The sequence below is a fragment of the Nicotiana tabacum genome, chromosome 11 (genome assembly GCF_000715075.1).
Source record: "Nicotiana tabacum cultivar K326 chromosome 11, ASM71507v2, whole genome shotgun sequence".
Taxonomy (NCBI): Eukaryota; Viridiplantae; Streptophyta; class Magnoliopsida; order Solanales; family Solanaceae; genus Nicotiana; species Nicotiana tabacum.
This window is the reverse complement of record NC_134090.1, coordinates 167,896,372-167,967,788: the sequence shown is the minus strand read 5'-3', so window position 1 is coordinate 167,967,788 and position 71,417 is coordinate 167,896,372. Positions and strand designations below refer to the sequence as shown.

General features: G+C 37.4%; 6 protein-coding genes and 1 non-coding gene across 9 annotated transcripts; 3 read left to right on the top strand and 4 right to left on the bottom strand.

Annotated features, from left to right (window-relative positions):
• Positions 1–3,373: 3,373 nt before the first annotated feature.
• LOC107774691 (uncharacterized) lies at positions 3,374–4,532 on the bottom strand. The gene is made up of 4 exons (XM_075224546.1): positions 4,520–4,532; positions 4,217–4,348; positions 3,740–3,927; positions 3,374–3,622 (listed from the first exon to the last, which is right to left on the bottom strand). Exons 1-4 carry the CDS (start codon positions 4,530–4,532, stop codon positions 3,374–3,376), a joined length of 582 nt encoding a protein of 193 aa, XP_075080647.1.
• An 8,351-nt stretch (positions 4,533–12,883) lies between these two features.
• Positions 12,884–15,167, bottom strand: LOC107801820 (protein MIZU-KUSSEI 1-like). The gene is made up of 2 exons (XM_016625211.2): positions 14,692–15,167; positions 12,884–13,440 (listed from the first exon to the last, which is right to left on the bottom strand). Exons 1-2 carry the CDS (start codon positions 15,097–15,099, stop codon positions 13,096–13,098), a joined length of 753 nt encoding a protein of 250 aa, XP_016480697.2. The 5' UTR covers positions 15,100–15,167; the 3' UTR covers positions 12,884–13,095.
• Positions 15,168–15,708: 541 nt separating this feature from the next.
• On the top strand, positions 15,709–15,780 carry TRNAW-CCA (transfer RNA tryptophan (anticodon CCA)). Its single transcript has one exon. It is a non-coding gene; the product is annotated as a tRNA-Trp (tRNA).
• Positions 15,781–16,582: 802 nt separating this feature from the next.
• LOC107801821 (uncharacterized) lies at positions 16,583–21,121 on the bottom strand. Of its 2 annotated transcripts, none has more exons than XM_016625212.2 (5): positions 20,744–21,121; positions 17,646–17,696; positions 17,253–17,386; positions 17,064–17,155; positions 16,583–16,975 (listed from the first exon to the last, which is right to left on the bottom strand). In XM_016625212.2, the coding sequence occupies exons 1-5, from the start codon at positions 21,017–21,019 to the stop codon at positions 16,794–16,796; spliced, it is 735 nt and encodes a 244-aa protein (XP_016480698.1). In that variant the 5' UTR covers positions 21,020–21,121; the 3' UTR covers positions 16,583–16,793. The 2 variants fall into 2 exon arrangements, with proteins under 2 accessions (XP_016480698.1, XP_016480699.1); XM_016625213.2 differs by having other exon boundaries at positions 16,583–16,964; positions 20,744–21,120.
• A 22,695-nt stretch (positions 21,122–43,816) lies between these two features.
• On the top strand, positions 43,817–51,928 carry LOC107764224 (uncharacterized protein At4g19900-like). 2 transcript variants are annotated; one of them, XR_012696858.1, is made up of 6 exons: positions 43,910–45,387; positions 45,669–45,818; positions 46,383–46,541; positions 47,038–47,172; positions 47,875–48,069; positions 51,329–51,928. XR_012696858.1 is itself a non-coding variant. In XM_075225705.1 (5 exons), the coding sequence occupies exons 1-5, from the start codon at positions 44,006–44,008 to the stop codon at positions 51,513–51,515; spliced, it is 2,049 nt and encodes a 682-aa protein (XP_075081806.1). In that variant the 5' UTR covers positions 43,817–44,005; the 3' UTR covers positions 51,516–51,928. The 2 variants fall into 2 exon arrangements, 1 of the variants encoding a protein (XP_075081806.1); XM_075225705.1 differs by lacking the exon at positions 46,383–46,541 and having other exon boundaries at positions 43,817–45,387.
• Positions 51,929–60,477: 8,549 nt separating this feature from the next.
• Positions 60,478–62,306, top strand: LOC107801818 (putative expansin-B2). Its single transcript, XM_075224545.1, has 4 exons — positions 60,478–60,622; positions 60,998–61,110; positions 61,590–61,786; positions 61,976–62,306. The coding sequence occupies exons 1-4, from the start codon at positions 60,478–60,480 to the stop codon at positions 62,304–62,306; spliced, it is 786 nt and encodes a 261-aa protein (XP_075080646.1).
• A 1,572-nt stretch (positions 62,307–63,878) lies between these two features.
• Positions 63,879–70,347, bottom strand: LOC107801819 (uncharacterized). Its single transcript, XM_075225704.1, has 13 exons — positions 69,689–70,347; positions 69,057–69,112; positions 68,796–68,973; positions 68,544–68,645; positions 68,391–68,462; positions 67,345–67,410; positions 67,117–67,182; positions 66,665–66,751; positions 66,465–66,581; positions 66,262–66,336; positions 66,032–66,115; positions 65,072–65,594; positions 63,879–64,479 (listed from the first exon to the last, which is right to left on the bottom strand). Exons 1-13 carry the CDS (start codon positions 70,055–70,057, stop codon positions 64,004–64,006), a joined length of 2,271 nt encoding a protein of 756 aa, XP_075081805.1. The 5' UTR covers positions 70,058–70,347; the 3' UTR covers positions 63,879–64,003.
• Between the last annotated feature and the right edge of the window lie 1,070 nt (positions 70,348–71,417).

Below are 71,417 nucleotides of genomic sequence, written 5' to 3'. Positions count from 1 at the left end.
ATGATAACATTGATGCCAAGGTAATGTTTATCAGTTTATTCATTTGACAAAACTATTTCTGTCACCTCTAAGTTATATTGTTATTCATAAAATAGATATCCTAACTAATATAAAACTTTTAGTTTGCTGGGAGCTCTACAAAAAATGCTAACCACCCAAAAGAAAAGAACAATCAACAATTTCAGTGCACTAGTGGAGAACCAGTGCATGCCAGCAGCAACAAAACAGGTATATACAAAATACATATATTTTATCTACAAATTAACTACAAGTTATCTACTCATATATACAATGTATTTTCAAAATATCTTCAAATTATCTAGAATATATTTACAACATATCGACAATGTACATACAATTAAATACAATATATTTACACAGATCTACAGATTTATGTAGATCTCTATAATATACCTACATATCTCCTAAAACTGTCAAGCAACTACAATCCATTATAATTCAAAAAATTTAATGAAAAATAAGGCATGTGAATGACATGGAAAATCATGAGAATCTTCCAACACGTGTTGATTATATTCCCATTTTGAAGGTGCAGTTGATGAAGAAAATGCAGGTATGAAATTGTATTCAGAAATTTTTGCTTTCTATTTTAAGTTTTTACTATTCTATTAAGCTAGATATACTAAATGTAACAGTGAGGGAAGATATGCATGCACAATCTCCAATTCACGGAGTCACGGTAATAATTCAAGGAGAACAGAAGAATGAGGAAGATGTTAATGTAGGTGAAGAAGTCGAGTATGTAAATGTAGGTGATTCGGACGACTCCAGAGGTGAGAAGAAGGAGGTTACACTTGATGATTTTGAGCTGCCAGATAACTTCTCCCAATTGATTAAGTTCGACGAGCCTAACCAAGATGAAACAACACGTGTGCATCAAGGTAGAACTAGGCAGCCTGGAAAGCATGCCCAATGACCATTTCTCCCTTTATACAATTCTGGTGGCAGCACTTCGGTTGGACCTCCAATTTTTCACCTGAAGCACCCATTTACTAGTGTTATTGGTCAAGATGTTGATCCCGAGTTGTTGGAAGAATTCAACAAGTGGTTATACTTTGGTACCAACACAGCTTCAAAGAGGTTAGTTTTCATAATTTGACCCTTTGATTCCAGTATTCATTTTTTAGATATCTACTTCATTCAACAAATTTATTTTAATTTCTATTCGTTTAAATAGGAGGAAGGCTCTGTATTCTATAAAGGATAACCAAATTAAGCCATGGTTTGATCTTGGAGTGGAAAAGGTTGATAAAAAGGAGTGGTTCTATAATATGGCACACCCCGGATAAGTCCTCAACCACTCGGTAAACTCATACTAAAAAATATGTAGTTATTTTGTTGAAGTTTTTTTTATTTGTATCTATAACACTGTTATAGTGCCATCTCCAGTATATGTAGTTATTGTGTAGATATATTGGAGATATTTTGTGTAAATGCTTAATAACAAACTGAATTGTAGGTATATTGTAGATGTTTTGTAGATAATTTGTATTAATGCCTAATATCAAACGGAATTGTACTTAGTTTGTATATATATTGTAGATAATTTGTAATAATGATTAAAAACAAATAAAATTGTAGTTTATTTGTGGATATTCTGTAGATAATTTATAATACTGATTTAAAACAAAATGTAATTGTAGATTTTTTGTAGATAATTACCAAAAGGAATAAATTAAATGCAGTCTGTTTTTGTTGTAGCACATTGACGTTATAATGTACTACTTGAGGAAAAGAGGAAAGTATGGCCCCACAATAAGATAAGATTTACTACTACTGATTGTTTGTTCAAGACTAGAATTGAACAAATTTCTAATAAGTTCATCAATTCTCCTCAAGAAAAGAAGTTTGACGTTGCCAAACCCTAGGACGTCGTAGCAGAATACATATTGGGGTACAGATTACTGGCAAATATTGCATGGGATCAAGTTGATTATGTGATCATGCCCGTCAACATTGTAGAAAAATTTCACTAGGTGTTGGTTGTTTTTGACATTGCCGATAGGGTTCTTTATGTGTATGATTCTATGGTCTCTTCACATAATCACTCTATTGTTGAATCCGTAGTCACCAAGTTTTCTGTTATGATCTCCTTTTACTTGTCATGCACCGGTTTTTATGGCAAGCGTTCAGACATCAACTTCAAGAACACAAAGGCATACATTAAAAAAGTTGTTACCGACCTCATTGACATTCAGTGGATCGTAGGAGAGATACCACAGGAAAAAGAAGAATCACTATATGAAAAATCTTATTTCTTTCTATCTATTTAACATTTCTTTTGTTCATTATTTGCTAAATATTGACACTTTTTTATTTTTGCAGCGACTGTGGTGTATATGTTGCTGCCTTTGCAGAGTATGTCAGCATTGGAGACCCAGCAGTTCCTACGGATGGCCTTTCTAATATTGATCAACATCATAGACGCTATGGAGCAATACTGTGGGATTACGCTAGGAAGAAGCAAGAGAATGGTGCAATTAGTGAAAGTGAGGTGACTGGCAAATTAGCAAGGAAAAAAGGCGCACCAGTTATGAACGAGAAAACACAAGTCTTGAGGAAGAAGAATTAGTTGTCATTTTTTATATGGAACATGTAGTTAAATTATTTAGTTGCAGCTAGTTTTGTAGAAAGATAGTAGACAACTTTATGAACAAGTTTGTTGAAGTTTAATTGGAGCAGATTTGTGCTACAATTATTTTACCCTTTGTTTTTTATTTTATCCAGTATACTAGTTCGATCAATGGGGAAATATTCTGTTGTTTTTATATTCACTTGTTGAAAGTAAACATTACTTGATCTAATTATTGTTACTGGTTAACTCCTTTTCAACTTAATTATTATGTAGTTGCTCTGTCAACTCCAGATTATGTAGTTATTTTGTAGTTTTTTTGTAGATAAATTGGAGAAGGCCAAGAACAACTATCGATGGATGCTAAAGATAATAAAACAATTATGTATTACATATATAGAAATCATTCACAAACCAATCAAGCTATGAAAGTATTAAATCAATACAGAATACTAATTAAACAAAATAATTTCAAACTAACTACATTAAGAGTTGAAGGTGCCTCAACTATTACACATCAAATATAATTCTGCTGAACTCATCAACAATTTTTATGAAAAATTCAGTTTACTACATAAAATTTTATTTCTTTTTGGGAGCATTCTTGCAAGATCTTTTGTTATGCCCTTCTAATCTGCAGTTGCCACATGAAACCTTGTACTTCTTTGAATTTACTTCATAATCATATGTTTTGTATCTTTGTTTTTTAGGTCTTCCTGGGTGTCTTTTCCCACCAGAAAGTGGATTTACAACTTCTTCAGTTATATGTTGTGGCACATTCTATTTGCTTTCATCAGGTAGGAGATTTACTGGTATTTCATAAGTACGGAAGAGGCTCTCCCTTGTGTAATAAGGAGAACAATATTGTTCATAAGACTCATCCATGTGCCTTAAAGCAGCCAAAGCATGTGGACAAGGAAGTTCATCAAGCTGGAATTGCCCAAAACTACATCTCTTGTTTTCAAGACAAACAATATAGCGCCTCACACCATCTAGTATTGTATGGATGTAATCTGTTGAAGCCCTCACCTACAATTACATTACAAACAAAAAATAATTCATATACGTTTAAATACAAAATATCTACAAATTATCTACATTCTCTTTTAATATTTTATTTTGATACAATAAATGATCAGATTTTACTCTAAGCTTGTGCGACAATGTTCTGTTGTCATCCAACTCTTTGTTGAATTTAAACCCAAGGTATGTGAATGTACCCTTTACTTTCAATAACTTTTCATTAGTCCAACGTTCAAGAAGAGTCCTCATATACTCTAATAGTTCTACTATCGGCAGCTCTCTTGTATCTTTTGTTACAGCATTCAACGACTCTGTAATGTTTGATGTCATAGTCCAAGTTCTGTTCACCGTATCATGTACTCGATACCATCTATGATAGAAAATATCGTATAAGTATGATTTAACACAGGGGTCAATCTCTTCAATCTTTGACATCCTTCATTAAATTCATCAAGCGTGTATGATCGTGCCATGGCAAAGTACAATTCGCTTACTTTAGATGACCCTTCTTGAACTTTGCCATTATATTTGTCCAAATATGCCACATGCAAGAATAATGTGGCATGTTGGGATAAACAATAGATGTTGCCTTCAAGATACTCTCATTGCAATCCGAAACAACACATATATTTGGTCTTTCACCATATGCATGTTTGAATTGCTCAAAAAACCACTTCCATGATGCGTCATTTTCTGAATCAACAACAGCATATGCCAATGGTAATATGGTACCTACATTATGTGGCAAAAAACAATTAATTGGCTGCATGAAAAATGCATAGGAAGACATATACATACAAACTACAACCTTTCAACAAGATATCTACAATAAATTTATAAGTACTACAAAAAACAGACAAGCTACAATATTTCTACAATATAACTACAATAAATCTACAATACCTGTTGCATCCATTGTACTAGTTATTAGCATTATTCTCATGTATGCTGACTTTAATGAATGTCCCATCAACTACTACAACTGGCCTACAATATTCTCAACCACTGATTGACGTACAAATCGCAACAAATGATTTACAAATAACTTGAAGAAGTAAAAATTTACAAATAAACAACCAAATAAAAAAATGATTTTTGACCATTCATATGTTCCTACCTTCTAGCACTAGATCTTTTCACCCTACATTGGAATTTGTTCATAACATAATAGTGTTTCATTGCACTTGCAATTGTTTGCTTGTCTTGGTATACTTGGCCTACTTCAATAACATTTGGTGTACTTTCTGTTATTATTATACTTTCATATTCCACTAGCACCGGAGATGTTGGAATATCAATTAACTTTAGTGTTCCAGATGAACCTGCAATAAAATAAAACTAAATACTATTATGAACTATTTTTTGTAGATATTTGTAGTTAATTTGTAGAAATATTGAAATTCTGAATTTCATATTGAGCTACAAATGATATGTAGTTTTATTGTAGAAATATTGTAGATAGAATGAAATTCAATACTAATATATATATATATATATATATATATATATATATATATATATATATACATGTAGTTTTTTTGTAGAAATATTGTAGATAATTTGTAGATAAGTAATATACAACCAAAATTGGATAGTAATGTAACAGAACAAACCTGCAACTGCGTTCGAATTGGTGATACTCAATTCCAAATTGAAATCACGTACTGTTATACATAGCGGATAGGTCCTAAGCTTTTGTTTTCCTTTTTCGTCTCCATGTATACACGAATACCCCTATCGTTCCTAATTTTCATTGGAGGACAATGTTCGTTGACAATGTATTTGGTTTCTATTATTTTTTCGGATGTATCTATCATTAGATGCTCTGCTATTGTAGAATTCAATAGGCTATAACTCGCATCCTCGCCGACTACAATTCCATCGACCTAAAAGTCTCTATATCTCACATAGCTATCCCAATTCACATTCAGTTGAAGCATAATTGGGATTTTCGACATAATTGCGGTTGTTATAGAAGAATAGTAGCTAATTTTGTCGCTTTTGAATTGTAAAATCAGAAAAACCAGTGAAATAGAGTATTGTCGTAAAAACAGAGTAGTGAATTTTGGAGAGAAACGGGCGAAATTTAATAGCGAGATTTGTGTTTGACAAAATCTGGAAGAATCTTTAATATCCCAACATTCACATGCCTATTAAAGGAATTGTACATCTAAGAGGATTCTATTTTTAATGAGTTGTTTATATTTTGTAGAAAATCTGTTAGCAGGGCAGGTAATTTACAAATTATGAACATTTTTCGTAATATAGTTTCCTATAATATAGGAATGAAAATTTCCCTTTCAAATATTATATGCCTAAAAGTAAATTAGAAGTTTCAACTAATTACCTTTACTTGGCCTCTTTTGAAATTTCATTTAGTTTAATGATGTAACTAAGACTTGAGAAATTAATCTACATTACATAGCTAGGTAACCTGTAAGATAATACGTTTGAGAGGTGCTCACTATCTTTCATGGAAGCAAAACTCCAGCCTTTATTCATGTCTTATGGAAATCGAAAAGTACCATTTATTCTTTACAAAATAAATTAATAAAAAGGAAGTAAAAAATAAATTAAAATAAAGGAAGTACAACCAAATAACAAAATAAGAAGCTTATTAAAATATTGTAACCAAACATTTTCTATATATATATAACTAAAACTTGTATTTGTTATACACCATATTCAGTATTATTTTTACACATAACAAACCATGACAGTATCAATACCATAATTTTTAATACATGAATAAACATGTAAAAAGACAGAACTGTCCTTTCAAAACATTTAATACATCAAGCCACATAATCAATAAGAAATAATTCCAGCATTATTTTTATTTTTTTTAGATTCCAGCATAACTAATCTTACCATTATTAATACAACCTATTCAATATTATTCTTATACATCCTACCAAATGACTCTAAAAATACTTTACCACTAAAGCTTTTCTCATTCTTCAACCAAATTACATTTAAAAAATGCTTCAGCAAGTCAAATATTGTCAAATCTAACAAATTTGATTGTATTTTTTAGGCTAACTAGGAATTAAAATCGTCTGTCTGAAAACGGGGAGGCTTAGGTTTTCTTGGAGGTCTTGGACCTCTTGATCTTTGTTCTGGCCTTAATACTGCTCCTTTCTCTTCTTCATCTCTTCCCTGTTATATTTTTGAAAAATAATCAATATATTCTTAAATCATACAAATTAGAAAAAAAATATATATATACTGCCTTGAAAAAGTTTGGGATCCAAATTGCAAGCTAGATGTAGCTAAATAGTTCTACAAGCATGAAAGACGAATATTTATATAGCGATCTCAAGTTAAAACGTTAAAACTATAATAACTAAATTCACTATAAATTTTATAGATATTTATATAGCCAAATAAATACATAATTTTTTTTGGTTGAAAAATAAATACATAATTACTTATAAGTTGAGTAGATTAAATAAATACACAAAATTCGAAAAGAAAGTTACCTCCTCATTTTCCAACCTTGATTTTTCATGCTCATCATTTCCTGGAGGATAATTTCATGGTCAAAATTATCAAAAATCATAAAATTCTTTAAGATAAAAGGTTTAATTCTACTAAAGACAGATGTGTGAAAGTGTCCACGAGGCCGAATATAAAGATGAAGAAGAAGAAGAAGAAAAATACGTAGACAAGAAGAGGTGATACCTTTACCACAGGAAATAAGGAATTTAACCAGATCCAGAAATTTGTTCTTGATATTTTGGAAGAAAGTCGCCATGGATTCTCTTTGGTTTCTTTCAATATAATGGTTCAGACGATGAGCTTTTATACCAGGGAAATTACCAGCTATGTCTATTTATAGGTAGTCCATTACAAAAATTGGCCAATTGATAAAATATTACTAATATTAACTAAATTAGACAATTAGTTATTTGTAGCAAAAGAATATCAAATTTTTGCTTTATTTTTGAGTGGGTGTTATTAGAATAGATAGGGCACAACTTAAGAAGCTTGAATCTCAGTTTTGGGATGATTTGATGAAGCTTTGAGGTGGTTTGAATTGAAAATTCGAAGTAAAACTCGAACATGAAAAAAAATGATGTGTATCACATTGTATATAATTTGTGTATCACATATGTATCATATTTGTATCTATTGCGTATCATATGTATATCCATGTATACCTGTGTGTGAGATACATGTGCGATACATGTTTGATACATGTGTTGCAGAAGACTTTTTTGAACTCGATTTAATTACGAATTTTGATACAAAACCAATCCAAATCACCTCCAATCTTCCTCAAATTTTGTATATTGACTTATCTATATATTTTCAATGAATTTCAACTATACCCATTGAAAAAGTTCCTTTTTTGTTTAGATTTGTATATATTTTTTTGTATTTCATCATCTTATTTGCTACCTCATCCATAAACTTCCTTTCCGTCTTGTATCTAGTGTTGCTAATCACGCTTCAAAATATGAAAGGTAATTTTTGCATGTGATTCTTTGAGAGAAAGAACCCTATTATTTGGTTTTTCAATATTTGTTGGCTAGTTTTGGTAAGTTTATAATTAATGGCTAGAGGTTGGTAAGTTGAGATCTATTTGGGACATTTGTGTAAGTTTCCCTTTATATAAACAATATTACTCGGCCCAAACAATATATATGACTGTTTTTAATATATTGCCGTTTTCAACATATATATTCATAATTTTTACCGAGGTTAACAGGGGCGATAACCCTTCTACTTTACACGTAGGTCCGCCTCAAACTCGGCCTTCCTTCTTTTCTCAAGTTTAACTGTTATACAATAATAGTGTAAAATTATATTTTACACTATGAGCTAAACTTAAAAATAAAATAAATAACTTGCTCCAACATGTTAAATTATATATGCATACAAATAATATTAAAAAAATTTACGCTCTCAGTATTGTTTAAGCTAAATCACTTTCCAAATTAAACTATGATTATATTAATCAATGATGGCTCAACCAGTCCAATAAAAAGTCGGTGTAATAATTTCTGCTTTTGATTATTTGTCGTATATATATGAACCTACTCAAAAGAGAATAGAGGATGTCCCCAGAATAATAAGAAGAAGATAGGTTGGTAGTAAAACTTTTTAATATTTGGGAATAAAAAAGCTTTCAACTTGGATACTGACCGAATTCTAAGTTATTTATTTAATGCAAATTGATTATTTGCTAGCTGATTACCACTATTAGCTGTCTGTTAGATATTTCATATGATTTTGATTGTTCATAGAAAATTTAGTATAAGTTTGTAAGTGATTTTTTGCTGACAAACCTTAAAGAGAAACTATTTCTCCTAAAACAATTTTACCAATACATAGATATGTACAGTACTTCACTCCAACGTTATCTGCATTCACTTAACCTGGGAACTTTCATTTTAAATATTACTTTCTTCTTTTTAATTTAGTTGTTGTTGTGCACGAAGTTGAAAAATATATTTTTAAAACTTGTAGTTTAAAACAAACCATGGATATTTGTGGGATTATAAATAATCTCTCTAAAGATGAAAAAAGAAGTTTAAAGCTAAATAATTTATAAATAAGAATGTATGATATTCTTTCTGGGAAAGACTAAAAAAATTATGTATATTTTGCTAGCGAATATAATTATTTTTGCCCGCTCGGCCAAATATGTAACTTGCTCTTATTCCTAAAAATAGCATGGGCTAGCCAGTTTTTGGAAAAATAGCCATCACTTTCCAAAGTCAATGAAAAATAGCTACTATTTTATGCGAAGATAAAATCTGGACAAAAATACCCTAGCTTAAACACGAAAAGTTCCAGCATAATATTCTGGATTATGAAGCTCCTACGTATAAACTTCCAGCATTTTATGTTGGAACTCCAGCACAATATGTTGGAATCTCATATGTGAAATACTGAAATTTTTCAGGATTTTAAGGGTGTTAGTTCAGATTTTATCTTTACATGAAAAACTAGCTAAATTTTGATTACTTTAGAAACTCTCATTATTTTTCAATACCAATTAAATGAGGCTACTTCTAAAAAAATTCACGCCTTATTCTGTTTTGGCCCATTGTGCCACTGACTGGTTGCAGTCACTGGATTCGGTTTCTACTAGGGGTGGTAAAAACAGCCAAACTCATTTGACCCGCCTAATCCGCGCAATATTTAATGGATTGGGCATGAAATATTTTTCCTAATGGGCTGATTTGGGCATAACTCATCTCAACCCATGATAAAAGCTAACCCAAAGTCAACCCATGAGGCAGCCCAAACTCAATCCATCACTATCCAAACTTCAATCCCTAAAATTTTGGACTCAACATTAATATTTGGATTAGTTACCTCCTGTAACAAAGATTGATACCTTATTTATTTTAAATAAATATTCTTTTAAAAAATTATATTTCATATCTACCTTTTGATTTTTTATAGCCAAATATCTATTTATGGTCGCCTCCTACCTTTAAGCCATAAAATAAGCTTTGTATTATTTTTTTCTCTCCGCTCAAATTTCTCCTATCACCTCAAATTTCTCATATCTCCTATCCCGTATCTATTCTCCCTTTCTCTCTCTCTCATCTTCCACCTTCATCTTACTACCAGAACTCTCCGGCAAAGCATCAGAATTAGAGTTTTCCAGCGAAGACTCTGCTTCAACCTCACCACCGCCGAAGACTCTGCTTCAACCTCACCACCGCTGAAAATTCTGCTTCAGAATTAGAGTTTTCTGGCGATCTAGGTCCAAGGTTTGAAGAATTACTTTCACAACTCCCGGTTAGCCAAAAAGATGTGGAACAACAAAAAGATGAATTGGCAATAATGGTGGAGTTTTTCCAGTTATGTGAAACGAAATAAAATCATAGGCAATAAACATGAATATGTCTCTAGTCATATCCTTGACATGATTTGGTGTGCTGGCACGAACTTGGTGTTTTCCTCGTACTAGCCTAGCCTAGGAAAGAAATTGGAAATTTCCCAGATTCTGTGGCGTTTCATGTCAGAATCGCGGCCCTCTCGACGACACGACATTAGGGTTGTTCTTGAATAAAGACGACAGAGTTTGGGGCTGAGCAACTTGAATTTTCTGTTAATATATATCAATGTATTTCAATGTATCTCGCTGTATTTCCATGTATTTCATTGTATTCATTGTCTTTTTTTTATTGTATTTCAATGTATCTCGCTGTATTTCCATGTATTTCATTGTATTCATTGTATTTCAATGTATCTCGTTGTATTCCATGTATTTCATTATATTCACTGTCTCGATGTATTCCATGAATGTATTCATATATTTTTTTAATTAATATAATTTATGTATTCAGATGTATATATGTATTCAAATTGCTCTGTTTTTATTGTATTTATCGGCTGAGAAAAATATTCAGCATATTTTCTCTGAAGATTGTTATTTTTTGGAGTATTTTTCGGTTGAGAATCTTTTTTATAACTGAAAATACAAATTTGTGTGTTATAATTGAGTTTATTGAGTTATATTATGAGTCTATTATGTTAATTGATTCACTTTCCATTTAAAAACATATGAATAGACCATGAATTGCGCTATTTACGTTACTGTATTCACAAATACATATCGTGAATACAGTCGAATACAATAATTTGTCTAGCTGTAATCCCTTGTTTCACGCTGTGAATACAGTCGAATACAAAAATCTGTTTAGCTGCAATTCTCTGTTTCACGCCTAGAAATGCTATTGTATTCATGAATACAGTAGCTTAAATACATCGAATACACTCTAAAAAACCTAAAAACATAGTTATATGAAGTAATATAGTAAATGGTAACTACAATTAGCTAATAACCACTAAAACATAGTGGTTTCTGAAAGTTTCTCTTAATATTTTCACCTATCTATACAACATTATAAACTTATTTACCCTTCCTATAGAGGTTATCGCTTAACTATATTAGCATATACAATTTATCATTTATATATAAAATAATATATTTGACTCCGATCTTACTCATTTAGGCTTCATTCTTCTCTATTTTTCTTCTCTACATTAATATTCTACTTCCTTCTTAATTATTTTTGGAGAAAGTGTTCTGTCATATGTCGAGATTATATGTATAATTGTATAAATTTCTAGTTAACAAGTTTCTAATGACTATCAAATAAATAAATATACCACTAGACTTTTCAAACTGCGACTAAATAGAACGTTAATTTATTACTTGTTATTAGATTTTAGATTGTTAAACTAGTTTGGGATTAGATATTAGTGTTAGCTTAATTATTTTTTGTTTTCTGAAAAATACAATAAAATGATAATTGCACCTTTTGGCAAATCATTTCTTTATGCAGTGAAAATAGACAGCGAACTTGGCAACCTTAATTCAAAATACGTATTCTATTTTACCATTAAAAAGCATGTTGAAAGCTTGCAGTTAAATGATTAGTATTACACCTTTTTATAGCTTAATTTTTGTTTTCCTTTTAAATTTAAAAGATTTGCGAGTATCTAACATGTGAAGTAAATAAGGATGCAAAATTACTGTGTAATCATAAAGAATGGGAAGTAAAAGTAGGGTCAAATTGAGCGGGTTGGGCTATGATCCATTGTTTAGCCCATCGTGGTCAAACTCATTTTAACCCAAGTGAATTTTGGACAGGGTTGGATAATGACTCATTAATGAGTTGTATTAGTTACCTTCTATAGCAAAGGTTGATAGCTTATTTATTTTAAATAAAAATAAATACCCTTTTAAAAAATTATATTCTATAGCTACCTATTGATTTTTATAGTCAAATATCTATTTATGGTCACCTCCTTAATTGATTCACTTTCTGTTTAAAAACAGCTGAATAGACCATGAATTGCGCTATTTACGTTATTGTATTCACAAATACATATCGTGAATACAGTCGAATACAGTAAATACAATAATTTGTCTAGCTGTAATCCCCTGTTTCACGCCGTGAATACAGTCGAATACAAAAATCTGTCTAGATGTAATCCCCTGTTTCGCGCCTAGAAATGCTATTGTATTCATGAATACAGTAGCTTAAATACATCGAATACACTCTAAAAACCTGAAAACATAACTATAGAAAGTAATATAGTAAATGGTAGCTACAACTAACTAATAACCATTAAAACATAGTGATTTCTGAAAGTTTCTCTAATTAGTTTAGCACATTTAAACCAGCTCAAACCCAGCACAAACAGCCCATTTGCCACCCCTAGTTTCTATTTATCTTAAAACCAATGTTGAAAATGAATCATGCTTTACATATACGTAATCAATAAAATATTTAACGCACGATCTTAGAAGAATGTTGAACAAATAATGCTGACAGTTGAGCATGTATGATAAACAACTAATAAAGACCTACAATATAATTTAAATAATTGATATCTACATATAAAAGTAGTAAATTACCCTCACTAATCATTTTTAGAGGGTTCCAATTAAACTTTAAACTAAACATTAAAGACCCAAAGATCATTGTATAATAACTGTTCGATCATATCCTTACAAAGAAAATACTCAATTCAGGTCCATCATTTGCATCTGGGCTCAACATGTATAGTGTTTCAGCATCTTTTGATTTAACCACACGTTCAAAATGTGCCCTCATATACGTCATCTCGCCGTCCGGTCCTTCCACGTCAGATTTTCCCGGCAACACGCCGGCGCCCATGGAAACCGGTTTGAGAATCTCCATCACATTGAGATCTTCTTCTGTAGCTTCTCTTTTCACACCATAGCCACTTTTTTTGCCATTACAATACATGCTCCATAATGGCTCTTCAAGAAGATTTATCTTCTCCTTTTTGTCTCTTTTTTCGCATTCTAAAGCAATCCTGACCTAACCAATTAGGAAACATATATAGGCGGATTTAGGATTTCAAGAAGATTGGTGCACTATTACAAAGAAGTGAATTCAAAATTTATATTTGACGAGTTTAACTTTTAGGTTCTTACCATGAACTCATTACCCTCTTGAATTATCGGTTCAAAATAAAAAAAATTGCTTGATTTCAATGTGGATTTGTAGATGAATAAACCAAATTAAAAAAAATACTTAATTAAAACACAAGAGTGGACATGCTCACAAATGCAAGATTTGAAACCCTGAGCTCCATTCTAGAAAAAAAAATTAGGATAGCCGTGAGATTTGACTGCTAATTTCAGCACTTAATAATCATTGCACTTAATATATATATATATAACGACTGCATTAAACTATAAATTGTCGCACCTTTGGCCCAAACTAGTACAAGTCAGTACTCTCACATTTTAATTTACTGCAGGTACCGCATATATAGGGAAGGAAATTAAGTTGCCAATTGTTTAGGTAAACGAAACTTAAAGGATGATGCTTTTGAAGATGTTTTCTATTATGATTCACCGTCCTCTTTATCAAAGAATATCATGTAAATAGTTTAAGTTATATATAATATCTTGCACTGTTAGGTCACTTTTATCAATTGTAGTACGTAATATATCTTATTTTCAAGTGCAAATTTCACATTTTAAGGAGGTTTAAGAGTAAGTTTATTTAAATGACCTGATAGTGTAACAAACTCATTACACTCTCGTCGAAATATATAACTTAAAACTCTCTTTACGCAATATGATGCAGATATTATATTAAAAAAAAATTATCCCATTTTATCTGCAACTATTATTATTTGGGGGAGTCAAACAGCTTTTTATTGGACTATAATTTTTTCAAACTTTCTTAAATATATCTGATTAGTAACTATGCTACCTTGTACTTGTACTTTTCATGTAATTTTCAAATAGGAAATTTTCATTTCAAAAACTTTTATGTACGATATTAAGGAATATAAAAAGGTTCCTGAACAAATGGCAAACAATTCCTCTTTAATTATCTAAAAACGTAATCATAGTCAACAACAACAACCCAGTACAATTCCACTAGTGAGGTCTAGGGAGAGTGTACGCAGACCTTACCCCTATCTTCATGAAAATTAAGAGACTATTTCCGGTAGACCCTTGGCTCGGAATGAAGAATCATATTCAAATTCACATAATAAATTAGGGCAGAATCCCTTCACATAAAATAGAAGGAAACAACAAAACAAAAGCTTACCATGCCAAGATTCATTTCCTTCTGCAAAACATTGGTCTGCAAAGCAAGTTCGACAACAACTGTAGGAAGAGTTCTAGGGTTTTCTTGAATAGAGATACTAACACGTCCTTTTCGATATCCAAACAACGTTCCTGTGATTCTTGAACCTGGAATTATACGGCTATTACTGTCCGGTAATCGGCCGCCGGGGAGAGAAGGAAGCTTGCATACAGGTGTAATAATGGGGAACGATCGGAAAACGTTTCGAAAAACACGAAAAACCCTAGTTCGATTTTTTTTCTTGGTAGAATTAGCTGGCTCAACGAGGGATAATTGCGGAATTGGGGGTGGAGGTGGAGTGTTTTTTGAAGAAAAAGACGAAGATGATGATGAGCTAGCTCTTGGTGTTGATTGTGAATCCTGATCCATTGCTGGTTTCGTTATTAGGGTAACCAGCAATGGATGAGGTAAATTACACAGAGAAGGAAGAAACCAAGATTAAAGATGTTGAATTTTGCATGTAATGGAGATTGGGATAGGGGTGGGAGGTGGGAGGGGAGAGGGGGTTGATTGTATTTTGATTTCTTGGTGTAGTTGTTTGGAAATGATATTTCTTTGTTTTTCTTCGGCTTGAGTTTAGTTCCTTAGTATTCGGAACCTAAAATTGTGGAACTAATTAACCAATACTATAATTACCTATTTACTTTAGATAAAAAAGAGTCGAAACTCATGTTATTAATAAACTATAATCAATATTTATTGTACTAATAATTTGATGTAAACACATCATACGAATAAGTATTTACTAGTTTAATCTAACACACAAAAATAGAGTACCATACCAAAAAAAAAAATGAAAAATTAGAATTCTGACTCCTTGGATAGGACTATAACGCTAAGATATTATATTAGGGAAGTTGTACTCTATATAATTTTTATTGAAGAAATTTACTCGAAAGTTCAATAACATGGACTTATAAAATATAATCATATGATGCTTTTAATCAATTAATATTTGTACAGACGTAGTATCACCTCGGATCCGTGGCGCAATGGTAGCGCGTCTGACTCCAGATCAGAAGGTTGCGTGTTCGATTCACGTCGGGTTCAATCCCCCGATCCAAATCGGATCCATTCTTTTGTTCCTCCCATTTTTCAAATACTTTTTTCCGCTTTTTCCAACAAATTTCCTCTGAATAAATGGACAAAATCTGACTCCAAAACAGCAACTTCACCATCTAACATTAATATAAAACTGCAAATTATGAGAATTTGCTCTTCAAAGCTAATTTGCACATTAATTTTAATTCAAGTATTTAGTACTGTAACTCTCTGTTAAAGGAGTGGCATAACGGTTAAAGAGTTGGAATAACAACATTTAGAAAAAGGGGGGCGAACGCAGCAAAAGTAGCACTAGATTAATTATTTCATCTTCCAGAGCTTTGTAGGGTGGGGTTGCCTATAAAACATATGCTAGTGGAACGTAGCAATAAATTAGTCAATGTGATAGCAAGTTAACTCGAATACTACAATTTGTAAAATAAAAAAAATAAATTAGTAACTTTTTTTATTGGTGTGCTGGTTGTTGTCCTTCCTTTTATATTTTCAAAGCCCAGGGATTACCGGGAATCCACCCGTGGAAGGAACTTCGGTGGTCGAAGGCGAAGTCTCACAGAATGAGATTTGGTCTACTGGAAACAACTTTTTCGTCTTCTTAAAGCTAGTGGTAAGGTCTACATATACACTATCCTCCCTAGATTGTTGTCGTTGGATTAGTAACTTTTGAAAGCGGTAGTATTGATTCAAAGATCATACCAAAATTTTGACCTATAAGTTCTTTGACTATTCTGGAAAATAGGGGCAAAAAAAGAAAAGGATATTCTTTTGATAGATTAAAGTATGATCCGACTTAACTACGAAATCATGGATCAGCTACCAAATCCATGAACTAGGGGAAGTTAACATAGACAAAAGTCTGAAGTATACATAGACAAAAGTCTGAAGTATATGAACGTAGCAAGAAGGAAATAACATTCAATTACAACCCATTGAACGACAACAGACATTTTACAAGAAATATGTATAAGGCAGATTTGATTTCCTTGGACCTAATGAGTTTGACTCTATGCCTTTGCCCTGGACGCGAAGAAGTTGACAATCATCCTGGAATACCGGGTGAGGGTGAAAAGCATTTGTAGAGCAGCACGACCTTTAGCGATTCCCTCCCTTAGGTCCCTCGCCTTTTTAGCTAAAGCTGGTCCTGTTGTCCTGGTCTCCGTTGGGACTAGTAGACCCTGCATGTTTGCTAATGAAGTAAAGATGAAGCGAAATTCATCACCTGAAAACATATTCAATGATCATAAAAGAGCAATGACAGCTAAATGTCCAATAACCTGATTGAGCCATGCTTGAAAACTGTCGCAATCTTTCCTCTGCCAAGCGGACAGCTCGAGTTGAGCTTCTAACGCCTTGTGTTAATCCTTGGCTGGAACGATCAAGATTACAATATCAGCATCATGTTTAAGGATAATTTCACAAATTAATGACATATAACTGAATAAGTACATATGTTTTGTACTAACCCGAGGTCACTGAGCTCCATAGTTAGGTCACTGATCTCCATACCAGAGAGTCGAACTGCAGCCATAGTGTCAGGAAGCTCCTCTCTAGTAACATCCATTAGCTTCTCTAGTGACTCTGCAGCTCGTCTAAAAGCCTAGAGTCAAAATTGAACATTAAGTTGTTGAGATATAGAAACATACACCACATCTGACTATACGATTCTTCTTGCAGATAAATTACACTTTCTTCTGCTTTCAGACTCAAGTCAACAATTCATTTCCTAGAAAGGCAAAAAGTTGACAACAGCCTTAAACTACTTCCAGAGTTCTACTGCATAGGTAATTCTTGCTCGCAGACCTCATAAGTAATTACTGGAAAAGTATAATGACAAGGAAGAATTTGTTGACACATACCAGAAGGGTTGGAATTGCAGAAAAAAACAGCCAGGTTGCAGATATTGCTGCCTGTCAAAGAATACAAAGTTGGCATATCAGAAGTTGGGGTTCCAAGTCAAATATCCACAGAGAAAAAATTAAACTGAAGTATCTCTACCACATGAATGTAGGTGAACTAATTGGCAACCTATCCCCAGTTATGACTTGATGAACACTTAGACCTCCATTTATGACAGTTGATGAAATACGCCATAATAGATAAAGTAAGCAAGTGTTTGAATCAGCCAGGCAAAGGGCAGCCCGGTGCACTAAGCTCCCGCTATGCGCAGGGTCCAGGGAATGGCCGAACCACAAGGGTTTATTGTACGCAACCTTACCCTGCATTTCTGCAAGAGGCTGTTTCACGGCTCGAACCCGTGACCTCCTGAATCATCCGGGAAGGGGAAAAAACAAAAAGAAAGAAAAGTGAAACATTACTCTTCAGCTAGGAAGGGAAAAAGGAAAACAAAAGAAAAGCCAAATATCACTCTTTCTTGAGCAAGGAGTGGGGCAACAGTAGCAAACGAATGTAGTCAATACGGTCCAAAAAATTTAGCTTTCGATTCAATTGTATCCCTATAACCAACTCATTTAATTGGATCCTTATTACAGAACTCATGCCGATTGGCTCATGGGACTCACCAATGCTCTAACTACCTCCCATCCTTCCCATCCAATATTTCCAAGAAGCCTGAGAAAGTAGAGACTTGCCTCTATGAGAGTATCCCCAACAGGCCGAGGAGTCAGCCACTTGGTTGCTTTCACAGTAACAGTAACTTGACCATCACAGCCATCCCTTTTTTATGTTTCATCTAATCCAAATACTTCTAACAAGACAATTGAACATGTTCTATCTCGGACTAGACTCATTTGTTTATTTACTTCACTTGTATTTTTTACACTATTCTATTTCATTAACATAAAAAATAATACTTCATTTATTTTTATTTATGTTACTCTATTTGATACCATCCTTTTTAGCTATTCAATCCCTGGCATGCCCTCATTGAACCTCGTTGTATCCCAAACATACCCGCGATTTCTCTGCCTAACCCCTCCTGTCACAAACACCTGCAATCTTCCCCCATCCCACAAAAACTTCTTTGGGAGAAAATTTCATTAGTTCATGTAAGGTACAACGATATGAAACTAAATTATCTTTCTAGAGCTCAAATCATTAATTTACATGTTCAGAGTAAAGCCAATTAATGGTGGCATCACAAGTGACTTCAGGAACCAAATCTGCAAATTACAGGCTTACAAGAGACCCACTCCAGTACTATTACATTTATATAAAACCAGGTAGTTATAGACCTATTAATCACAAAATACATTTTCCAATCTTCCTGAACATGGTTTGATTTAGCAAGTTAAGATTGTGATGGAAATCAGATACATCCACCTTTCTTTTAGATCAGTATCACCTTTTTTAATCTCATTAGGCTTCAATGGAAGGAGAAAAAAGAAGGAACAAAAAGGTTTTCACTTATGACGAGCTATGATTATGCACATTATTGGTACGTAACAAATTTAGGATCATATGACAGATTGTAAACATTATATATGCTAATTTAACATAATTTAAATGTTGCATGTCAAATTAAACAATGCAAAAAAAAAAAAATTGGGGATTAACGTCCCAACTTAGTCATTCATAATAGCCACTTTACTCGCTGCATAACTAGTAACTTCAAAAACAAAAGTACAATCTATGCGATCAAACCGCGACAAGCGAGCCATTTCCATTTCCATTGGTATAGCAGGAACTACATAAATTAAATTTTTGAAAATTGGAGTAAGGTGTTTGCTTTGTAAAGCTGATACTGTTCGCGCTTATTTAATTGGATCAGTCCTCCATGAACGGGAGAAAAGAGAAAGAAAGGCGAGAAAGCAATAGTATTTTACTGAGAGCTAACAAACAACAACTAAGTTTCAACCCAAAATAGTTGGGAGGAACTATACAAATCTTCCATATTCATTCTGTTCTATTGGACTTGCTTCATTCCAAAATTCCATGGTGTGTCTTTTAAGGCAAATTAGGAGTTTTCCAAAAGTAGATGTCATAATTTGGCTAGTTTACAACAGTCATCTACCTAAGCAACCCTACTCCTTTATGTGGAATTGGAACTGACAATGTGAGTCTCGATAATATGAATCTTACATAGATGTGAAGGTCACATAGGCAGGGTTTATCTTAAACACAAAAACAAAACAAGAAACAAGCACAATATGGCAGAAACCTAAGAAATCCGTGAGTAATTTCCTTATAACTTATTCTAGTCAAGTTATCCACAAGCCAATAGAGAGAAAATATGCACAACAGCTCGAATGTCGTAGGAATCGCTCAAAACTACACGAATGAACAATGTATGAGAATAACACTAATATACTTATCCACGCGCGCACACACACATAAATATATAGAGAAGCCAGAGGTTTCAAATTAAATGATTGAAAAACTTGCAGTCAATATTCAACTTATTTACATCTTCTCATACCCAAAGAATCACAGTTTCCAAAGATACAGCCTGTCCAACTCCTTTTTTTTCCTTGTGTTCAGTAAATCACTCAAAAAACGCTTGTAATATGACGCAGTTGGAGGTATATTTTAAACTCAAACACTGTTTATAGGTTTATCATCTGTTGTAATAAGCTATATCCATAACCTGTCATATTATAAAGGTGTTAAAGTAAATTACTCTCTTTATTTTAGAAATGGTGGTGTCAGGATCAGCTTGCGCGCAAATCTACTGTCCCACTCGACCTACTACCACCCACCCATACATATACTCGGTAACTCTATCTACCAAGGCTAAAATTACTCTCTTTTTTCTTTTCCTCATGTTTTGCTTATCAACAAAATCATTCCTTTCCCTAGTTTTTCTAAGCAGCCAAACAGACTTTAGCAATATTCCAATCTTCCCCCAAAAATGTTCCAATTTTTAGACAATAAATCTCCTATATTCGCATTAGCAAAATCTCCCCAAGTAATTAAAATAATAAATAAAGACAATAAAGCAAAATTCAGATGTGTTTATATGTTTATATGTAAGAGAGTGAAAGGAAAGAGTACATACAGCGCAGGCAATGAAATTGAGGATATGAATATGGCGATGAGTTAGAGTCCATTGAACCGCCGAGGAAGAAGAATATCCAAAGGTGGAATTCAGATGAGAGGTAACTAACGGCTCAGATGACGAAGCATTTTCCGATTGGACGGAGAGAGACGCCAATTGTCGTTGCGGCAATCGGATACTAAACCGCCGTCCGGAATCCAAGTTCCCGGCGACTCCTTGGTCGGAATTTGTGTTAAGCACCGGCGACGGTAGCTGCAACTTGAGCGTACTCAACATTTGTTTTTCTGTATTCACGCTCAGTGTGCGTAGCGTGTGAAAGGCTCGTCGCCATTTTCGATGTATGAGCTAAAGGACATTTGTGGCATTTCAAGGGTTGATAGGTCGCTTATATGCGACTTAATACCGATTACATTTTCCACTTAAAGCGTTTATATTTTATTATAAAGAAATATTAAAGTCACAAAATACATATAATTAATAATATGTAAAATCCCAGAAATAAAAAGTCATATATAAAATTTTATCTGCCCTGGTGTTCACACAAAAAATTATTTAGTACATTAAATCACAAATATATACATTAAAATGCGTCCTTTAACAAATTATGTTCACCAAGCCTATGTATTAGAGCAAATCTTTCCCCTTCAAATTTAAATGAGATTCCTAAGATGAGGCATGAATTTTTACAGGACATATTTTGATGTATACATCTGTGATTTAATGTAATGCATTTTTTTTGTTGTGTACATACCTACAAGGTTTTAGCAGCGATTGCTTAATCACTAGGGATTTTGAAAATGGTTACACTAACTACTATATTAATTTAATTGATTGATTGATTAATTAATTAATAAGTAAGTTGACAAAGCCAAGCATTCTTGTTATTAGAGCTTCCTTTGCGAAGCTCACATGAGAGAGACGATTCTGTTTGACCAAAAAGTATTAAGCCTTTTTGGTAAACTAATTAAATAAAAAGATAGTGGGTAAATTCTAGTTAAATATAATAAATTCTAGATCTGAAATCGGTTGATACAAATAACGTATAATTGCCTTTAAACCAATTTAATGCAAAGGGTATTAAATGGTATGGTTATAAGTGTGTGGGGGAACAATGATGATCAATAAATATATTAAATGACAATAAATGTAAATAGAGAGAATGATTCACCCAAATATTGAATGAGGTGGATGATTCTTTTCTCTGACAATGATGTAAGACAAACAAAACGTGGGAATATAGGGGACTTTCTCGGATCTGATGCGAGAAAGTGTGAGATGAACAACAAATCGAATCTTTGTGGAAAGACAATATTTATAAATTACTTCAGAGTCAACTTTTCATGAGAGATCTTCTCATATAGAATATTACATGCCCCTTTCTTCTCTCTCCCTTCCCCTTTATATGAGACATATCCCTTACATAACTTAAAGTACAAGTGTAGTATGGAATATTCTCCTAAAATATCTTACTACTAAACTAGCCGCTAGGGCCGGACTGAGTATTCGACCTCGACCCTAGTTACTCAGCTCGCCAATAGGTTCCTTCCATCTTGAGCACGACCTCGACCTAATTGGCTCTTAGCAATCCTCTCTTGGGCAAGATTCCCTTGGTTAGATTTTGATCCATACAGTTAGTCCCTTCGCTCGTCGGGGTTATTTTTTGGACGAGCTTGATGGGCGGACTTCGCCAGTTGCAACTTGAAAAATCTGGGCTTGCTGACCGAGGAGTAACCTTTTTATGGCGAGGTGACGATGTGGCGCTTTGAGAGCCACATCTGACCGTTACGTCAGTTTGAAATGACGTCATTTCATCATGCGTCATTATGGCGCATGTTCCCGATACGTTACGTGGTTTCTCGTGCCTCTTCCGTTTTGAAATCAATGTGGCGGCGCTTGGCTTTCTCGATTAGGGTGCCAATATTCTTAAAAATAGGGATGAGAATTCCTCATTTAAGCTGTTGCATTTCTTAAGCATTTGAATCTTCAAGCTTTCCCTTCTTCTTTTCAGAATTCTTGCATCTTTGTCTTTCCCTTCTCTAGCGTTTTCTACTATTGTTACCCCATTCATATTCGCACATTCTCCCCATACACGTGACAGAAAAATGACTAGCATCTTCTAACTTTGAGGGAGTTTCTGATCCTGTCCCATTGACTGTGAACATGCCTTCTCATGATGAAGGAGTGGCCATTGTTGTAGAAGATGAGAGTTTCCCCACTGTGGATAAGATAGTTCCCCGTTCGGGGAGGACCAGGTTAGACTTCTCGAAGTGACCTGAAGATGATTCTGAGCCCGTCTTTTCTGAGATGGATGCGATGTACTCGTTGAATTTAGGGCTAAATGATGAATTCCTGACCATGTCGACCTTATCCCGGCTGGTGACGATGTGGTGCAGATACATCACTCAGGATACTGTGCATTCTACGCGTATCCGTTCGTCGTCGGCAATACGCCTCCTCTTCCTTCCTTGGCGGAGGACTTTTGCCGCTATTATGGCATTTGTCCGGTCCAACTTTCCCCGTATATCTATAAGCTTTTCCTTATGCTTTTCAAGTATGCGGAGCTAGCCAACTGTGGGATTTCTCTCCGTCATCTGCTTCACCTCTTCGCCCCAAGTTTTCACAGGGGTACGATAATATACCTTCGCCATCACGGGACCAAGAGATTGGTGGTGAAGATGGACATAAGATAAATCGTCGTTTTTGGATTAATATCTTCTACGTGAGGACGGAGCATGTGGTGTCGAACCTTAATGGTTTTTCTGAGGCGTGGAACTTTGCTCGTAAGTGTTTCTCCTAACTGGCTATTTGTTGTTTCTCTTTGGTGACCTAATCGTTCTCCCTCTTCTCTTCTTTTTTAGCCGAGAAGGATCCTCCTTCGCTAGTCGCCGACATTCGCGACTGGGAGAGACAAATTTTGCCTCACACGGTGGAGATCCGTGAGTGGTCGCACTTCAATGAGAGGTTTGGGCGCAAACCTTTGACCACTGAGTTATTTCACTTTGGTCTTAGTCGTTTTGACCTTCATACCGTCTTTTCTCTCCCCATTTTTTTACTTTATCTCTTTTTATTGGTAGGTAGGAGGGCTCCGAGGAGGGCAAGGGATCCTACTCCTGCTTTTCGTCAGTCAGGTGCTTCGATTGGGCCTCTACTCGTCGTGGCTGCAAGCGAGTCCATTTAGACTTCTGTTCCTTCTCGGACCCCGGCCTCACGTAGACCTAGTCGTCAGGCTGCTGCCCCAATAGCGGAGATTCCGGCATCTTCAGTGTTTCATTTAGTGGATGAGTCATCACAGGGCGAGAAGGAAGAGGCTCCGCTAAAAAGAAGGAGAATAGAGGTCGACGGCAAAGCAACCGAGAATGAGGGGCCCGCGAAGGGTTATCCCGTGTTGACCACGGCTGAACCAGGGGGTGACATGACTTTGGACGCAGAGACTGTGCCCCCTTTCAAATGTGGAGACTGCTTCCGTGGAAGGAGAGGAGCGACCTGAGGTAACTACGGTCATTTTGATGAGTGATCCGTCAACATCAGAGCGGGCTGACGTCCCCTCCTCAGCTGAGAAGAGGGCGAAAGGAGTGATCATAGATGATTACAAATCCGGCTCCGACGTCAACCCCAAGGAAGAGAGAATATTCGATGAAGGGTTTACCCGGGTTGAGGTAAGAACGGATGGGCCTTATCGTTCGATTGTCATCCCTTTGGACTACGGATTGTTGGCTGACACGGTGAGCGTGGTCCCTTCTTTAGTCCCTTTTTGCTCTGCCACTGAGAACAGGACTCTTCAAGTACTTAAGGATGTCGATTTGTCATTAGGCATATCTGGGATGGTTTTGAGGGTGAGTTTTCTTCCTTGTTATTTTTGCACTTTGCGCCCGTCTCCCCTTTCTATCTTTACTAACTCTTTTCGGCTCTTCCTTTCTTTTCTATATTTTTTTTAGACTTTCATTTTGGAGATCGAGAGCGCCCGACGAGAGGAGAAATGGAAGATTGTTTTCTAGAAAATGGTTTTGAAGTACCGCAAGTATTATAACAAGTACCGTGAGATGCGTGCTTGGTTTAGAGTAGATTGTAACCTCCAGTCCTTTAGAGATGAGTTGGACCATAAGGATGAGGAGCTTATGTGGGTCATCGGTAGATGTCGTGAGCTCGAAGGGGCGCTTAGAGACAAGGAAGATGAACTCGAGGTGAGCAAGGGGGTCGTGGCCGAGTGTGTCGACCTTCAAGCGCAAATGGTGTCCATGCGGGCCAAGCTTGAGCAAAGCTCAATTAGAGTTTTCGGCCTAAGTGGTGAGTTGATCGAGAAAGTGGCAGAGTTGGAGGGGAGCGAGGAGGCCAGGGTAGCGGCTTTGGCAAAAGTGGCGGCATTAGAGGACTTTATCCGTGTCCTCAGGTCTAAACGTGCAAATGATGCAGAAACGGCCGCACTAAGGGACGCACGGCTTGATGAGCGAATTGGTGGGCTCGAGAGAGATGTTTCGAGCCTTGGTAATCAAGTTGCCGCTCTTGAGGCCGAGAAGATACGGTTGCTGGCTCGGCCGTCGTCCTCTCATACTTTTGCTTTCCCCTACATTCCATGGCACTTATCTTTTCTTAGAAGTTGAAATATTTGAGGTGGGCGACGTTCTAGTTGTTTGGAAATAACTTCCCCTCCATTGTTTCTAGTTGGAATGACCATTTGCTTGCTGCTGTCGTAATCTGATATGGGTCGTCCTAATTAGTCCCTAGTTTTCCTTCTCGTGGGTCCTTGCTCGCCTGCGTTTTGGCTTTAAGTACGTAGTCCCCTACTTTGAGCGGTCTGACCTTGGCTTTTTTTATTTTAATATCGCTCTGCTTGTTGTTTTTGAGCGACCATCCTTATATAAGCCATATCTCTTCGCTCTTCGACCTCATCGAGGTCTTGCCTCCTGCTTTCGTCGTTAATCGGTCCACTCTCATATGAATATCTTAGACTTGGTTCTCCGACCTCAACCGATATTTCTACATCAACTCCATAGACTAGCGAATATGGTGTTTCTCCTGTGCTTGTTTTCGACATTGTGCGGTATGCACATAGCACTTCCGGCAGCAATTCCGGCCACAGTCCCTTGGCGTTCTCGAGTTTGATTTGTTGGAGGACTCCACCTGTCGTTTCCCCCGGGGTGACATGGCGTAGAGAGTATTCTTTTGATGTGCCATTTTTCAAAAAACTCGGTGATCTTTTTCTCAGTGAACTGGGGCCCGATGTCACAACTGATTTCTTTGGGGATGCCGGAGCGGCATATGATGTACCTTTATATGAATGTGATCACTTCTTGCTCATGTATTTGGGAAAATGCACTTGCTTCTACCCATTTGGAAAAATAGTCAGTTAAAATTAAAAGAAATCGCACATTACCTCGTCCCGCTGAGAGGGGTCCGACGATGTCCATTCCCTATTTTATAAAAGGCTAGGGCGAGGTGACTGAGTGGAGGTGCTCTCCCGCTTGGTGAATCAAGGGGGCATACTTTTGGCATTGCTCGCATTTTCTTACGAAGTCGGCGGCCTCATCGTGGGCCAGTGGTAGCCCACTCATATGAGGCATCTGACGAGAGCTCGATTGCCGGTATGAGCTCCGCAAAGACCTTTGTGTACTTCTTCGAGGATACGCCGCGTTTGATTTGGTCCTAAGCACTTTGCTAGGGGGACGCCAAACGTTCTTTTTTACAAGTCATTATTGATGACGTTGTACTTGGACACCTGCATTCAAAGCTTATTGGCTTCTTTTTTATCAGTGGGAGCACCTCGTCCTGCAAATATGAGATAATACGATTGCGCCAGTCCCAAGTCAAGTTTATAGTTCGTACCTCGATTTGATCGATCGTTGAATGGAGGAGAGTGACCGTGTTTCCTTTTCTGGTTATGCTTTTGGTGGCCGCTTCTAGTTTAGCGAGGCTGCCCACTTCGATGTTCTGCACTCGAGGTATTTGATCAAGCTGGCATTCATCGAATGAGGCAGTCGAAGCAATAATAAAAACCCAACGCAAGTCGGGGTCGAACCACAGGGAGTTAGATTTTGGATAAGGTATACACCTAGTGTGATTGTGTGATGTATCCCATATTACACTTCTACATTTTCAATTATTGTTTCTACTTCTACTTTTAAGCTATTGATTATAATTGTAGAGCTAAAAGATAATATTATTTGTTTTGATTATTTTTCAAGTTATAAAAGATCTAGGGTTACAACTTCCGCCTAGTTGGTTACCTATTTAGAGTTTTAGGGCATGTTTAGTTGATCGAGATACAATATAGCAATCACACTCAATTATTCACTCTATACCTCTCGGTAGTTTGAGTGATTTTGCCCGATTTGGCTTTCTCAAGTCCAAACGGGTATCTCACAAAACAAGTGATAAATGCTTTAGTCGGGTCTTACTATCTCTAGGTTCGACCCTTTACTTAGGGCTATCAATTTCTTGAATTCACCCCAATACCTAGTTAGCCAAGTTTTCCTAGAATTAATCTCTCTTTCTCAAGTAGAGACTAAGTCAAATAGGCATGAATCAATGTTTGCAACCATCAATTTTCAAATTCAAGCAAGAACTAGTCTAAATATCATAAACCCAATCATAAATAAGCATTAAATCAATTACCCATTAAGTACCATACTAGGGTTGGGTTACAACCCTAGCCAAGGGTTTTGCTACTCATGGAAAATGAAGAAATTAAAGAAGAAACTAAGATAGAATTCATAATACTTGATTAAGGAAAGAAAATCTATTATTTAAAAGCTAATTTAGTACAATGTTACCCAATACAATAAATAAAAACAGCTCAGGTGCTCCCAACTTACAAAACTTCACCTAAAAATGACAAAAAGTTCTATTTATACTAAGCTAAATCCATACGGAGGTTGTGCGGCTCATAAATATGTATGCGGTCTACACATTGAGACTTGGCTTGACAGGTTCCAGTTCTGCGGCCGCACAATTCGGGGTTGCGGCCGCACTTCTTCAACTTCTGCGGACCGCACATTTATGAGTGCAGTCGCACTTTTGCTTCTGCAGCCGCACCAATTATAGTGCAGTCCGCACTTTTTGACCTTGGGCTTTGGCATTGTGGTACTTCTGGGGATCGTACATTTTTTAGGGTGACCGGACTCTTGATTATGCGGTGGCACAAAAATTGTGCGGTCTACATTTCTGCTTGACCTTAAATTCCCATCTCTCTGAACTTTATCTTCTGTGGCCGCACCATAATTGTGCGGTCCGCACTTTGCAGAGCATTTCTTGTCATAGGCTTTCTTCATGATCTGCAGTCACACTCAATATTGTGCGATCCGCACAGTGCCCTTTTAGCCTTGTTTTTGTCCTTATCCAAAATTACTCTTTCTTGAGTTGATTTTCATCTTTTTAGCTCATATTCTAACACTCCTGCAAGCAAGCACATTTCATTAGTTTTCAAAAATACCTTTAAGCAATTTGAGCTAAAACGAACGTAAAAGAGTGCAAATAAGTAGTCAAAATCCCTACTTATCATCGAACTCGGGTAACAGTTTGCAAATTTCGGCCTGGTATTTCTGTAGCCGTTGTTCCTTGATTTGGAAAGTCCCTGTGACTTGGTTGACGACGAGTTGAGAGTCGCATCGTAGGACTACTCATCGTGCTCCGTACTTGAGTGCCAATTTTAACCCTGCAATCACGGCCTCATACTCTGCCTCGTTATTAGTCATATCAGAGCACTGTATGGACTAGCAAACTATTTCGCCTGTTGGGACCTCGAGCACGAGCCCCAGTCCAGATCCTGATGCGTTAGAAGCGCCATTGGTGTACAAATTCATTGGTCGTTCATTTTGGTGGAAGTACTGGCGGTTTCCCTTTCGACTTCGGTCATTATCTTTGTACTAAAGTCGGCGATGAAGTCGGCAAGTACTTGCAACTTTATCATCATTTGCGACTGATAGGTTATATCGTGCACGCTCAGCTCTATGGCCCATTTGGCCAATCTGCCTGACAGTTCGGGTTTGTGCAGGATACTCTTTAGAGAGAAAGTCGTGACCACCGAGATGGGGTGGCATTGGAAATAGGGTCTAAGCTTTCTTGAAGCTAACACCAAGGCCAGGGCTAGCTTTTCGAGGTGGGGGTACCTCGTTTCTGTGTCGACCAAAGTTTTGCTAATTTAGTAGATTGGAGATTGCATACCTTTATTTTCTCTTACCAGGACTGCAATTACCGCGATATCGGACACGACCAGGTAGACAAGAAGACTCTCTCTGGGTTCCGCTTTAGCGAGCAATGTGAGCGAACACAGGTAGGCCTTTAGTTCTTTTAAGGCATTGACGCACTCGAAATTCCACTAGAGTCCGTTATCTTTTTGAGTACGCCGAAAAAATTGTGGCACTTATCGGAGGACCGTGAGATAAATCTTGACAGGGCGGCTATACGGTCGGTCAGCTTCTGCACATGTTTCTTGCTGGTCAAGTTTTCTGGAATTCCTTCTATGGCCTTGATTTGGTCGGGGTTAACCTCAATGCCTCATTGCGATCCAAAAAGCCGAGGAACTTTCCCGAGGTTACGCCGAAGGCGCATTTCTGGGGTTCAATTTCACGATGTACCTTCTAAGTATGTCAAAGCTTCCCGCAAGTGGTCGATGTGGTCTTTCTTCCTTTTCGACTTGACCAACATGTCATTTATATATACTTCCATGGTCTTACCGAGTTGATCTTTGAACATTTTGGTCACCAGCCTTTGATATGTCGTCCCTGCGTTTTCAACCTGAACGGCATTACCCTGTAGCAGTATGTCCCCTGGTGGGTGATGAAAGTGATTTTTTCTTGGTCTTCCTCCTCTATGAAGATCTGGTTGTAGCCCGAGTAGGTGTCCAAGAAGCTTAGCAGCTCGTACCCGACTGTTGTGTCGATGAGTTGGTCAATATGGGCCAGCGGAAATGAGTCTTTTGGGCAGGCTTTATTCAGATCTGTGAAGTCTACGCACATCCGCCACTTCCTATTCTTCTTTTTCACCATGACCACGTTGGCGACCCACTGAGGGTACTTCGATTCTCTGATAGAACCGTTTTCTAACAATTTTTCAGCCTCTTCGCGGGCTGCGTCATTTATTGCGGAGTTGAACTTTCGTCCAGTTTTCCTTACTAGTTGTAAAATGGGTCGACGTTCAACTTGTGAGTTGCTATCTCCTTTATATACCTAGCATGTCTACATGGGAAGAAACAAATAGGTTTACATTACTTTTTAAGAATTGGCGGAATTTACCTGGCTCTTGGAGCTTATGGCCGAAGAAAGCTTTCTTGATGTGATCATTATCGTCTAGTTGGACGGGGTCAAGGTCCTCTAAGGTTGACCCTGTGGCTTCTACGATTTCGGGGTCTCTAATGACGTCTTTTCCCTCATCGCCATCTGACCCCGACTTCGTTAATTGCTATGCCTCATCGACCTTACCTTTCAGTTGTTGGGTGTATGTGCAGTCTTAGGCGATGCGGTAGAATTCTCGGGCAGTGCGTTGCTCTCCTCAGATGCTGAATACTCCTCAGGGGGTGAGAATTTTGATGACTTGATATAAGCTGGAGGGGACGACTTTCATGGTGTGTATCCAAGGTCGACCTATGATGGCATTGCACATTGTATCCTGGTCCATGATGTGGAACGTGGTCTCCAAAGTGACGCCGCCGGACAGGATGGGCAGCGTGATTTCTCCAGATGTTCGCTCAACTACATTGTTAAAACCTGTTAGTCTGATGCAACGTGGCACCATCTTGTCCTCGAGCTTCATTTGGGTGAGAACTCGAGGGTGGTTGATGCATGCGTCGCTCCCCTCATCGACCATAATACATTTTACATCGGTATCAAAAACGCTTAAAGTAATGACAAGGGCGTCATAGTGAGAAAGAACCAAACCGTGGGTATCTAACTTATCGAAGATGATACTTTCTTCGAGTTCGTCATACCGTTCGTGAGTGATGGGCCATTTGAGTTTGTGGGTGGTGGTAAATTTCACGTTGTTGATTGATGCGTCGTCGCCTCCTCCGATGATCATATGAATGGTTCGGGCTGGGGAAGGTGGTTTAGGCGGTCCCTGGTGTTGTTCACGCCCTCGGCCGAAGTTGGCTCTCCCTCGATATTGCTCATCAGTTCTTTCAAGTGCCCTTGGTGAAGCCTGTTCACGACCTCCTATCTCAGGGTGATACAGTCCTCGATTTTATAACCCCACTCCTGGTAGAATTCTGTCACGACCCGAATTTCCCAACCTCGGGAGTCGTGATGGCGCCTACTCGTGAAAGCTAGGCAAGCCAACTATTAAGGTTTTAACACATTAGCAATCATCCCAGACAGATATATATATATATACAGTAGTTAAAGCTAAGCAGATGAAAAGTGCGGAAGAGTTATAACAAAATCAGATAATCTAATACATGTATACCTACAAATCTGGTGTCACAATTTCACGAACATCTACGAATTTCTACAAATACCGGTCTAGAAAGAAAAGTACAACTATTCTCGAAACGAAGAGAGACAACAAAAACTAAAATAGGGAAGGGGACTTCAGGCTCTGCGAATGCCAGCAGATCTACCTTGGTCTCCCTGGACTGAAGGCAGCTACCTCAGCTACTCACCAGATCCGGCACCAAAATCTGCACAAAAGAGTGCAGAGTGTAGTATCAGTACAACCGACCCCGTGTACTGAGGAAGTGTCGAACCTAACCTCGGCGAAGTAGTGACGAGGCTAGGACACGACAATCATATAAACCTGTGCAGTTATATCATATACAAACAGAACAGTAATAGCATGAAATAACAAGTAAAAATGGGAAAGGGACATGCTGCGGGGAATATCAAGTTCTAACAATAAACTAATAGAGAAGCATAAAGAATACCATAGTTAAATCAACATGAATAAGGAAAATAGTAACATGTGCACGACATCACCCTTCGTGTTTTTACTCTCGTTCTCACCATATGAAACAACAAAAATGACACGGCATCACCCTTCGTGCATTACCTCTCATAATCATGGCGCGACATCACCCTTCGTGCATTAACTCTCAAATTATCGGCACGGCATCACCCTTCGTGCATTAACTCTCAAATAATGGTACAGCATCACCCTTCGTGCACTAACACTCACAATATCGGCACGGCATCACCCTTCGTGCATTAACACTCACTCACAATTTCATGCACAGCATCACCCTTCGTGCTTTACACTCTTCCTCACCCAAATAATAGAAACAATATGTCCCGGCAAGAGAATCAACAATACTAACAATAACATCCGACAAGGGATTCAGCTATAACCAATCTCGTTTTCAATAATTACTTTACAAAATGAAACTCAACTTGAGCCAATACTCAACAATAGTCAATTACCAAGGAACTTTCATAAGCTTTGTTCAGCATTGATAATCATCAATTTGAGCATGAACGATACAAATAGAGTCACAACAATCATGGTATTAGACTTACAGGCATGCTTGACACCAACGTATAGATACTCGTCACCACACCTATATGTCGTACTCAATACTAACACATAGCAAATAAGACCACAACTCCTATTCCCTCAAGCTAAGGTTAGGCCAAACACTTACCTCAATTCCCCGAACAAGATTAAGCCTCAATTACTGCTTTACCTCTCGGTTCCACTTCCAATCTGCTTGTATCTAGTCATAATTTACTTAATAACATTAATAAATGCTAAATAAACCAACTATAATGCATGAAAATAGATTTCCCATCATTTTTCCCAAAAAGTAAAAAATCGACCCCGAGCCCCCTTGGTCAAAACCCGAAGTTCGAACCAAAACTCGATTACCCATTCACTCACGAACTCAAATATGCAATTAGTTTTGAAATCCAACCTCAAATTGAGGTCCAAATCCCTAAAATTCGAAAATCCTAATTTCTACCCAAAACACTCAATCTTATGAAAAAACCTAGATTTTGAAGTGAAATTATGTAAAAAGATGGATTAGATTGAAGAATATGAGTTAGAAATCACTTACTTATGATTTGGAGAAGTTTGAGCCTTTGAAAAATCATTTAAGGATGTTTGGGGTTTGAGAAAGTTGTAAAATAATGACAAATCCCGTCTAAAATCCCACTTAACAGGTGCAGTTATCACAATTGCGAATTGCAAACCCTGGGAATTTCTGCTAAGTAAGTGATTTATACCAAATCATTTAAGGATGTTTGCATTGAAATTTTCATTTTCTCAACTAAAGATCCGATTTATACCAAATCAACTCCGATTCTTACCAAATTTCACAGATTCGACTTAATTATTATTTTAAACTTGTACTGGGCTTCGGAACCAAAATACGGGCCCGATACCATCAAGAAAACGCATCATTTCATTTCAAAAAGTCTTTATATTTTCCAACAAATAATTTTCTTTAAAAAATCTTTTCTCGGGCTGAGGACCTCGAAATTCAATTTCGGGCATATGCCCGAGTCCCATATTTTACTACGGACCCTACGGGACCATCAGATCACGGGTCCGGGTCCGTTTATCAAAAATATTGACCAAAATCAACTTTAATCAATTTTAAAGGCTAAATTTATTATTTTTCTTAAATTTCACATAGAAGCTTTCCAGAAATGTGCCGGACTGCGCATGCAAATCGAGGTGAAACAAAAGGAGGTTTTTAAGACCTCGAGACACAGTTTTTGACTTCTAAAACAAGAGATGACCTTTTGGGTCATCACATTCTCCACCTCTAAAACAACCGTTCGTCCTCGAACGGACATTGAAAAGTACCTGAGTCGGTGAAAAGACGAGGATCGGCTCTGCATATCGGACTCAAACTCCCAGGTCACTGCCTCAACAGGCTAACCTCTCCGTTGCACATGAATTGAAGGGAAATTCTTCTATCTCAACTGACGAACCTGTCGGTCTAGAATGGCTACCAGCTCCTCCTCATAGGTCAAGTCCTTGTCCAACTGGATAGTGCTGAAGTCTAACACGTGAGAAGGATCGCCGAGGTACTTTCGAAGCATGGACACATGAAACACTGGATGCACAGCTGATAAACTCGGCGGTAACACCAGTCTGTAAGCTACCTCTCCCACTCGATCAAGAAGCAAAAAAGGCCCGATGAACCTAGGGCTTAGCTTGCCCTTCTTCCCAAATCTCATCACGCCCTTCATGGGCGACATCCGAAGCAATACCCATTCCCCGACCATGAATGCCACATCGTGAACCTTACGGTCAACATAACTCTTTTACCTGGACTGTGCTATACGAAGCCTATCCTGAATGATCTTAACCTTATTCAAGGCATCATGTACTAGATCTGTACCCAAAAACCGAGCCTCTCCCAGCTTAAACCATCCAACCGGCGACCGACATCGCCTACCATATAATGCCTCATAGGGAGCCATTTGGATGCTCGACTGGTAACTATTGTTGTAGGAAAACTCTGCTAATGGCAAGAACTGATCCCACGAACCTCCAAAGTCAATAACACATGCTCGGAGCATATCCTCCAAAATCTGAATAGTATGCTCGGACTATCCGTCCGTCTGAGGATGAAATGTTGTGCTCAACTCGACCCGTGTGCCCAACTCACACTGAACTGCTCTCCAGAAATGTGAGGTAAACTGCGTACCTCGGTCAGAAATGATAGACACGGGCACACCATGAAGACGAACAATCTCAGGGATATAGATATTTGCCAACCGCTCCAAAGAATAGGAAACTGCCACAGGAATGAAATGCGCTGACTTGGTCAGCCTATCAACAATAACCCATACCACATCGAACTTCCTCCGAATCCGTGGAAGTCCAACAACAAAGTCCATAATGATACACTCCAACTTCCACTCAGGAATCTCAATCTTATGAAACAAACCACCAGGTCTCTGATGCTCGTACTTTACCTGCCGACAATTCAAACACCGAGCTACATACGCAATAATATCCTTCTTCATCCTCCTCCACCAATAATACTGCCGCAAGTCCTCATACATCTTAGCGACGCCTGGATGAATGGAATTCCAGGAACTATGGGCCTCCTCTAGAATCAACTCATGAAGTCCATCCACATTAGGCATGCAAACACGACCTTGCATCCTCAAAACTCCATCATATCCCACTGTAACCTGCTTGGCACCACTGCGCCGCACTGTGTCCCTAAGGACAAGCAAATGAGAATCATCATACTGTCGATCTCTTATATGCTCAAATAATGAAGACCGAGCGACTGCACACGCTAAAACATGGCTGGCTCAGAAACATACAACCTCACGAACTGATTGGCTAAAGCCTGAACATCCAAAGCAAGTGGTCTCTCATCGACCGGAATATACGCAAGGCTGCCCATACTGGCTGACTTCCTACTCAAAGCATTGGCCACTACATTGGCATTCCCCGGATGATACAAGATGGTAATATCATAGTCTTTCAATAGCTCCAACCACCTCCTCTGCCTCAAATTGAGCTCCTTTTGCTTGAACAAATACTGCAAACTCTTGTGATCTGTGAACACCTCACATGACACGCCATATAAATAATGCCTCCAAATCTTCAGCGCGTGAACAATGGCTACTAGCTCTAAATTATGAACTGGATAATTCTTCTCATGAATCTTCAACTGCCGCGAAGCATATGCAATAACCTTGCCATTCTGCATCAACACCGCACCAAGTCCAATACGAGATGCATCATAATATACCATATATGGCCCTGAACCTGTGGGCAAAACCAACACCGACACCACGGTCAAAACTGTCTTAAGCTTCTGAAAGCTCGCCTCACACTCGTCTGAAGACCTGAACCGGGCACCCTTCTGGGTTAACCTGGTCATCGGGGCTGTAATGGATGAAAACCCCTCTACAAACCGATGGTAATAACTCGCCAAACACAAGAAACTCTGAATCTCTATAGCTGATGTGGGTCTAGTACAATCCTTGACTGCCGCAATCTTCCTAGGATCCACCTGAATACCCTCTGCCGATACGACGTGGCCCAAGAAGGAAACTGAACTCAACCAAAACTCACACTTTGAAAACTTAGCATACAACTAACTGTCTCTCAAAGTCTGAAGAACAACTCGAAGATGCTGCTCATGCTCCTCTCGGCTGTGGGAGTAGATCAAAATGTCATCAATGAAGACAATCACAAAGGAATCCAAATAAGGATTGAACACACGGTTCATCAAATCCATAAAAGTTGTTGGGGCATTTGTCAACCCAAATGACATCACCAGGAACTCGTAATACCTGCACCGAGTGCAAAAAGCTGTCTTAGGGACATAAGATGCCCTAATCCTCAAATGATGGTATCCAGATCTCAAATCAATCTTCAGAAATACTTTGGCACCTTAAAGCTGATCAAACAAATCATCAATCCTCGGCAATGGATACTCATTCTTAATGGTGACCTTGTTCAACTACCAATAATCTATACACATCCTCATCGACCCATCTTTCTTCTTGATAAACAACACCGGTGCACCCCAGGGCGAGACACTAGGTCTGATAAAGCCCTTATCAAGCAAGTCTTGCAGTTGCTCCTTCAATTCTTTCAACTCTGGTGGGGCCATACGATATGGTGGAATAGAAATAGGCTGAGTGCTCGGAGACAAATCAATGCAAAAGTCGATATCCCTGTCGGGTGGCATCCCCGGTAGGTCTGTAGGAAAAACCTCTGGAAATTCCCGAGCAACTGGCATAGAATCCATAGAAGGAACCTCAGCACTAGAATCATGAACATACACCAAATAGGCCAAACATCCCTTATCAACCATACGCCGAGCCTTCATATATGAGATAACCCTGCTGCTAGAATGACCGGAGTCCCTCTCCACTCTAAACGAGGCAACCCCGGCAATGCTAAGGTTACAGTCTTGGTGTGATAGTCCTATATAGCATGATAAGGGGATAATCAATCCATCCCCAATATGATATCAAAATCAATCATATCCAGAAGTAAGAGATTTACGCGGGTCTCAAGGCCCCCAGTAATAACAACACACGAATGATAGACTCGATCTACAATAATAGAATCACCCACCGGTGTAGACGCATATACAGAAGCACTCAAAGAATTACGAGGCACAACCAAATAAGGGGCAAAATAAGATGACACATAGGAATATGTGGATCTTGGATCAAATAGAACTGAAGCATCTCTACTGCAAACTGAAACCATACCTGTGATAACTGCATCGGAGGCCTCAGCCTCAGGTTTGGCTGGAATAGCATAACATTGGGGCTGGGCCCCACCACTCTGAACTACATCCCGAGGACGACCTCCTGCTGGCTGGCCTCCACCTCTAGCTGCCTGACATCTACCTCTGACGACTTGACCTCCACCTCTAACGGCCTGACCTCCACCTCTAATACCTCGACCTCTACCTATAGCTGGCTGAGCGAGCGGTGGAACACCCACTGCCTGAACCATGGCACGAGAACCCTGATGTTGAGAACTACTTGGTGTTTGAGGGCAAAATCTAGCAATATGCCTCGTATCGCCACAAGCATAACAAGTCATCGGCTGTTGGGACTGCTGACCTTAACGGCTTGAGTAACCACCCTGAAAACTTTGGAGCGGAGGTGAACTGACAGGAGTTAGTGATGCACTGTAAGGTAGCTGATCTGAATACTGCATATGAGAACCACGACCACTTGGAGCACCGTGAGAAGCCTGTAATGCTGAATGAAACGACCTGGGAGCATGGCCTCTACCAAAAGAATCTCTGCCTCTAGACGAGGCACCGCTGAACCTTCCAGAATGATAGGGCCTCTTGTTAGAACCCTGATTACTCCCCTGTAATGGAACCATCTCAACTTTCTTGACCACATTGGCCGCATCCTGAAAAAAAATCTCGCTCCATGTCTCCTTAGCCATCTGCAATCGAATCGGCTGAGCGAGTACCTCAATGAACCTCCTCACCCCCTCTCTCTCGGTGGGAAGTGTAATAAGAGCATGACGGGCCAAGGCTATAAATCTTGTCTCGTACTGAGCAACAGTCATAGAACCCTGCTAGAGATGCTCAAACTGCCTCCGATAGTCCTCCCTCTGAGTGATAGGAAGAAACTTCTCTAGAAATAGCTGAAAGAACTGATCCCAAGTCAAAGTTGATGACCCAGCTGGTCTAGCCAAACAATAATCCCTCCACCAAGTCTTGGCGGAACCTGATAGACGAAAAGCAGCAAAGTCGACCCCATTGGTCTCCACTATCCCCATGTTCTGTAGAACCTTATGACAGTTGTCCAAATAGTCCTGAGGATCCTCTGAAGATGTACTGCCATAAGTAGTAGTGAAGAGCTTGGTGAACCTGTCCAACCTCCACAAAGCATCAGCAGACATAACTGTTTCATCACCGGTTTGAGCTACCACACCCGGCTGAACTATTCCAACTGGCTGAGCTGCTGGAGTTTGAAATTGGGGAGCCATCTGCTCTGGAGTGCTAGTAGCAAGAGTCTGGGCTCCTCCTCCAGTCTGAGAGACAACTGGCACTACAAGGAATATGCCTACCTGAGTGACGCTCTCAATAAGGCCCACTAGACAGACCAAAGCATCCTGGAGTACCGGGGTGGCGATGAACCCCTCTGGGAACTGAGCTGGTCCTGCTGGAACAGTCTAGAATGGAACCTCCTCATCAAACTCTACCTGAGGCTCCGCCGCTAGTGCTGCTGCTCTAGGCTGAGCCCTGCCCCTGCCTCGGCCTCTAGCACGACCTCGGCCTCGTCCTCTGCCCTGCATAGGAGCTGCCACTGGGGCTCGAGCTGCTGATCGGCGGATGAAGCGGTACGTGCTGTCACCTTCTACGAAAGAATAAAGTGGAAGTTCAATTAGCATTTGACAATCAAGTCGCACGACAGGAAAGAATAGATGTGAAGTTTTCCTAAACTCTGTAGCCTTTGGAGAATAAGCACAGACGTCTCCGTACTGATCCCTCGGACTCTACCTAGCTTGTTCGTGAATTGTGAGACCTAGGCAACCTAGAGCTTTGATACCAACTTGTCACGACCCGGATTTTCCACCCTCGGGAGTCGTGATGGCGCTTACTCGTAAAAGCTAGGCAAGCCAACTATTAAAGTTTTAACACATTAGCAATTATCCTAAACATATATATATATATACAGTAGTTAAATCTAAGCAAATGAAAAGTGCGGAAGAGCTATAACAAATTCAGATAATCCAATACATGTCTATCCACGAATCTGGTGTCACAATTTCATGAACATCTACGAATTTAATACTGGTCTAGAAAAAAAAGTACAACTATTCTCGAAACGAAAAAAGACAGCAAAAAACTAAAACAGGGAAGGGGACTTCAGGCTCTGCGGACGCCAGCAGATCTACCTTGGTCTCCTTGGACTGAAGGTAGCTACCTCAGCTACTCACCGGGTCCGACACCGAAATCTGCACAAAAGAGTGCAGAGTGCAGTATCAGTACAAACGACCCATATACTGAGTAAGTATCGAGTCTAACCTCGGCGAAGTAGTGACGGGGCTAGGATACGACAACCATATAAACCTGTGCAGTTATATCATATACGAATAGAACAGTAATAGCAGGAAATAACAGGTAAAAATGGAAAGGGGACATGCTGCGAGAAATATCAAGTTATAACAATAAGCTAATAGAGAAGCATAAAGAACACCATAGTTAAATCAACAGGAAAAAGGAAAACAATAACACGTGCACGACGTCACCCTTCGTGCTATTATTCTCGTTCTTACCATATGTAACAGCAGAAGTGGCACGACATCACCTTCGCGCATTACCTCTCAAAATATCGGCACGACATCACCCTTCGTGCATTAACTCTCAAATCATGACACGACATCACCCTTCGTGTATTAACACTCACAATATCGACACACTATCACCTTTCATGCATTAACACTCACTCACAATATCATGTACGGTATTATCCTTCGTTCTTTACACTCTTCCTCACCCAAACAATAGAAACAATACGTCCCGGCAAGGGAATCAACAATATCAACAATAACACCCCGACAAGGGATTCAGCTATAACCAATCTCATTTTCAACAATTACTTTACAAAATGAAACTCAAGTTGAGCCAATACTCAACAATAGTCAATTACCAAGAAACTTTCATAAGCTTTGTTCAATATTGATAATCATCAATTTGAGCATGAACGATATATAATAGAGTCACAACAATCATGATATAAGACTCACAGACATGCTTGACACCAACGTATAGATACTCGTCACCACACCTATACGTCGTACTCAATACTAACACATAGAAAATAAGACCACAACTTCTATCCCTCAAGCTAAGATTAGGACAAACACTTACCTCAATTCTCCGGACAAGATTAAGCCTCAATTACCCCTTTACCTCTCGATTCCACTTCCAATCCGCTTGTATCTAGTCATAACTTACTTAATAACATTAATAAATTCTAAATAAACCAATTCTAATGTATGAAAATAAATTTCACATCGTTTTTCCCAAAAGTCAAAAATCGAACCCGGACCCGCTTGGTCAAAAACCGAAGTTCGAACCAAAACCCGATTACACATTCACTCACGAACTCAAATATGCAATTAGTTTTGAAATCCGACCTCAAATTGAGGTCCAAATTCCCAAAATTCAAAAATCCTAATTTCTACCCAAAAACACCCAATTTCCTATGAAAAACTTTAGATTTCGAAGTGAAATTATGTAAAAAGATGGATTAGATAGAAGAAGATGAGTTAGAAATCACTTACTTATTATTTGGAGAAGTTTGAGCTTTTGAAAAATCGTCTAAGGATGTGTAGGGTTTGAGAAAGTTGTAAAATGATGAAAAATCCTGTATGAAATCCCATTTAACAGGTGCAGTTATCACAATTGTGAATTGCGAACCCTGGGAATTTCTGCTATCTTCGCATTTGCGAAGAAAACGTCGTATTTGCGACCTTTAGCCTATCTGGACAACTTCGCATTTGCGAGAAAAGCTGACCCTGACCTTCTTCGCATTTACAAAGCAAAAGCTCGCATTTGCGGTCACTGATTACATCGCAATTGCGATGCCTGATTGCGAGATCAGGGCATGCTACACAGCTGCAACATACCAACAATCTCCCTAAGTCTAAAATCACTTCGTGGCCTATCCAAAACTCACTCGAGCCCTCGGGACTCCAAACCAAACATGCACGCAAGTTTAAAAACATCATAAGGACTTGATTGTGCGATCAAATCATCAAAATAATATCAACAACTATGAATTTAACCTTAAATTCATGAAATTCCTTAAGACACATTGAAAATTTCATTTTCTCAACTAAAGGTCCGATTTATACCAATTTAACTCCGATTCTTACCAAATTTCACAGATTAGACTTAATTATTCTTTTAAACCTGTACTGGGCTCCGGAACCAAAATACGGGCTCGATACCATAAAGAAAATGCATCATTTCATTTCAAAAATTCTTTATATTTTTCAGCAAATAATTTTCCTTAAAAATTCTTTTCTCAAGCTGGAGACCTCAAAATTCTATTTCGGGCATACGCCCGAGTCCCATATTTTACTACGGACCCTAGGGGACCATCAGATCATGAGTCTGGGTCCGTTTACCAAAAATATTGACCAAAGTCAACTTTAAACAATTTTAAAGTCCAAATTCATTATTTTTCTTAAATTTCACATAAAAGCTTTCTGGAAACGCGTCCGGGCTGTGCACGTAAATCGAGATGAAACAAAAGTAGGTTTTTATGACCTCGGGATATAGTTTTTGACTTCTATAATAAGAGATGACCTTTTGGGTCGTCACAAAGTCATATAGGGCATTTGACTTTCTGATGCTCGGGTCGGATCTCATCTTCTGTGGCCACTTCACTTTTGGGCCGAGCTTCTCCAGTGTGTAGACTATTTCTGAGGGAAAAACACAAAAATTATGAGTAGATAATAAAAGGGGCATACCTCTCTCATTTCGGTGGATTCCCGTTCGCGGGTGGATGGACATTCATCGTGGCGTGGAGGTGGCATGAGGACGCCTCTAACGTAAGGCTGATGTCTCTCCAGATTAGGTCGGGATCCCACTAGATCTCTCATGCTGTCGTTTCTCCAGTCCTTCCTGGACTCCATTTGAATTGAGGTCAACCGTTGGGTAGGTCCATTGAGATCGTCCTCGTCGGCTCTTACCTCGGTACAGTAGGCGTTGTGTATCTCGTCCCAAGTGGTTGGAGGGTATTTCATGAGTCGGCTTAAAACTTTTTGGTCGCCCTCGACCCACTTCTGCTTAGCCCATTTTGAAAACCGACTACCGCCATCCCCTCAGATATATTTGGAAGGGTCATTTTTACATGGTGGAACCGGGCAAGGAAGTCCCTGAGTCTTTCGCCAGGCGATTGCTTAATGGTGAATATGTCGTTCACCCTCGCCTCTGCTTTCTTAGCCCTGGAATGGGAGGTAACGAAATTATCTGCCATTTCCTCGAACGTTTCTATGGAACGTGCAGGTAACTGTGAGTACCAAGTCAGCGCTCCCCACAGTTAGGATTTCTCCAAACTTCTTCAATAATATGGATGATACTTGTTCTTTGGCGAGGTCATTGCCTTTCACTGCAGTGACATAGTGGGTCACATGATCCTTCGGGTCCGTCGTGACATCGTATATTTTTAAGTACGACAACATTTTGAAGGTATTTAGTATGGCGTGCGGTGTAGCCTCGTTGCTATATGGCTGCTCAACAAATCGATCGGCGTGCGGTGTAGCCTCGTCGCTATATGGCTGCCCATCAAATCGATCGGCGTCCCTTTTTGACAGAAGTTTGGGGCACCCGGTATTTTGTCTACCCTCTCTTGATGCTCTTTCATTTGGTTGCAGAGCATATTGTTCTCGTTCTCCATCTCCTCCATTTTCCTCAAAATGGTTGTGAGGGTGTCATTACCTGCATCAATAGCATTGTGAGTAATACCTGTTGCAGGGAGCGTGCTGCCCGTCAGCTGCCGATGCAATATCGATCCTCGCCTCTTCTCTACTCGACCTCCGAGCGGGCTTGTCGAGGAAGCCAGTTAGCGTGTTTGTCAACCATGCCTCAAGTAGCTTTTTCACTGCTGGTGGTGCCTCTTCTGTTGTTAATGTAGAGGCTCCCTTACCGTGCAAGGACACGATGCTACCATGAGGTGGAGGTGAGCTGTTTCGCCTGGGAGAGGTGTTTGGTGTTATATCTTCGCCTTTCGTTTCGTCCACTTCGTTGATGGTGTGGAGGAGGTTGGTGGTGAGGTTAGCTATCACCTTCCTCTTTTCCTTTCCGTTGCCTGCCATGTTAGATTTGTGTAAACAAGGAAGTATAGGATTTTTGCAAAGTTTTTTTTAGATCTAGAATAAACTAAAATTTTAAGTAGAAAATCCCTACAGACCTACAGACGGCGCCAAATTGTTTGACCATAAAGTGTTAAGCTTTTTTGTTAAACTAATTAAATAAGAAGATAGTGGGTAAATCCTAGTTAAATATAATAAATCCTAGATCTGAAATTGGTTAATACAAATTACGTATAATTGCCTTTAAACCAATTTAATGCAAAGGGTATTAAAATGGTACGGTTATAAGTGTGTGGGGAACAATAATGATCAATAAATATATTAAATGACAATAAGTGTAAATAGAGAGAATGATTCACCCAAATATTAAATAAGGTAGATGATTTTTTTCTCTGACAATGATGTAAGACAAACAAATATGGGAATATAGGGGACTTTTTCGGATCTGATGTGAGAAAATGTAAGATGAACAACAAATCGAATCTTTGTGGAAAGACAATATTTGTAAATTACTTTAGAGTCAACTTTTCATGAGAGGTATTCTCATATAGAATATTACCTGCCCCTTTCTTCTCTCTCCCTTCCCTTTTATATGAAACATATCCCTTACCTAACTTAAAGTACAAATGCATAGAATATTCTCCTAAAATATCTTACTACTAAGCTAGCCGTTAGAGCCGATCTGAGTATTCGACCTCGACCCTAGTTACTCAGCTCGCTAATAGGTTCCTTCCATCTCTAGCACGACCTTGGCCTAATCGGCTCTTAGTAATCCTCTATTGGTCAGGTTTTGACCCATACACATTGTCTATTTGTTAATTACTTAATTAATTTCCTAGTTACCTTTCCGTATCCAATGGGTATTTTGGAAGAGTGAGCAGTAGGTATCAAGTCCACCAAGAAAATAAGAATTTGATAAATATATAAAAATTAAAAAGACGAGGAGTTGTTAACATTTCAGTTACACTCCACTCCCCCCCCCCCCGCCCCTCCCCCCATAAAAAAATCCGGTGACCACTGGATCGCCACCAACCGCTGCCATAACACATGCTTCGGAACCTCCGAACGCGGCGGCGTCCGCTTTACGGCGCTCACATTTGCGCCTTAGCCGCCGCGATTCTCCTCCTGCTTTCGGTTTCGCTCCTCTACAGTCGCCTCAACTTCTTCCTCCAACCTAACAATCACCACCCGCACCCCCTCTCATACGACACCATTTCACTGAACAATCCTCTCGTCGACGATTTAGCCGACGCTGATTACCGCTCATCTGACGACCGCATCGACGAGCTCGACGTTGCTGACAATAGCAACAACAATAACGATGATGAGCTCCTCTTATCCAACGAATCCGAAGAGGACGACGAAGAACTCATCAACCAGTATCCTAGGGTTTCCTCTACGTATTTCTACGACCAGAGGCACGGAGTTGTACGGAGAGCGTTTAACAAACGATCGATTGAGGAATGGGAGGATTACGTTAATTTCGAATCGAGGATGAAGGTAGGATTAGGGTTTAAGAGTGATGAATCTAAGGCCGCGTTTGGATCTGATGATTTTCCAGTAGATGTGCAAATGAGAATGAAATTGAGTGAGATTAAGAGTGTTGAAGATGCTTTGTTACTAAAAGGATCACCTTTGAGGGAAGGGTGGGGTGAGTGGTTTGAAAAGAAGAGTGATTTTTTGAGGCGAGACCGGATGTTCAAGTCGAATTTGGAGGCGTTAAATCCAAATAATAATCCCATGTTGCAGGATCCTGATGGAGCTGGGATTACTGGATTGACTAGAGGGGATAAAATTGTATTGAAAGGGTTGATGAATGAGCTTAAGAAAGTTCCATTTCTGGTGAAAAAGCCACTTTCGGTTTCTGAATTGAGAAAATCTGAACTGGTTAGTGATGCTTTGGATTTGCAGAAGATGGCGGGGCTGGCCAAAAATGATGCCTTCGAGTCCAAAGAGTTGAAGTTCAATACTGAATTGGTGAAAACTAATGATGCGTATGTGAATAAAGGGAAGAGAGCGGAGCGTAGAGCATTAAATGATAATGCTAGAATTGGAAAAAGAGCTGTACATGTTCATGATACTGATGAAGATTTAGCTACTAGGAGTAACAAAGGGATACACAATGGTAATAGGAAAGCTGTGGAAGGTGAGACTGAAGTTTCTGGGCAAGTCTATGCTGATGGAAAGAGATGGGGTTACTTTCCGGGTTTGCAATCCCGGTTGTCTTTTGCTAATTTTATGGATTCCTTTTTCAGGAAAGCAAAATGTACTATGAGATTTTTCATGGTGTGGAATTCTCCTGCATGGATGTTTACCACTCGGTATCATAGGGGACTTGAGAGCGTACTTAACCATCACCCGGATGCCTGTGTGGTGGTTTTCTCTGAGACAATAGAACTTAACTTCTTTAGTGGTTTTGTGAAGGATGGGTAAATTCCTGAATTTCTTTCTGCCTTCAGTTCTTAATGTTTGTTATCTCGTTGTTTGTTTGAATTATTTGAAGTTTCCATGTTTGCGTCAGGAAGACTGTACCAATTATGGTGTTTCTGAGAAGTCTTAAGTTCTTCTTAAAGCAACAAAGGAAAAAGAAAAAGAAGATTGTTTTATGTTCTTCTTTGTGCATATATGCACGTGTGCATGTTTATCGTGTTGTATTCTTCTATTTGCAAGTTTATTGGGAATGGATTTGACGATGGCTTATTTTCCGCAGCTTCAAAGTGGCTGTTGTGATGCCCAATCTTGATGAGCTCCTACAAGATACACCAACACATGTATTTGCTTCTGTCTGGTACGAGTGGAAGCAGACAAAACATTATCCTTTACATTACAGTGAACTTGTCAGGCTGGCAGCTCTATACAAGTAAGGAATATGCGAAATATATACTTGGCCTTGTATTTGTATAGTATGTACTGTGCAATTACTTGAAGTGTCATTTCTACGATGATGCATTTTAGTAACAATTCAAATATATTACCGTTCGCCTAGAGTGGCATAACAGAGTTCAAAAGCTCTAGTGTTTCTTTTGTATAACATTTTGACTCGACTAAGGCAAAGTAGATAAATAACCAGTACATAAAATCCCGATTGCATATTTGAATCTGTAAAATTACTTATTATATAGAAAAACATCCAAATTATCATTTCAATATTGACAAGTTGATGCGTGGATCATCAGAAAAGCAGAAACAGGTACCTTCTGTACCACTATGCAGCTCATGGATGGATAACTGATGAATGTGATGGGAATTAGTGAAAGAAGGAAGAGTAGCAATAGATGAGCTTCAATTGACAGAAGTTTATTTCATTTTTTTGAGAATGGTAACAATTTTCATATAACAGAACACTAAAGCTATGCCAAAGTTATCGTGTACTTGTTTCTCCTAATCTTCTTCATATAAACTGATATTCTTAAACTTGGACTAGAAAGCAACAAGAAAGGTTGTTCATGAAGATAAGAGATGGAATTATTGATGGTGAGAAGACTACTAAATATGGATCTAAGTTTGTACTGGTGATATGCAATATTTCGGATGTTAGCATATATGATAATGGATAGTCCATTGAAGTTGCCTGTGGCACATGGTAAGGGTTTTTCAAGATCACATGTTTCTCAGAATTTTTCTGCTCCGAGTGAGGTTTTTTTTAGCAATATATGCCAATAGCTGAATTATATGAGTTTTCCTTAGGGAAAAATAGATTGTTGCTTGCTCCAACATCTCTTGGCAAAAGCCAAGAACCTTATGACATCATGATCGTGTTAGAATATGTTCGCCATAAATATAGAAATTTATGTGTAATTGTACCGGTTTTCTCCGAAATGTCTAAGTCACAATCTTTTTCCTGTATCACATTGTTTGAATAATGATTGAAGGATTGACTAAAGGGGGCATTTGACAGATGTGGTCCTATGGATTATTTACAGCTGTGGTCCTGTTTGTAATCAACATCTTGCTAATTCCTTTTACTGCAGCATTGTTTTTGCTTCAGTGATAATGATCTTCAATTTCTTTTGATGAAATTCATAGTTTTTCAGTGTTGTAAATAAACTTCATGTGCTCTTTTGCCTTGTCGCTTGCAGGTATGGGGGAATCTATCTTGACTCGGATATCATAGTGTTGAATTCATTGTCTTTGCTGAATAATACTGTTGCTTTTGAGGATGACCTACGTGGAAAAACACTAAATGGTGCTGTAATGGCATTTAGAAAGCAAAGGTACTTGTAACTCCACTTTTGTCGTCTATAGTTCTTAACTGCCATGTTCTAGTTTGCATACTTGGACCTTGCAATATCCATCTGTTCTCTGGTATTTAAGCAATAAAGCAGGTTTGCGCGTTCTACAATTGGGGCCAACTGAGGAAGAGATTTGGATATTGAAATAAGGGCAATTAGGAAGGACATTTGGATGGATAATATTATTCTCTTTTACTGTTTAATCTGATGCTGGTGGCTACTGCCGTTTTGTGGATAAAATAACATATTCTTTTAGTAAAATACCCCCCTCCCCCCCCCCCCCCCAAAAAAAAAAAAAAAACCCCAACCAAAAAATAAATAAATAAAAATAAAGAGGAAATAATGCTTTCTTTCATCCTGCAAATGAACAAACTATTTTGGTTGTCCTTGCTGGTGGGAGGTGTATCCATTGGATTAGTCAAGGTGCATGCAAGTCGGCCTGGACACACCGCTGTTCTAAAATAAAAAGTAATTTCAAGTTGTCCTTTGCTGCCTGAAAATGCTACCAAAGGATTCCATTTTAGTATTAGAATAACCTCAAACCGTGCTACCTCTTAAAGTGTATTGTGGGAAAAGGACAGGATAATACAAGTATTCCGTGGCAAAAGTATATAAAGGATGTAAGGTATATTCTCTTCTGTCTACCATAGGGCCAAGATTCACTTTCTTGTACGTCTTTTGCAGTCCTTTTATAATGGAGTGTTTGAAGGAGTTTTATGCCTCTTATGACGACGCACAATTGAGGTGGAATGGAGCTGATCTTCTGACAAGAGTTGCTAGTAACTTTTCTGGCAATGATAATCTCTCCGATAGAACGATGGAGGTCAAGTTTCAACCCTCTTTTCTTATCTTCCCTATCGGTCATAATAATATTACCAGGTACAGACTTTACTACCTTTCCGTCTCTAGTTCAAAAGTATAAAATGTGGTACTTAGGATTGTAAATGCTTAAATTTATTAGTGAAAGATTTATTATTGTTATTTCAAACTTTTAATTGTTAGCCATATTAACATTACCATTTCAAAAAAGAAATTTAGTCATATTAACATTATTGCCTTTTTTCCTTTTCTTGCCATGATAGGTAGCGTCACAACTAAAGTTATTGTGATTATTGGTTGCACTTATGGTCATGATGTTATTACTGATTTGGTTAATATATACTGCTCTAACTAGAGTTATTGGTTGCACTTATGGTCATGATGTTATTACTAATTTGGTTAAAATATACTGCTCTAACTAATGCATAATGGTGACGTCATATAACTTTGTTGAGTCTTGTACTGAAAGAGAGGAGCATTAGTTTAGCCCCCTTACAGCATAAGCAACACTTTGTTTCAGTAATGCTGCAAAATTTTAACAACATAACAGGTAATTTCAATATTGATTTGAATTTTGATATTTTTCCTAAATCAGGAGTCAATGTTTGACCTCGTAAAATATTGATTCGTGCAGTTTAGCACTAATAATATTTTTAAATCCCCGACGAAGTATAAGCTAAAGGGAAAAAACCGATGGCGTCCAATCCTACGCCTCTAAGTGAAGCGTAGACGGTTGTTAGCAATAATAAACCCAACTAGGTTGGGGTCGAATCCCACAAGGAGTGTGTGCTTAAGTGTTTAAAAGTGTGCAACCTCGATGTTTCTTAAGTTTATCTTCTAACAAAAGAGTGGTGATCAGTTATGACTAACTTTGAAAGAGCACGTAGAATGCAAATAAAGATGAGTTTTCTAATAAAGAGAAGGATCAGGGTTGCAACCTTAATATGGCATAATTAGTTCATGGGTGTCTTTAATCTTGCCTAAATACTTCGTATTAGTGATTATGATCCAATTGGTAGCTGCCCACTAGAATTTTCCAACTATAACCAAGCTTTTCCCTAAAAAGTTCTTTCAAACCCAAAGGAATTCAATAAGCCCCAATTGATAATGACCCAAGTAGAAATTTTCCGATTCCGAGTTTGATTTTATTAATCAAGCTTCATTAATTCCTTCATAAGCTCCAATCCTTGCTACTTGTTGACTACCCAATCTAATTTTCACATTTCCAAGTAAGAATTAGATAAAAAGGGCTCAATCTGGTGTTTGCAACCACCAAATTAACAATAAAGCATGGAAACAAGTAGATAATCACAATCCAAGTAATAATAAGCAAGATGAACAAAGATCCATTCATATTAGAGTTTATAATCTAGCTATGGAGCTTAGCTACTCATACTAGAAATGGAAAATAAGAGTTGAGATGATAAGATATACATAATTAAGACTTAAAAGAGTAAGAAAATCCAAACAAGGTGTTGTTGATCTTCCAATCCTTCCCAAATTAGCTAAAGGCTACTAAGGAGTAAAAATGAGAAGCAAAGATGACCTAAAAATGACCTGAACTTCTATATATATCAAGTCCCAAAAGTGGACAAAATTGCCTTTGGTTGGCCCCACCTAGCTTCAGATTCATGCTTCACGTAGGCTACTTTCTTCAGGGCTTCACGTAGGCTACGTGAGCTTCAGCTTCTTCAGGTGATTTTTTCCCATGTAGGCTGCGTATGTAGGCTGTGTGCTTCACGTAGGCAAAACCAGAGCATCCCAGTCTTCAGCTTAATCCCATTTTCCAGGTACGTAGGCTACTTGCTTTGCATTGTAGGCTACGTAAATTTTTGGCCTTCAGTTACAACTTCAATTCTTCCAATCGTTCACTTGGACTTGGTCTTTTCTTGTATTTTTCAATGGGTAGAAATGTTCGGGACCCCCCTAGACTGGGCAACTTTTGCTTAGTTCCCCCTTAAATTTTTTGTGGTCTTTAATACCCATACCCATAACCCCCCCCCCCCCCCCGAACTTGGAAATTTGATAGTCTTGACCTTCCTAGATGCTGATGTGGCAAAGAGCATGAATACCCTCTTTTAGGTGTGTGTGTGGGGGGGGGGGGAAGAAGAAAAATAAAAAAATTAGCTTCCGAATGGAGTATTTTTCAAATATTAATTGCTACATAATCAAATATAACGATTTATTTGTTCCAATTGTATATCTCGTTGTTTCTTCTTAAGATGGATTGCATATTTTTCCCAATTGTATTTTTTTTTAAATACAATGAATATATATTACTATGTATTTCGTATCTTTTTCCCGGTCCAAATCTATAAAAGTTAGTTGAAACTTCATTTATTTTAGCCAAATAAAAAAAAGATTTAGCAAAAGTAATGAAGTTCAAATAGTATATTTTCTACAAAAAGAAAAAGTACTGTATACTTTTATTTTTATTTCATGCAATGACTATTTAGTTAAATTATGCATTTTTCTTTTTTGAGTCGAATTCACAAATATTTGGTCGAAATTTTATTATTGTAAGCTAAAAATTTAGCCAATATATGGAGTTCCAACAACATATTTTTTTATTTTTTTATACTGATAATATGTTTTTTATTCCAACATCATAATGATAATATGTTTTAAATGTGTATTCCTTCTTTTCCTGTCCAAATATATAAAAGTAACTTGGCTAAACATCATTATCTTTAGCCAAATAAAAAATCATGGTCAAAATAACGTTGTTTCAAGCTTTTTTATATAGATTTTGGCACGAAAAAATGATTTAAATAGTTGGTGGATTTAAAAGATAAAAATACATATTTTTTTTGTAAAGAAATGCCACACGGACAAAAAAATTCCATGTGGGAGCTCGTGTGTCACACTCCTAAGGATTGTCAGCTTCCGGGGGGGTCGAGGCTATGAAATTGCTAAGTTTAAGGGGTATTAATGACCACGTGAAGTTTAAGGGGGAACTAAATAAAAGTTTCCAAGTTCGGAATCTGCCTTTTTCCATGTTTATCATTCTCAAAGCGTCCACAACTCCATGATCCTGAAAATACACCATTCAAAACATAATTACTCAACTTATTCCAACAAATGGGGCATAAAACTCTATAGAAACACTAGAAGTTAGTTAAAAAGCTAACTAATCAAAAACTTTGGCTGTCTAATATCTCATACAGTGAGCTTCAGCAGCATCCGAACATGTCATGGTTTTTGTAACCAAACAGCAACATCTGCTTATTTTTCTTCTTATTTCTTGCTGGGATGATAATCCAAAACACAGGGGGTTATAGACAAAAATATGTACCAACTCTCCCTTTTCCTTTGGCAGATATTTCTCAGCACCAGCAACGGAGAGTGAGAAAGCTGAACAAGATATGCTATTTAAAACTATCCTCAAAGAAGCAGTCACATTTCACTTTTGGAATGGCTTAACTTCAGCTATGGTTCCAGAGCCTGAGAGCCTTGCATACCAGATCATTAATTACAATTGCCTACATTGCTCTGAAGAATTGTGAATCACTTGCAAAACCATTAAAGCAGATAGATGGCCTTATAAAACATTTTAGTTTCATGCCATTAGATACCTCACAGCTTTTAAAGAGATTCGAAAGAGTGTCAGTTATGAAGATGTACATTCGAAACATGTTGTTTTCCATGAAGAAAGGCCAAATAAACATGAATCTATAGTTGGTTGAAGGCTTCTGGACCTCGTGTTGTTAGTCTATTAGTTGGTGTAGATTCTCTCAAAGGAGGATTAAGAGATCCCACTTTTTATAGCTGAGATCTTTTTGTATATTTGTTTCCCTTTGATTTTTGTAGTTCTCACTTCATCGATGATTCTCTTAGTTTAATCCAATGTTTTGTACAACTATTTGTAGCCATTGACAACACAACAATCATATATTTTTGTGATGTTTCTTTTAAATTATTTCTACATCTGCAGCTTCACGTCATTTCTTTTCTTTCTCTCATCTCATGTAGACTGCCATATATCGTCAAAACCTGTCACATTCCATGCCTTATAAAACATTTTTAATCTCATGTCAGTACAACCTTAAAGAGATTCAAAAGAGAGCTCAAAGTTGTGTGGTATCTCTCTTTAAAGAGATTCAAATGAAGTTGCACATGAATTTTACTTTTTTGATTTTTTATTTGAACGTTATATATTAGAAATACCAGGTTTATACGATATAACCAAATTTAATCTCATTATTTGGAAAATATAGGAATGATGGTCTGATTCCACCTAGTGTTGACTAGTGACAAAACTGGACCTAATCTTTTCAAGTGAGCAGAGAGCTTCTTCTATGCTAGTTCTTGCAACTAGAGTGCAGCTCAAAGCTAATTCCATGATAGATAACATACACTGCATCTTTGCTATGATCCACTGGCTGTACCAAATTAGCATCCACCACCTTATGAAAAGAATCACTAACCCAACAGTCGTATGCTCATATTTCATCACTTGTCTCATTCTTGTCCATCATCAAGATGCCAAAACTATAAACATCACAACTCGTGGATACTATTCTTCTATCTTGTCCATACTCTGACTCATGGTCAAAATAATTAGAAAAGCTTACCAATCTATATCCAGGGTAAAGAATTAATGTTTTGGGTATGAGGAAGCTTTAAAGTTATAATACCTGGAGCAATTAATATATCCAATGGTTGCAATTGTCCTAGTTTGAACAAAAGCGTCTCCTGCACCTAACAATTTCAGTGACATGGCCAACCATATCTTGATCTAGCAAGACATTGCTTGGCTTCATATCACAATGCACCACAGGTGTTGAATAGCCATTGTGGAGATAGTCCATTGCAGATGCAACATCTATCATTATATTTATCTCTGCAATAAATCCAAGAACAGGTTATGAGAGTATAGCCAGTGTCCCATTAGGCAGGTATTCCAATACTAAGGCTTTGAGAGCAACTAGTGATGACTTTGGTAAGATTTCGATGGCGGAGGTTTCTTAGCATCTCACATTCTGTGTCAAAACTTTTGAAAGCACCCTCTAATTGCACATTGAAAACCTTTGCTGCCAAAAGAGTACCATCCTTAAGTATCCCTTTATAGACCATGCCGAAACTCCCTTACCAAGCAAGTTGCTTTCACTGAATCCTTTTGTTGCTTGTTCAAGTTCATAATAGGAAATTCTTTCATGCCCTTTTACCATAGACACATCTGCTTGACCTGCATTCTTCTTTTTCTTTCGCAATCTTAAAAATACATATGCAAGGGCTAATGCAAGAAAAAGCAGTACAAAACCAAGATTGTCTTCTTCCTCTTTGACCTCTTGGTAGATTTTATGATACATGGTGACACATGAAACTTAGAATCACCACACAGAGCATTATTGGACAAGAAAGAATGACTTGTGAAATTTGCGAAAGGACCTCCAGTGGGAATCTCTCCACTGAGTTTATTAAAATGAGAAATTCAAGTATTTCAGATACACAAGAGCTTCTAATGACTTTGGAATTTCACCACTAAGATTGTTATTGCACAAATCCAAGTATTCCAAGGCCAGCAGTTTGCCAAATGAATCGGGGATAGGCCCGTCTAATCTATTATGTGCCAGAGAAAGTTTGATCAAGGTACCCTAAGATGTTGGGGATCTTACCAGGAAAATCATTTTTTGACAGATCGATGAGCATTGCAGCCTTAAATTTCCAATCTCTAGAGGAATTTCCCCACTGAATAAATTGGACGAAACATTGAATTCTATGAGATCTTGAAGGCTCCCTAAGCTTGCAGGTAATCTTGAATTCAACCTGTTGTTAGCTAGATAAAGTTTCCTCAAACTCTATGTTGTTCGGACTCTCCAAAAATGTCGTTGGGTGCGGGTCGGACCCTCCAAAAGTAGTACATTTTTGGAGGATCCGACATGGGTACGGCAACATTTTGGAGAGTCCGCGCAACATAGCTCAAACTGGTAACACTTCCTAAGCATGGTGGCACTGAACCAGAAAAATGATTTCCTGATAAGTCTAATGCACCAAGATTCTTTAAATTGCAGATAATATCTGGTATGGGTCCTTCTATCTTGTTGCTTTGCAGGTAAAGTTCTTGAAGGTTCAACATTCTTTGGATAGTATTTGGAATATGTCCAGCCAACTCATTGTTTTGCAGACTCATCATTGTCATTGTAGTAAGATTACCAATTTCTTCCGGAATGACGCCCTTCAGTTTACAACCCTGTTCTTCAAAAATTTGTGTAGCAGAAAAATTTCTAACTGATGCAGAAAAAACACCGTCCAACGGATTCCGATCAAATTTGAGTACTCTTAGTTCCCTACAGTTTGTGAGTGATGTAAAGAAGCTCAATGCTGAATCACTGAAAAAACTTATTACTCCCCAAGTGTAAAATCTCAAGATATTCTAAGTTACCAAGTGATTCAGGAATTGGATCTGTGAAACTATTCCATGAGATATCAAGTCCCGTGAGTCTTGAAGAATTTGAGATTGAAGACGAGATAAAACAGCTCAAAAGATTACTTGAACAAGAAAATTTTTCCTGGTTGGGCAGTCGACGGCCTAAATCTGAAGGTAGAGTACCTGAAAACCTGTTTCCTGCAAGTCCTATGAACTAGTTCCTTAAGAGGAGCACAATGCGAATATTTGGTAACAAACTTAAAAATGATGGAATGGCACCAGTAAAATTATTGCCTGTCACATTAACCAGTTTCACCCTTTGCAAATGAGCCAACTCTTCTGGCAACTCTCCACGGAGAGGGTTGTTACTAATGTCTAAAGCTGCGACTCTATGGTGGCGAGAGCTGCAACTGATTCCAATCCAGCTGCACACTGGACTGGAAGAAGACCAGTTAGTTGCTAAGATGTTGTTAGTATCAGAAGAAGAAATGTGAGATTTCAAGGCTATAAGAGCTGCTAGGGGTACATACGTCGGGTTGGTTCGGATTTTATAATTACCAAACCAAACCAATTGTGTCGGGTTATTAAATCTAAAGACCAAACCAAACCAATAAAACTCGGGTTTTTCAATCTTGGTTTTTCTCGGGTTTTACGGTTATTCGAGTTTTTTCCGGTAAAATCTTAGTAGAACAAAACATATAACTTTGTGCTCAAAATATTTCTTTAATCCTAGTAAGATACAACTATATAAAGTATTTTTCAAGAAAATAATACAAAATATGAGATGTGTCATGGCATTATCCTAAGACATTCAACAATAAAGACAGTAAAATTAAGTCATGCTAAAATAAGTAGACTAATAAAGGAGTATTAATTACATAAACGCTAAAGAAAAAATAAAAGTAGGTTATGCATTTTTATCTAAATTATTTCAAAACAAAAAATAGATATTCAATACATCCCCGTTCGTAGTATTGAATTGAATGTCTTTTGTTAGCATTAGTATTGGTTTGATTTTGGTTTCGACTTTAGTTAGCATTATTTAATTTACTAATATTAATAGCTATAAAACTTATTGGAACATTCAAAAGTTCTAAGTCCAACTTTGAAATAATACCTTAAAAGATAAAATTATGAAAAATTTTAAAAAATATTTATAAATTACATCACAATATGTATATTTTTATATTAAATATATCTAAAATTTCTATATATGTAATGTCCGGTTGGTTTGGTTTCGGTTTGACTTTCTTTAGTTAAAACCAAACCAAACCAATTATGGTCGGATTTTTTTTTCCAACATCAAACCAAATCATAATCAATTTTTTCTCGGTTTGACTCGGATTATCGAATTAATGCGGTTTGTCGGTTTTTTTGTACACCCCTAAGAGCAACTTCATAAGTGCTGATATTGGGAACAATTGCCAATGAAGTATGGTCATTGATGACCCTACAGCCACATACAACATAGCTAGAATAGTATTTACAATGATAGGAACTGCTACTAATTAAAAAGCATAGGTCATTTTAATTAATCTAAAACTTTTCTCCTATGTGTCGAGCACTATTTTGTTCCCAAAATTAAACTTCACTAGTGTCAGAGACCCCGAAATCTCACCTTTAGGATCGTAATGATACCTGATTTCTAAGACTAGGTAAGCCTATCACATAGCAAGATCAACAGAACTAAACACCAACTTAAATAATAATGAAAGTTGAAAAGTGTTTTAACATAATCAAAAGCGGAAATACAAAGTCAAATAAATCTCAAAATGGTAGTACGAAGTCATAAACTCTACAGAGAGTACATGCGAAATCTCAAAATACAATACAGTCAAGTCTCTCTATAACATCCTCATTTGTTCCAAATATTTTTTGATGTTATAGCGAAGTGCTGTTATAGAGAACATATATTATAACATAACATAAAAATTGGTTCCAGAAAAGCTTGACTTTTATAGTGAAGTGCTGTTATATAGGGATGTATAGAGAGGTCTGACTGTACTGTCTGGAAACGCAATAAATAGTAGTAAGAAAATCAGCAGAAGGTGACTCCGAGGCCTGCGAGCAAGAACAACAGGTATACCTCGAAGTCTCCTCAATATCTGGCTCAACACACTAGCGACCGGCTCGATCCGAGGTACTTGGATCTGCACAAAAATGTACAGAAGCGTAGTATGAGTACACCAGAATCGGTACCCAGTAAGTACCAAGACTAACCTCGGTGGAGTAGTAACAAGGTTCAAATCAAGACACTCACTAAACATAAAACATGTGCAGAATATCAATATAAAGCTAACAACGAGAAGCGAAATCAATAAATGGCAACAAAGAGTAAGCATGTGATAACACAACAAATTAATCCAAACACAGTTAAAGTACAAGTGATTAATGAAAAACAATGACCGTTCAAATCCTCAAGCCGTTCCAACACAAGATTTACAACAATAATCACCCCGAGGTACCACACCTCATAATCATAATTCACGAGTCACAAATCACAAATTATCCCTTCGACATCGCGTGAGCTTCACATTTTAAAATATTTCCCCGAAACAACTTCACAAGTATAAGCCCCCTTATCTCGCCGCGTGTGCTTCACAATGAAGTATTTCTCCATATTAGCAACACACGCATAAGCCCCCTTATCTAACTGCATGCGCATCAATATACACACCACCCTTATTTCACCGTATGCACATGTCAGTCACAACATAACAATAACAACCACCCGCACCTCACGTACACATGTGCCACAACATCACCACAATAACAATACAATGCCACAACAAGATATAGTCGTGGCTCAACAATAATTTTACAAGAATTATCACAATAATATAAAGGTACGAGGAGTGAACAACAAAATAAAAACATGTTTCATATAACAAACAACTCCAAATCAAGGCATATTAATAGCCTAAGGCTTAATCCAGTCAATTACCACACATACGCCCGTGCACATACTCGTCACCTCATGTACACGTCAGGAAAAGTTTCTTCCACGTAAAGCTAGGCAAGATACTTACCTCAATCAAGATAAATCAATCCTTTAATAAACCCTTCCCGCGTTAATCAACCTCCGGACGGCTTGAATCTAGCCAAAATAACTTAATATCATAAGTAAAAGCTATAGGAAACGAATCCGAATAATAAAGCTTCTTTAAGTAAAATCAAAAAGTCAACCCCGGGCCCGCACCCCACAACTCAAATTCACAAATTCCGAACACCTATTCCGATACGAGTCCAACATCCAATTCCGACCTCAAATCGGCCTTCAACATTACTTATATACAATGTTACACTACATAAATATTTAGTGCATCTAGATACAGTTCTTAAGTTACTGAGTAGGGGGGCTACCATGTATTTGTAAAAAAAATCCAAGTGTTTATTTGCGCAGAACCAGGTTGATAGTATCTTGGTCATATCAGGCAATACATACTGATCCTTCTAAAATAAGTGCAACGATGAGTTGGCCTTTACATACCAACATTAGAGAATCTAGGGGAGTTTTCGTTAGAACATTTTACAATGCAAGTCGATGCTTCTAGGCGAGGGCCATTTTAATCCAGGACTATCACTCCATTGAATACTCAAGTCAAGTACTCAATACTGATCTTTTGACAAGAATTGCTAGTAACTTTCTGCCAATGGTAATTTATCAGGTAGAACGATGGAGATCGATTTTCCACCCTCTGTTCTTTTCTTCGCCATCTGTCATAATAATATTATCTAGTATCAAACTTGACCACCTTTTAGTCTTCAGTTCAAATGTATAAATAATGTTAAAAAGAAATTATGACGCGGCTGAGTGTTATGAGGAGAAGCATTGACGCTCCTGTTAGGGGGTGTGAGAGGTTAATCATGACGGGTTTGAGAAGACGTTGAGGCAGACTTAAGAAGTACTGGGGAGAAGTGATTAGGCAGGACATGACGTGACATGACCCTTGATAGGAGGTTGTGGAGGTCGAGTATTAGGGTAGAAGGTTAGTAGGTAGTTGAGAGTTTTTCCTTTTCTTACCCGTAGGACTAGTAGCACACATGGAGCATCGCTTGGCTTACTCGGTATTGGAATTGGCTTGTTCAAGGTAAGTAACTCTTCTAAACTTAGTGCTGAGGGTATGAAACCCCGAATTATGTGCTATGTGATCGGTGTTGAGATGACGCACATGCTAGGTAATGGGTGTGTGGCTGTGTACAATGTGAATTGTGACTCCATTGTTTTTGTGGTACTGTGTAGTTACCTGATCTTACCTGTAACCATGAAATTTCTAAGTACTTCAGCTATTGAGCCGTGATCCATGCTAGAATTCATGTCTAGGCTACATGCTTATCCTATTGGGACCCACTGAGCTCATTTCTGCTGTTGAGTTATCTGCTTCATTGCATTATATACTCACTCATACGCATTCATATGCATATCATATCTCAGTCTCTGTTACTATTTATTGATACAACACATCATTATTTTTGGGCTGATATTTCATGACATTGAGAGCTCGAGAGATTGGAGAGATTGATGACTGAGTGAAGCCGAGGGCCTGATAGTGAGGATATATATATGGGATCGGGCTGCACGCCGCATAATGTTTTACTAATATATGCCATGATTGGCTTGTTATAGCGCTTGGGCTGAAGGAGCCCTTCCGGAGTCTATACACACCCACAGTGAGTGCGAGTGCCGAGTGATTGGGAGGATAGAGTGACTGTGAGGACTGAGTGGCTGTGAGGATAGAGTGATTGTGAGGACTGAGTGACTGTAAGGACTGAATTACTTGGAGGACTGAGTGAATTGATACTCTGAGTATGCATATGGTTTTATTACTGAGTAGTATCACATTTGACATGCACATGGCATATCGACATAGAGTTGTATTTTCCTCATGTCGTACGGTATCACGTCATTCATGACTTCTCACATATATTGACACATGTGCATAGAGAGTTATTTTGCACTTGCTATCTGGGGAGAACATGAAACATCATATTTACTGTTGACAGGATTTTTGGAAAAAACTCACAGTTTTCAAATTTACTTACATTTTTGATGTTTTCGGTAAAGGAGTTGGGTTTTCACTGATATACTTGAAAAGCAGAACTGTTTTCGGAAAACTATGAAAAAGCTGAGCACTTTATCTCTGAGTTACTTATTTATTTAATTATTTTATGTTGTTATGAACTATTGTTGGCTATTGGTGTTGGACCCGACCTATGTTCTAGCTCGTCACTGCTTTCAACCTAAGATTAGGTTTGTTACTTACTCAGTACATGAGGTCGGTTGTACTGATACTACACTTCAGCACATTGCGTGCAAATGTTGGTTGTTGTTGCTGCTGTGCTCGATGGTTGCCGGATTTGAAGATGTACTTGCGTTCCTGTTGTAGCTTCGTCTTGTTCATGGTAGCCTTAGATTTATAAAAACTCTGTTTATGTACTTTTCAAACATAAGATGTATTTACTTCATATCAGCTTTGTAAATTATATTCTTAGAAGCTCATGATTTGTACTACCAGTCCTTGGGGAATGTATAAGATTTAGATAATTCCTTTTGTTTAATTGTCTTATTAATATTAGTGGAATTGGATAGTTATTAGTTGGTTTACCTAGCGGGTTGGATTAGGTGCCATCATGACTAGTGAATTTTGAGCCGTGACAGATATTCTCAACTTATGATTATTTATTATGCATTTCGGTATGTTTCCTACATGCCTCTTGTTCTGTGATAGTAGAGACCTCGAATTTTATGGTGTTTAGTTGGAATATGGCAAAGAGAAATAAAAGAATTAAAGAGATGATGCCAATCATGATCATGAGATGTAGTAATCTTTCAATCACCTGATTTATAATCCTGCATTACAAATCTGCAAATTGAATAGTGAGGCAATAAAGTTCTTACCTTAAATTGGTAAAATAGTTCATTTTTCATAATTAATATCCTCAACTTTGGCAAAATGGTTTATTATTCATAGATAATATCCTCAACTAACTAATACTTATTATTAACTATAAATAGTACCAATTAACTTGGCATTGTATAAGCAATTAGCCAAAAATATTAGAGCATCACTTAGTTAATCAAATATAATTACTAGTCCATGGCTACAAATTTCTCTCAGTATCTTTTCCTTTGGATTTTTGTAGCTTTTTGCTCGTATTTGGTTAGATTTTCCTCTTGCCAACCAAGCGGTTATTCACAAGCTGTTGCAACTTTTTATGAAAATCCTACTAGTCCTGGGAGTGGTAATGTCTTGAAATGTCATTTGTTTCTACTCTCGTTTTTCATAAGACTTATGTAGTATGCCTACTAGATTAAAATTAAATGAAACCTGCTTTAGATTACAAATACAACTTTGAAGGCAAATTTTAATAGTTCAGTTGTTGTCTAGCTATCTGAATTTTACTTTGTTGGTAAGGGTTTGATTTTCTCTTGGAATACCTTTATCAATTTTCTCTTCCCTTCCCCTACATAATAAAAAATATTATACGAATAGAATTTTGTAGACAAATGTTCATTGAAATGGCTTGACCAATATAGTCTTGATTTTACATACTTTATTAATGATTCTAGGGCAAAATGATTGAAAAACAGAAATTATTCTTACTATTCTGTTCTAGGTGGAGCATGTGGGCTTGAAAATGACGTAGCAAGTGCTCCCTACAATGCAATGATTACGGCGGGAAATCAAGCTCTTTTTAAGCAAAGCTCTGGATGTGGTGCATGCTACCAGGTAAACACATTTTATGTGGCATTGAATTTCCTTTGTTAGAAAGTTATATACGATGCAATGATCATGGCGGAAAATCAAGCTCTATTTAAGCAAGGCTCGGATGTGGTGCATGCTACCAGGTAAACATATTTTATGTAGCGAAGCCACATAAAATGAATGAGATTCAATTAAATTTCTTTTGTTAAAAAGTTATATAATGTAAATTGGGTGTATATAATATATAAATTTTTAAATCTCCTTATAAGAGAAAATATAGGTACAAATTCCGAATGTAATATTTTTAGATCTCTCTGAATCCACTAGACATAATTTCTAATTCCGTTACATCTAGTAAATCTGTAATTTTAGAATAATTGTACCTTATTTTGCATGAGATGACAAGGAAATTAAACTCTAAAACAAAAGAGAAAATGTGCATGAATATTTTAGTTTCATGCATAAATGCATAGCATCTCTATATGATCGATATTGTTTTTCAGGTGTTGTGCACCCAAGACCAAAATCCGCATTGTTCAGGTAATCCAATAACAGTAACCCTTACAGACGAGTGCCCAGGAGCATGCAATAATGATCCGGTTCACTTTGATATAAGTGGAATTGCCTTTGGAAAATTGGCAAAGTCTGGTGAAGCTTCACAATTATACAATGCAGGAAGAATCTCGATTTTTTACCAAAGGTGAGTTTGTTCTACAAAAACTAAAAGTTACTTTTTTTGTTCCATCTTATATGGAGGTTTTATATTTATTTATTTGGGTTGGGGGGGGGGGGGGAATAAGAAGCAATAAATTGATTTTTTCTTCTTATTTTCCTTCTAAAGAACACCGGCTAACGATTTAATTTCTTTTATTTTTATTGAACCTTACAGGATAGCATGTAATTACAACACAAATATCTTATTTAAGGTGGACAAAGGCTCCAATCCTAATTTCTTCGCAGTTACATCTGAAGCAGTTGATGGAGATGGTGACCTTTCTTTAGTTGAAATCCAAACAAGCAATTCGACTTGGGTACCTATGCAGCGAATGATTGGGGCAACTTGGAGTGTTGGCATACAACCAGACACACAGAAACCTCCTTTTTCCCTGAGACTTACTTCAGAAACAAAGCAAAGTGTCACTGCCCCGAATGTCATTCCAGACGGCTGGCAACCAAGATCAATTTACAAATCAAATGTCAATTTTCCCAGTAATCTATAGGGTGAAAGTATTTAAGAAGGGAACAATGTGAGGGTACCATGTAGATTGTTGAATACCATTTATTTACCTACCCTATCAAGTATAATTAATAAAGTAAAAATACCTTCTTTAATTTATTTTGAATATGCGACTAATTTTATTTCATGCCTTTTCTTTCTTTAAATATTTAAAAATATGCGACTAATTCTATTTCATGCATTTACTTTAATTTTAGCTCTCTCTAACAAATAAAAATGGCTGCTGCCTTTGTTGTAATTACTTATTTTCAGAGAAAGATGACGGGACAAAAACTCAAATGGTCACATATACTTTTTTTAGTTCTTTATGTGGACTGACGGGAGATAACTGGGGAGAGGCTAATGGTGAAAAGAAGAAAGAGGGGAGAGGCGAGTAGTGATGGGCAACGAGGTGCTTTTTCCCTTTTCTTTTTCATTTTAAATTTTTTCTTTTGAATTTAGTATTTTTTTAAATCAAAATATTGTACTCACGCGCATTTTCTGCGTGATTGGCATACATTTTGTCCACATTACCTATGTCACTGCCACGTAGCATAGTCAACAATCAAAGTTGTTTATTAATATTCTTTCCGTCAAGTTGAGGTGTTCAAATAAGAAAATTTTAAATTTGTTTACCATGTTGACAATTAGGTACAAATTTAAGTGGCCAGGAGGCCATTTTGCTATGTTTGTTCAGGTTTTAATATTTTCAAGCACGAATTATTCTCCTTTGAATTGGAATTACGATTTAGATTTTGAATTTTTATGTTTGGACATGCTATTTTTAAATATTATGTTTTAAAGTTTTATCCATTACTAATACTAAAAATTATATTTAAGAAATTTAATATTATTACTTCTCATTCTCTATAAAATTTATTTTCTCACCATAAAATACAAATATTCGATTATGTTAATTATCTTATAAGACATAACCGAATAACCAAACTGAAAAAATTTAACCGGAAAGAGAAAAATCGAACCAAACCAAAGTTATTTTGGTTCGGAGTGGATTGCGCTTTTCTAAAACCAAAACCGAATAATGCAACACTGAAAGATAGAGAAAACTGAAACTCATATGTATACGGGCACACCTGTATTGTGAGAAAATATTTGGAAGTACAAAATTAATTAAAGGTTTCGAAAGAGCTAACCTATTTATTTATCTATAGAAATCTTGATACCAATAGTGTCCATAAACACTGATCAACAATTATCTACTGTACTACACAAGAACCGTTATGGTTGAAACATATGTTGTAGTAGACTCGAAATTTACTGATCAAAGTAATTTATCTGTCAATTTACACTACAATAAACTCGAAGTTAAGGATAATTTTCCTGAACTCTAATATTTCTATCCCAATATCTCTCAATACCAAATAAAAAAAAGAAAGAGCAGCTCGGTTTACAAAGCATCCAGCATTCGCGCAGAGTTCGGTGAAAGGCCACAACCCAAAGGGTGTGATGTAGAGAGTTACTTGGTTCAACGATTGTAAAAAAGTTTATATATAAATCCCATTAGTGGCACTTAAATCATTTTTTCTGAAGCAACTGATATTAAACAGTCCAAAAGGGTTTTCAAATTAGACTTCTCCATTATTTATAATGAGCTCAAAGACATACAACAAATATCACTGGCAAAGAAACAACACTCTAAAGTTCTGCAATAAAGATGAACCATAATAACTCAGGTAAAATTCATGTCTCAGATATTGGGGTAACCAGTAATTTCATAGTAGTTCTTCCTAACAATCTCAATGAATTCATACCGTCCCTCAAATCTGAATTACTAGTTATCAAAATCCAATCATCGTCGTCATCTTGATACTTGATTGAACACCTTTGAAGTGATATGTTAAACCTCTTTTCCACTTCCACCTCCAGTTCTACCCTGGTTGCTGAAGGGGAGAGTTGAAACTTAATGATATCGCCTCTATATGTAACCTTTAAAGTCATCAGATTATCACAAGGTTTTTCTGTTGCAGCCGGCGCCAAAAGATCTGTGCCTTTTTCATGGGACAGATCAGGACATTGTTGAGTATCTTCCACATATTGTTCAGCACTTTGTAGAGATACGCCTTGGCTAACACGGCGATAAACCTTTCTGGTCTTATGATGTGGCCATCTAGAGATATTGTATTCTCTACATACTCGTTTCAGTGTTGATCGACTAACTACAAAAAACAAGTTCCAAAAACGGATTTCAGTGAACCTTAGCAACACTCATCTCATCTAATTAAAGAGCATACAGACATATTGATCTCCATTCCAGTTTATGTGGACCTAGTCACTTTTGGATTATATTAACTCGATATTTTAAAATTCAAAATTTAGATATTCAAAAACTATACGCAAACTACTATAAGTTACAATTTTTTTCATGTTAATATGATGAAAAAAATAAATTTCTAGAATGTCGGTCAAATTTTACATAGTTTGAATCTCGAATAGAGAGGGGTTGCTCTGATGGTAAGCAACCTCCACTTCCAACCAAGAGGTTATGAGTTCGAGTCTCTCCAAGAGCAAGGTGGGAAGTTCTTGGAGTGAAGGATGTCGGGGGTCTATTTGGAAACAGCCTCTCTACCCCAGGGTAGAGGTAAGGTCTGCATACACACTACTCTCCCCAGACCCACTAAGTGGGATTATACTGGGTTGTTGTTGTTGAATCTCGAATAGCGAAAAGGTTCAGATAAACTAAAACGGAGCAAGTTTTAATAACATGAAAAGAGATACAAGCCTCAAATATATGCACTAGAGTGAACTTACCACGTAGTGTCTTGGCAGCATCTACAAGAGTCTTCCCAAAATGCTGCTCCAGAATCTCGCGAGTAATCCCATAATCTTTTTCTAGCCTCGCTATTGTGCACTTGTTCTTTGAATCTATGTTCTGAATGTTGGTCATTGCATCAGCTTCAACCAAAAGTCTTTCACATGATGAACTTCCTCTAGCAATATCATTATGCTCCACTTTGTCATTACTACTTGAATAAATTTCTACATTTGATTTCTCACAAAGTAAATTAGGCTGCACTATTTCTCCTCCGTCGTTGCACCGATCATGTGCTACATTCACGTTAACCATACTTCCTCTGTTCATCACAGTTGCCTCTGTTGCATGCGGAAGTAATAAATCAACTTGCTCTATCCCTTCATTGTTGAATAAGTCGGGCCTATGTGAAGAGCAAGAAGGAACAAGCAGTGAAGTAGTAACATTGTTCTCTGAACGCTGTGAATCATTGTCCTTTGAGTAAAAAATGTCATTTATCTCAGATAATCTGAATTCCATCTCCTATGATTGAAAATTAAATCAATATTAGCCCGCAAAATTTTAGGTGTTTCAGATCCGATAGCTTGAATTCATGCAGATGGCGTGGACTATAACATACGAAAGTTTGGAAATTGTCCAGAATTTCTATTCTATGGCCCTAAAACGCCAAAAAACGAGATGACTTATTATTCGTTATGTCATTTTTTATAGGCCCATAAAATTTTAGGGGATTCAGAGACGGTCGACCGAATTCATGCAGATGGCGTGTACTATAGCACAAAAAATACTCCTCTAAGCATCGAACGCCCTTTGGTTGATATCTATCGGTTAACAGCCCTTTAAGAGGAGCCAAAATTTAGATTGTACAATTGAGTTACTCGCATGTTTAATCCGGTAACCAAAAGGTAACTCCTAGTATCTTGGGGTTATGCAGAAGCCACAAGAACTAGAGAATTTACCTGACTAACATATGGCCTCCTAGATGTATTATCTGCATGCTCCAATCCAAGGTACTGCTCCCAAGCATCATAAACATATCTCCTCTGCAACAGGAATATAAGCATCTTCAGCATGGACAGAATTTGGAAAACAAAGAAAACACAACTAAAGCTGACCCAAACACTTATACGTAAGTTGACAATGAAATTCAAGGGGACGAAGAAAATACAAGATAACATCAATACACTACCTGAAAGCGGCTGGATACAATGTCCGTATCCTGAAGGTATTCAGGGTGCCCCAATGATAAAAATGCAAATTTCCACTAGCCATCAAAAGAGTGCAGAGTCAACCCCCAAGTCAGTCATAGGGCTTTCAAAAATTAAACCACCATGCTATAAGTATGCAAGCATATTCCATCTGCAGCAAAAGCTTTGTGCTCAGGCACTGTACCTTAGAAAACTCCTCATCTGGAACCTGCAATTTCTTTTGAATGCGCACTTTAATCTCCGCTAAAGTTTCACATTCATGGATGACCAGAAAGAAAGGTTCTCCAAAATTCTGCACTGGCTGTAGAAAACCAATCTAGTTACTAATTTCAACATCAGATGCAGCAGTGTATCAGTAACATCAATCAAGCCAATATGTAATACCATTTGATTTTGTGGAGTCTCTTTCGTGAAATGGTAAACATGAATTAGACGATCATGGGGACCAAGATTTTTCTCCTCCTCTGGTATCTGCAAAAAATAAAATAAAATAGATGCAGTAGTAAGCAAGTAGACAAGACTAACTTATGCCATAAATATCATCATTAATTGCCCAGATTGAACTGTCTAAAGCAGAGAGGTCAGTGGAACAGAAGGCCTAACAATTAAAGCTGACACACGAAAGCATAGCAATCAAATTAAAACCCAGACCTTAGATTCTCCATTTTGAAAGAGGGTGGGGGAGGAATGGAATATTAATTCAAATCTCTGCTTAAAGTTTCAAAACCTCACCAGTTTTCTTTATTTTGTTGAAAAAAGAGAGGTAAAAAAACCAGAAGGAGATGAGGAAAAGAGAAAAAAGAAGAAACCAGCCAGACAATACCTAGAGAACTAACCTCCTCTGCCCGCAATGTCCAATACTGGTCATTTATATTCTCAAACTTTTCAGTGAGCGGAAAGATCTGGCAGATTAGCAATAATGAAAGCATGCATTAGATAGACAGACAAAAAAAACATATAAGCTAGCGGTGCAAGTCTTAAAAGGCCATTTAGCTATCAAATTAAAATGTCAACACAAACATAATAAAAGATAAAAGTATTGAACTTATATTAGGATTACTCACCTTAAAAATCTTGTGATAGAAGATTTCGAGTAATCTAAGCTCTGCATTTGGATGGGACAACTCTACCTGTTGCAGCAACCAATATTATATGCCAGTAGTTATATCCTCATACCAAACAGAAGCCATCATTAAACAGAAACATTAGACATAGAATATTGGTTGCACAATATACATGACAGATCTAAATCTCGTATTGCCAGTCAAGCTCCGTATGCTGTTTTCCTTTTTCCTTTGTAGATAGGAGGCAGGGAGAAGACAGGGAGGCAAATGTCCTCAAAAAAATGCATGTAGAATGATTTTCTTCATAATATATACACCGATAAAAAACATTAGGGTGCACATTCACTACAAATCCTTTATTAATGGTTCAAATAAGATAATCTGATGGGAAAGAGAGTACTCCCCTCGCCTAAAAAAAGAAAGATTGCCATCTTCCAAAGTAAAACAAATTCACAAAAAAATTGCCAACCCCCACATGTCAAAAATAGTGAACTTTCACATACTCAATTATGGTCAAACAAATTGAAAAGCAAAAGTTGTTAACTTGTACTTCTCATGCCCCTTCTAAATCTGTCAAAAGACAATTTGATCATTGCCAATCTAGCATAAAAAACTGTCAATCTGACCCTTGAGAACCAAAATATGACAATCTGATTGAGGGAAAAGGGTATTAACCAAAGTAGCAGAAAAACACACACTCTCGTAGTGTAGGAAATGAATGCAAATACCAACTCTTCAATTATTATTTTTTTACTAAGCCTCGATCCCAATCAAGTTAGAGTAGGTTGACTGTTCAACTCTTCATTATTAAGGTAAATAAATAACACGAGTTAGACAGGACTGTATCCTTTTCCTACATGTTCTCCACAAACCCTGAATCCATCAAAAAACATTCATTAATGCATAAAGTACCTAAAATACTTTATCATCTAGACATAAGAAATCTACCACATTAGGAAACTGTTTTTTTCCTGCTGGGTGCAGAAATTGCTTTCTTCCTTTCATAGACTCAATATTGCAATTCAAGTTGCTACACCTATCTATACCTTTGATTTGATTCCATTAAGAAAATCCCTCACGGTACTCTGCTTAGGCAATCTTACATTCAAAATTTCAACCTGAAAGCAGTGGGAAAAAAATGTAATGAGGAAAAGTAATAATTTGATTTGATACAAATGATTTTTCCATACTAGACACACCTCATCCTTCTTAGAATGATGAAAATCAACTTTGAACGTCTTCAGACATTGTAATTCTGGCAGAGGAATGTCCAGAACTTCGTAATAAAGAATATCAGAAATCTACCACCCACCCAAACAAAATGAGATGTGGTTAGTCCATTGGCACATCAGATCCTACCAAAATAGTATACCACTGTCCACTGCTATGATGAGTAAAGCGTTAAACGTCACCATGTGCTCCCAAGATAAAGTCAGTTCATGTTAACAAACCTGATTGTCATGGATTAGCATGTCTACCAAATGATCCACGGACCGATATTTGATGGGGTTAGGCTTGGGTTGCTGAGAGTAGTAGTTGTGTGGAGTAAGCCTAATTTTGGAGGGATCATCCACACCAAGCCGCTGCGCCACTCTCTCCACTACATCATCATATGTATCACTTTTTGCTCTGTAATTTAAAAAAACAAATAGTTGTAGATGTAAGCAAATGCTTTGCCATAAATTGAAAGATAAGATACCAAATAAACTTACAACTCCAGACAGAAATCCTCCTCCTTCGGTTTCTCCAGTGCTCGAAAGTGGACAAGCTGTAAACAACGAACTCAGATTTAAGGAATCAAAAACGGAGAAAGTAAAACATAAAGAAAAGAGCCAGTTGTACGGTGTACGCAAGCATAAAACATAAATTAAGGCGAGAAAGATGTTACATATACAGTAACAACAATGATGCAACTAGTCAAAGCAAAAACCCAGGGGAGATTTGAAACTTATTTCCTTTGGCACCGCCATAGAGGACCATAAACCCAAAAAATAAAGGATAAGAATTAACATCAATTTAGCCATGTTTTATTTCCTGTAAAGGAAAAAGACAAATTCTCATGTCACGTCAATAAGATCGATAACTGTATCAATTTAGCCATGTAGTTTCTCAAGAAGTGTTTGACTCCGCATGAATTCTAAAATTTGAAAAAAAAAAAAAAAACTTGTACTCTTAAATTTTCATAATATTCTGATTATGAAAGTACAGAAATACACTTTAGAAAATGATATTTCTGATTATAACTAAAAATAAAATGATATTTTTGATTATTTAAGATATATGTCATTAGAAATAAAATAAAGATATTTAAACTAATAAATAAAAATATAGAAACAACAATTACCTTCCGTGGGAAATTCAGAATTGCTCTGCTCCCTCTTAGTTTAAGCGCTGCACGATCATATGCCATGGCTGCTTCTGTTGCAGTATCAAAAGTTCCAAGCCAAACCCGTTTCCCTTTTCGGGTCGGGTCACTAACCTCTGAAACAAATTTCCCCCCTGGCCTTTGCCTGATCCCTCTGTAACGCTTCAAGGTATCTTCCATTTTCTGAACTGAATCCTCTGTTTTTCCCTCGAATTTAAATCTATTTAATTCAGTTTTTGAATCAAAACTAGTGTTGGTTTCTGATGAGCCGTAACTTACCAAAAAAGCATCATCATCAAGAAGAAGCTGAGTTATCAAATCTAGTGTTGACTGTTGTAGAGAAGCCATTTTAGATCTTTACAGAAAAAGAAGAAGAAAACAACTATGGGACAAGAGAGAATCTTAGTTTTCTAGTACAATATATGGAAGAACTCAAGGAAGCGAATTGGGTGGAAATGAAAGAATGAAGAGGAAGATTAATTAATCAATATTTATAGCAAAGTAACTTTTAAAAAAAAAAAAAAAAAAATTGACCTTTGAATCAGTTGCCGAAATGCCGACTACTTATTCTTTTGGGTTCAAAAGATTCAAATGTATCCTTTTGGGTTCAAAAGATTCAAATGTATCCTTTTGGGTTCAAAAGATTCAATTATGAGCCTCCTTTTATTTATCCTATAGTTTTCAAGCGTGTTTTTCGCATTTATATGCTCCTCTTACCATTTTGGGAAGTTGTTCAAATTTAAAATAGACTCTTGAGGTGCTTGTGATTTATCTAGCTTTAGCAAGTCTAGCACTATATTAGCTTTAGCAAGTGTATTATCCTTAATCTTCAAATTCGAGATTTCTGATTAAGAGAAGAATTCCTACCGTCTTACCACATCATAATAAAATTAAGTAGACAAGTTACTACCTATAAGTAGAGGTGGTAAAATGGTTAAAAGTAAACAATTATTCACTCATATTATCCATCAAAAAATAGGTTAAATAATGAACCATTTAAAAACGGATCGAATATGGATAAAGAACCATATTATCCACTTAGAAAATGATAAACCAAATGGATGACTAATGTGTTTAACTTTTACACTGTAAAGCCTCAAATTGCAGTTACTCAAGTTTTGAAGACAAGGAATTCTCTCATAAATGATCATATTTAAGAAGCTATGGATAATATGGATATCCATATTATCCGCCGGATATACCTATTTTTATCCGTCTCAAATACGGGTCGGGTTGGATAATTTATCCATTTTTTAAACTATCAATTTTGACCCGCTCATATCCGACCCGACCCGCCCGTTTGCCACCCCTACCTATAATTTATGAGTTCATTGAAAATCCGATATTTTCAGAAAATTCGCTAGTGAAACATGGTAACATTTATCTAAAATCCGACTCAAATTTCTCGAATAAGTAAATTGGCAGACTTTCCTCACGTATAATAACGAAATCTACTCTATCACATGGCCTTTAAAAAAACCATTATCGTGTAATCAATTATATAGCAAAACTCTTTCAATTCTATTCTTTTTTTTTTTTTTTGATAATGCAATAGTTATATTATATAAAGACTAGAAATTATTTTTGGTACATGCACTTTGAAAGTAAAACTTGTCACAATTTGGTGGGCCAAAGTTTGTGACATTTTGAGTTCCTAGAAGTTTTAGTCTATTACAAATGGAAATGTCTAGTGACTTCTTCTTGTAGT

Bases quoted from the DNA above. Each gene is read 5' to 3' on its own strand.
- LOC107801818 (XM_075224545.1), top strand. From the start codon at position 60,478: ATGGCTACAAATTTCTCTCAGTATCTTTTCCTTTGGATTTTTGTAGCT. The intron at 60,623-60,997 runs GTAATGTCTTGA...ATTCTGTTCTAG, and splicing joins TCCTACTAGTCCTGGGAGTG to GTGGAGCATGTGGGCTTGAA. The intron at 61,787-61,975 runs GTGAGTTTGTTC...TGAACCTTACAG, and splicing joins ATCTCGATTTTTTACCAAAG to GATAGCATGTAATTACAACA.
- LOC107801821 (XM_016625212.2), bottom strand. From the start codon at position 21,019: ATGTTGAGTACGCTCAAGTTGCAGCTACCGTCGCCGGTGCTTAACACA. The intron at 17,387-17,645 runs GTATGTGTCAAC...TTTTGACTCTAG, and splicing joins CTGCAATTCCAACCCTTCTG to GCTTTTAGACGAGCTGCAGA. The intron at 16,976-17,063 runs GTTATTGGACAT...TTACTTCATTAG, and splicing joins TTCAAGCATGGCTCAATCAG to CAAACATGCAGGGTCTACTA.
- LOC107764224 (XM_075225705.1), top strand. From the start codon at position 44,006: ATGCTTCGGAACCTCCGAACGCGGCGGCGTCCGCTTTACGGCGCTCAC. The intron at 45,388-45,668 runs GTAAATTCCTGA...TATTTTCCGCAG, and splicing joins AGTGGTTTTGTGAAGGATGG to CTTCAAAGTGGCTGTTGTGA. The intron at 47,173-47,874 runs GTACTTGTAACT...CGTCTTTTGCAG, and splicing joins ATGGCATTTAGAAAGCAAAG to TCCTTTTATAATGGAGTGTT.
- LOC107774691 (XM_075224546.1), bottom strand. The intron at 3,928-4,216 runs GTATCTTGAAGG...CAAACATTACAG, and splicing joins TGTTTCGGATTGCAATGAGA to AGTCGTTGAATGCTGTAACA. The intron at 3,623-3,739 runs GTAAAATCTGAT...ATGTAATTGTAG, and splicing joins CATTGTCGCACAAGCTTAGA to GTGAGGGCTTCAACAGATTA.
- LOC107801819 (XM_075225704.1), bottom strand. From the start codon at position 70,057: ATGGCTTCTCTACAACAGTCAACACTAGATTTGATAACTCAGCTTCTT. The intron at 67,183-67,344 runs GTGAGTAATCCT...CTAATCTGCCAG, and splicing joins TCTATCACAAGATTTTTAAG to ATCTTTCCGCTCACTGAAAA. The intron at 64,480-65,071 runs GTAAGTTCACTC...TGTTTTTTGTAG, and splicing joins TGCTGCCAAGACACTACGTG to TTAGTCGATCAACACTGAAA.
- LOC107801820 (XM_016625211.2), bottom strand. From the start codon at position 15,099: ATGGATCAGGATTCACAATCAACACCAAGAGCTAGCTCATCATCATCT. The intron at 13,441-14,691 runs GTAAGCTTTTGT...CTAATTGGTTAG, and splicing joins AGGAAATGAATCTTGGCATG to GTCAGGATTGCTTTAGAATG.